This window comes from Salmo salar, chromosome 26, assembly GCF_965601325.2.
Source record: "Salmo salar chromosome 26, fSalSal1, whole genome shotgun sequence".
Lineage (NCBI taxonomy): Eukaryota > Metazoa > Chordata > Actinopteri > Salmoniformes > Salmonidae > Salmo > Salmo salar.
Genome location: NC_138316.1, coordinates 40,767,007 through 40,839,095, shown reverse-complemented (window position 1 = coordinate 40,839,095; position 72,089 = coordinate 40,767,007). Strand labels below are relative to the sequence as shown.

General features: G+C 41.3%; 2 protein-coding genes and 1 long non-coding RNA gene across 5 annotated transcripts in view; 1 reads left to right on the top strand and 2 right to left on the bottom strand.

Annotated features, from left to right (window-relative positions):
* LOC100195089 (RNA-binding protein with multiple splicing) overlaps nt 1-9,102 on the bottom strand; it is an 11,138-nt gene extending 2,036 nt beyond the window's left edge. The window contains 6 exon segments of one of the 2 annotated variants that reach the window (NM_001140118.1): nt 1,277-1,425; nt 2,137-2,287; nt 3,502-3,564; nt 3,980-4,018; nt 5,434-5,511; nt 8,722-9,102. In NM_001140118.1, coding sequence (NP_001133590.1) covers nt 1,277-1,425; nt 2,137-2,287; nt 3,502-3,564; nt 3,980-4,018; nt 5,434-5,511; nt 8,722-8,781 — 540 coding nt within the window. In that variant the 5' untranslated portion in view covers nt 8,782-9,102. 2 annotated transcript variants of the gene reach the window in all.
* A 21,181-nt stretch (nt 9,103-30,283) lies between these two features.
* Nucleotides 30,284-35,688, top strand: LOC123725161 (uncharacterized). The gene is made up of 2 exons (XR_006757577.2): nt 30,284-31,226; nt 33,444-35,688. It is a non-coding gene; the product is annotated as an uncharacterized LOC123725161 (long non-coding RNA).
* Nucleotides 35,689-38,647: 2,959 nt separating this feature from the next.
* LOC106587654 (uncharacterized) lies at nt 38,648-71,798 on the bottom strand. Of its 2 annotated transcripts, none has more exons than XM_082969709.1 (25): nt 71,565-71,798; nt 69,680-69,809; nt 69,090-69,245; nt 68,845-68,982; nt 68,407-68,558; nt 65,997-66,100; nt 65,609-65,801; nt 65,317-65,454; nt 65,083-65,226; nt 64,758-64,893; nt 64,514-64,664; nt 64,279-64,415; nt 60,172-60,283; nt 59,265-59,328; nt 53,646-53,852; nt 52,745-52,890; nt 52,508-52,626; nt 49,499-49,623; nt 49,001-49,098; nt 48,693-48,829; nt 48,018-48,142; nt 47,294-47,439; nt 47,025-47,127; nt 39,947-40,089; nt 38,648-39,337 (listed from the first exon to the last, which is right to left on the bottom strand). In XM_082969709.1, exons 1-25 carry the CDS (start codon nt 71,586-71,588, stop codon nt 39,211-39,213), a joined length of 3,255 nt encoding a protein of 1,084 aa, XP_082825835.1. In that variant the 5' UTR covers nt 71,589-71,798; the 3' UTR covers nt 38,648-39,210. The 2 variants fall into 2 exon arrangements, with proteins under 2 accessions (XP_082825835.1, XP_082825836.1); XM_082969710.1 differs by lacking the exon at nt 71,565-71,798 and adding an exon at nt 71,072-71,516.
* Between the last annotated feature and the right edge of the window lie 291 nt (nt 71,799-72,089).

Genomic DNA, 72,089 nt, shown 5'->3' with positions numbered 1-72,089 from the left:
TTCACAGGGTAACACTCCACCATGTTCATACATTACAAGTGAGCTTGGCATTGAACTTCAAATGACCCGTGGCAGAAAGTTTCCATTATTCTTGCCGGGCTTGACTACTGCAGTGTAGCCCATTGTACCATAACACCAGCACTTAGACAGCAATTAGCTAGCAATGGCAGGACTTCAGTGTTTTCTGCCTCAGTTTGCAGTGACAGCATTCCTACAGCACACCGATGGAAAGGCTGGTTGAAGGGTCCTATAGCTGGCTTCTTTATCATGGGCTAGTTTCCTCACAAGACTCACTTGAAGGGAGAAGCAGTGGTGGAATTAGGGGGAAGCCCCTTAGAACAAGGCCACATTCAACAGGGGACAATTGTTGAAGGTTCGGATAGAAATATATAAAGAACATGGCTCTGACATGTAGCCGAATTACATCTGTTCATTATATTTCTAGCTGCAACGTTTCAATGTTTTCCTACAGATTGTGTCCCCTGGATTCCAGGTGTAAACTGTGTGGCCAGCAATACATCGATCAGTCTGTCCCTGGACCTTCCTACTTGGGTTGTCCTCCGAGTCAAGTCCATTTCCACCACTGTCTCCTCCATAGATTTAGAAGAGGTAATTTAATATGATCTCCATGGTCTCCTCTCCCTAATGGCCCTACTGTGTGAGGCTGGATACAGACTTAGCAGGGAGAACGTGAACTCTGAAGGTGGGGATGCATTAAAGCCTCCAGTCACACTTGCAGCTTTCAGACCCAGACACCTAGGAAGCAGTGGGGCTCTTCCCTGGTGAGAATCAATGAGGGGCTGTGAGGACATGCTACTAGCGTAGAGAACACCGAAGGGGATGCTACTAGTTCAGCGAGTCAGAAATAACTTCCTCTGTGGTATAAGTCGCTTTGATGCGTAACAGAGCGTTAAAGGTAGACTATATGATATCATACACAGCGGGGCAATTTCCTGTTCATAGACAACAAAATACAGATCTGCCAAGACTGCAACTAACAGCTCATCCCAGTGGACATGCCTCAAGGAAGTGTGCAAAAGAGCCAACAATTCTGTTGGGGTGACTTCCCGCTTGCAGACGTCAATGCCAACGTGTTTGATGGCGTTGTATTGCTGAGTCGACCTTTAAGGATGGCGGCAAGGCATTGAATTGGCACTGGGCTAATGAGTCTCTCGGAGGATGTCAAGAGCGGGCCTATTGGCTTCCATTCTTACTGAACTGCAGTGAGTGGAGAGATGGAAGGGCAAAAGGGAAGAGAGACTGGTTGGTCCTGTACCTGGGCGTGGAGGGCTGCAGCAGCAGCAGCAGCTGCTGGATAGGCAAAGGCGCCATGAGGGAGCCCGGGGGTCAGCTCCGTGGTGTAAAGGGGGTACGGTGTCCACGTGTCCGGGGACGCTGGAATCAATGCAGCCCCCGTCAGGTCATCTGGAAACGTGCAGGAGGTAAAAGGGCCGGGGAAACAGTTTTAGGTATAACAATTATCTGTGCAAATGCCCCCATTGACATTATCAGTAGTACTTAGAGGCTGTTAACTGAATAAGCAGAAATAGACGCCAACTACAACATTGCACTCAAAACCCTATGGAATCCTCTATACAGTACATGTGAACTGTAAAGTTAAAGTAGGAGCGTCATTGTCTTGCTTTCCTCTTTGCGTGAATATTCCTGATAAAAAGTGTGAAGTATTTACGTTGGGCTGACACAGTCAGCGAAGTTAAGCAATTACAGTCATAACATTGTAGACCTTTAAGTGGAAACAATATAACTAAACCCGGTAGAAGTCATCCCAGTACCATTTAAACATCACTAAGGTCATTAACGCCAGGGCCATCCAGTGCCACCCCTCCCACCCAGGGGCAACAAGCAGGTGCATGGGAAAAAGACGGGGCACCTGCAGTCTAGGCCCGAGTCAGACTAGCACCGATACTGTAGAAATTCTGGATATAAGATTTTTTTTAAACTCTACAGTCCGATGACTCATGCATGTGGCGGATGAGTTAGTCTTCAGTTAGATAATTCCACCCAATTGTGGGGTTTACTGCAACGCGCCAAGCAAGAGAGAAGGGGGGGAATAACAGACAGTGGTGAGACTGTGGGTAGAGGCTAGAGTGGTGTTGTGAAGCCGTAACAACTTACATGGGTCCCGTGCAATGAAGTGAGCTCCTAGAGCAGGGTGGATATTAGTGGGGTTCGGTGTGCCCATCAGCTTACTCTTTGCCATCTTCGTGTTGGCTTTAGCAAACTCTAACCGCAGGGTCTGGGGGCACTCGGGGTCAAAACGGATGCCCTGAGAGGAGAGACGGGACGGGGACACAGTATTGTAAAGGAGGTGGCTTAGGTAGTCTAGGCCTAGGGCAAGTGTGTCAACAGCCTTACATGGCCCCCTCTCCATTGGCTCCAATACTTGTCCAATGCATATTTTTCCCCCCACCTTCATCAAGGTAACCACTGATCTTATACGTGGCTGGATAAGAAAAGTTAAGTTTCCCTTTTGTCTTGACCAATCCAACCACATCAGATCAGTGATGACATCAAAGAGGAAAAGGTGGAAGGATGAATACTTTTTAAAAGTAGTCTCACAGGGCACTAGTAGTCTCCTCTCCATGACTGCTTAAGGACACATGGTTTGGATAGGTACTCAGCACATTACTTCCACCATATTGAGCCCTTTCATGGAGAGAAGGAAACGAGGAGAGGAAGCTGTGAAAGACTTGGCCTTGGATGTGGTTGACCCTGGTTGTGTTTCTGTGCCTTAAGCATTGTGCCCACATGCAGGTGAGTATGTTGGTGTGTGAGTGCGAGACTGCTTACGTGGCTACAGGCTGTGATGCTCCTCTAAGGAAGGCTATGCTATGAGAGCTGTGTTAGATATGGCCAATGTGGCTACGTAGTGACAGAATAAGAAGTTATATTACAGAAGGTGTTCAAAATACTACAAATGTAGCTCTATAATGATATATTTATATGGCTAAGCAGTGATATGCAAATTAGGAGAGCTATAACGTATTACGAAAGATGTGTCCAATTATACCAAAGTTAACTACCGTAAGTCTACAGGATTCTGGTCTCTGTTTCCAAAAATGGCCCTGCCCTTGAATTGTAAGAGACAAAATGCTTTGTTTGAGTGATCAGAGGAACTCCGTTAGCCCAGCAGTGAACCCCCAACCATACCTCATAGGTTAGAAACAGGACAGAAGAGATTGAGTCAAAAATGTAGCCTAACTCTTAACTTAAAGCCTGCATTATGACAGTTCTGTTCTGTATGACTCGATTACATCATGATTGTGTATGCCACCTTTAGGTCTAATCTTCTAATGATAGAAGACTTCTAAAAAGGCTTATACCAAGTTATAAAGCACAATGCAGGCTTTACGTAAAGCAATGTAGCTATATACCACAAAGAAACACATTTTTGGGCAAAATCCTTGTGTCCAGGGAGGATGAAGACATTGCAACTATTCACGGCTACTGTCAACACTGTCCGCCTGGTCCGATGCTTACGTTTAATGCGTTTTTGGCAGCTTCGGCTCCAGTCCGATTGTCAAAGGTGACAAACCCAACTGGCTGGAAGAGAGGAGAGAACACTGAGACAAAGGGCCCCTAATGTCCACCTCAACAGGTTAGCACTGGAACACTGCCCAAGTACACTTCAGGTAAATGGTCAGAATACAATGGGACTGAATCATAAATGCATTAGACAAGGCGAGCGTAGATGGATCACAATAGAAGCTAAACCACATAGGTTTAATATTATAAGATGAAAGCATGGCAACTGTATGGGAAGGTTGTTTCCTATTGAAAAATTATTAACTAGACCAATGTTAGCAACCCTACGTTAACTAGCAATGTACCACTTTTCAATTACCCAAATGGTGGTAGGAAAACTGAACAATGCCACTCTCCATCCAAGGTGTACTCCTCATATAGCCCTCATTTGGGGGCCATGAGTCCCCTATAGTAATAACAGAAAGCGTCTCACCTGTTTTGACGTCAACTTAATCAGTGAACCCTCGTAACCCTGTAAGAAAAGACATCCAATTAGCAACGATGAAGTCACATGCAGGAAGCCAGACATGCACTCCACTCAGATATTTTGATAAAAGAAAATTGAGAAATTCACAGACCTGTAATGAGGTATTTGTCTCATTTTAAAGGAAACCATTATATTTTACTCCGTAGGTCTAACTGTATTTAATGTTAACTCATGCTCCAGCCTTCTCCTGAACTAATCCGTTTGTTGACAACTTTCAACCGACTTCATAGACTGTTCAACAACCAGTGAATTACTAATGTGAATCATTCTTAGTCGTTTTAAATGGGCCAAGAAATCTTTGGTTTGGATGTCAGTATGAGTCAGATTCCTGGAGGATGTAGGGGATTTTAGCCTGACTGTGGTATTGATGGATGAGAAGTCTTCTAATCCTGATATACAGACGTGGGGAAATTAAACAACTTAAGACGATGTGAGGTTCAGAGAGTTTCAGTCCAGTCAGGAAATGCAAGCCACCTTACACAGAAATGGAACACTAAATGCATACAACTAATAACAGAGGCAGCTGAATCCCATCTACTTTGTTTCATACAAATCACTAAAAAGCATGTGGGCCTGTGTTTTTTCCAGGACAAAAAACCTGCCTACCATATCTTTGCTTGTAGAAAAAGCAAGCTGGAAGGGTTGGGAAGTCCATTGCCAAAATAAAGCTTCAGATCCAATATACAGAATGAGACAACAGCAGATAGTATAGACTACAGCCAGTCTATGACAAACGATAAAACCAATGGAATCTAATCTATGAAAACAGACGGAGAATGTACTGGTTTCAGTGATTTCATAGAACTGCTTTGAAAGCTTGACCTGAATCACACATGAAAGGAAATGGAAGAATCCTAATCTTCCTGACCTGGAGGGGAGTTGGGTCACCGGGATAGTTGGCCAATAGCAGTGCTATTCATTTACACATTCCACAAGACCATCCATGTGTGAGGGATACCACTTCCATTTTGGTCAGAGAGGGGGGGTTAATGAAACTGTACATCTTGATTAATAATATATAATGTGGTGTAGATGAACAGTGATGTAGCGTTACTACTTTCAATACTTCTGGAGTCCTCCGTGGTATTGTAAGATGATAATCACAATATATAATTAACTTTATGGGCAGTTGCTTTTGTAAAAACGTCAAACTAAGGTAGCTACATTGGCACCCGATGAAGAAGCTGTCCGTTAAAACATTCTATTACAAAGACAATACTACTGATATGCATTTTGTTTATTCTCATTATGAAATGTTTTAATATAAAAATGCAGGGAATTAAAACAGAACAGAAGAGCCAATGACAGGAGTGGACTGTGCCGTCTCCGTTGCAGTGGAGAACGAGTTAAATATGGAGGACAAATTCTTCCATCGCCTCGGAAACTAATCTCATGCTTACCTTAAATGGTCTGAACAGCAGGTACAGTTCACGAGGTTTGATATCCACCGGCAGGCCACTAACAAAAAGTGTTCGTACCTGGAAAAAAAAAAATATATAAAAAAAAAAACAAAAAAAAACAACAGTATAGAGCATCTCCAGGGCCCCGTTTTTTCAAAAGTTATCTATCCGGATTTCGCCTACCTGACAGGGTTAAATGCATAGAAACTCATCAGCAATCTATATTTGTGCATTTAATGCTATCCAATAGGTGAAATACGGCTAGATGGCTTAAATTTTGCCAGAGCATAGGATTCAAATGCCATTTATTTGATAGGAAACCCATATTTATACATTAATAGAATCAAGCATGACAATGAGAAAACTGTATGGAAACGTGGTCCTGTACAGTTCAGTTGGTAGAGCATGGCGCTTGAAACGGGTCACCCATACATAAAATCAGGCACGCATGACAGTCACTTTGGATAAAAGCGTCTGCTAAATGGCATAATACATACATATATGAATCGTGTCTGAAGGACATTCAATGGCCAAGTTCTACTCGTTTACATATGAGATATCGTGCACACAACCTTCCCCCTGAAAATGGAGCGCCATCTTGATTTGAAGAATTTGCGGAATCAGGTGTTACTGTTTGGCTAAAACAAAAACCTGCACAGACAGTCGACGTCAGGGGAGGATTGTCCACCTCTGATGCAGTTTGAAATAACACTAATTCTAAATGTCTCTGTGCTGGACAAATGGCAGTTCCTACATTCATCCACTAACAGACTAACCTATTCCTAGTTGACTAAATAAAGATCAATACCACTGGCTTACATGCTGACCACACCGGTCACGTGCCTGAGCATTGCAAAATAAATTCACACACATTCAATTATTGCACCCACTGCGCAGAACGCGCTGCAAGTCCTGCCTCTCCCATCTCGTCTTTGGTTTTTAGAAGCATATACCCACATGGGTGATTGAAATATGAACTGCGGTCAGTTGTGGTAATGCACCTTATGAAAGTTGGCTGCCAATTGCCATATAAAGTCCAAAGAAGAAAAAGAAGCCTGGAAGGAGGAGAGATGACTAGAAACTAATCAGATGACCATTTTATGTGTGGATTGTCAGAGTAGAGGACCTTGTGCATTTCAGGTAAAATAACTCCATGTTTATATCCCAGGACAAATTAGCTAGCAACAGCAAGCTAGCTAGCTAAATTGCCATAAATGTTTAATGCTTCTTGACCTGTCCCCAAATTAATATAATTGGTTCAGAGTTTGTTTTGATATTTCAACCTGTGCATAGTGATCACGTTTGGTGTGGTGGGACAAAAATCTATTTGCAACACTACTCTACCTGGTACCATACCACAACGCCTCAATGACAGCCCAAATCCTTGAACATGCAGTATAAAAAAAAAGGATGTACTATGGTGACAAACACCACCTAAATTGGAGGAATGTCAAATTTGAGACCATCTAAGTACAAAGGAGTGATGTGCAGCCCCTCATGACTCATGCTGCGTTTACACAGGCTGCCCAAAACTAACATTTTTTCCACTAAATTATGTTTTTACATCAGATATTTTTCAGAGGTTGTCTGATTGGTCAAAAGAACAACACTTAATTTTTACAAAAGAATCAGAATTGGCCTGCCTGTGTAAATGCAGCCATTATTTTGTGAGGGAAAAAGGGTTGGATTTCCACATGCGAATTCAAAACAAACATGGGCCTGTAATGTTGTCCATTGGACCCTGCAGTGGCTGAGGAAATAAACAGGCCTACAGAAGGGCCATTGGGTCCCACTCTGTGGGGAGGCCCGTGCAGCACAATGGACTGCCAGAGGAACAGCGGCGGACAACAGTGCACAGTGTGACACCATTTCCTTCCTTTGACCCACGCCTGCGAACCACGGCCCGGATCCAACTTTTTTCAGGTGCTCCGATGACAAAACTCCCATGCAAGTTTAAGGCACGTACTGTAAGCCACATCCCATCTAGACAAATTCATTGGACTAATTAGAACATCTGACTAGGGAATAGAAGATAAGCTTCTCTGTAAACAGATTTCATGTAATGATTTTAATTGGTTTAACCTCAGAACAATATGGTTTCAATTGAATGTTTGTTGAAGGTTAAAAAATGCATCGTGTGTGTAGGCCTAAATACTACAAGGCAAAGGCAATAAAACCATATCTAAAGGTATATGGCGGAAATCTGGATCAAAATTAAATAAGTGATTGGGATAAAGACTCCCGAGTGGCGCAGCGGTCTTAGGCACTGCATCTCGGTGCTAGAGGCATCACTACAGACCCTTGTTCGATCCCGGGCTGTATCACAACCGGCCGTGATTGGGAATCCCATAGGGCAGCTCACAATTGGCCCAGCGTTTTCCGGGTTATTAGGGGAAGGTTTGGCCGGGGTAGGTAGTCATTGTAAAATAAGAATGTTCTTAATCTGACTTGCTTAGTTAAATAAAAGTAAAATAAAAATACATGTAAATGAAATTTAGGCCTAATGTGGAGAGGACAGTAAAAAAAAAATGTACACTGCAAGATTGGAAATACATTTAACATTTCTTTACTGACCACAGATCAGATAAGGATCGGAAATGTGTATTATGGCATAAAGAGTCCCAGGTTCTGTTAGGTGCCGATCGTGTGAGCTGAAGTTCACCCGCAGTATATGAAATTAGGTGGGTCTGTCCATACAGTGACAGGACAGAAACCTGAAATTCTTAGGCCTACTGTGGATTTCAAAAACGAATGTTAAAATGCTTAAATTTAAGTATAACCTATAGATTTACAATGGTAATAATTGCAATTTTATAGATTTGGGAGTTTAAGAGCAAATAAAATCCTGAAATTCAGCACAGATGTCATCGCAATTAGGCTATAGTCTAAACCAATATTTCACATGGCCATAATAATCTACTGTAGGCCGAATTTAAAGACAGCAAGTCTCGCAAAAAAATTAAAATATATAATCCTGTGTTACTTACAATCACAAAATGTAGACATCCATTTAAAAAACGGAGACACACCCTTTTCAGAGCTTCCAATGGAATCGAATGACTTTGTTCAGAAAACCATACCTAAAAGGGAACTTCACACCCTTATTCTCATGTAATGGGCTTTGAATCAGTTGATCATTAATTAGCCTACAATTTTGGGGAGCAAAACTATTTGCAGGCTACTCTACATCTCTTCCAGGCTAGACTTCGTAGCAACGCTCACAACTCGTTTCAACCAAAGACATTATGATACAGAACTTTTGACAAAAATAAATTCCCATATTCTTACCTCCTCTTCTATGGAAACGTTATTCGTCTCGGAATCAGACTTCAGACTTGTGATAGACATGTTGAGGTTTACTTCAGCGTCAGAGAAGAAATGTGAAGTTCAGAGTATTTTCCAAGTGCGCTTGTGGTTGAAGAAGTCTTGGTGGCGTTTAGACTTCAAAAAAGATGTGCCGAGGTGAGTTCGTGGTGTAGCCGAGGTATCCAAATATGTATTGCGAGAGATAATCATTCATAAAAATAAACTTAAGGTGGATAAGTGCAGTGTGAAGGTGCGACAGTGGGAAAGAAGTGCTCGTATGCACCTCTGCTCACATCAATTGCGTTTGGTTGGGAATCTGGTGGGGGAACAAGTCAACTTTTTCAGTGGAGCGCGTCTCCGCGGTCGTTCCCCTGTTTTGCAATTAGGTCATCAATTATGTTCCAGCCCTGTGTGTGCTGTAATCATGTTGGAGATCCGCCCCAGCTGGTGTCAAACCCAGCCCCTTCATAACTGCATCACCGTTTCTATGGGAGACCATGAGCCAATAGAAAATATTTTATCAACCCATACGTTCTCTTTTGGTCTGCATATAAAATGAGCATCCCACACATTTTATTATAGACCTATACATCTCAAGGTATGGTTGTTTGACATGCATTTCGAGTATCTTATTTTCTTGTCAAATCAAATTAGCCTTTAAATAATGACTGAGATTATTTTCATGATTAAAAAAAGGAAGATTATTTAATATACAATTTCAGTGTTGTTTGATACAAATTGACTTAACTTTAATACAAACAAACCAGCCATCGAATTACAGAAACATCGATTTTTCGACCTTTTATTTGTGCCAGTTATTTGAGATACTTTAGTATTTAATACCAAATGAATAGGCCTTTCATATTTTATATTTGTGACATTATAGGCCATTTTAATTAGAAAAAGATATTTTTGTGTATCATTGGCTAATATTATTTAATTGTGAGCTGTATATTTGTTTTATATAGCCTAATAAGATTTATTATCACTGATAAAACATTGTCTTTTATTAGCCTAATTTAATTTTAGAAAGTTGATATTCAATATAAGCCTACTTTAGGCTTAATACTTCACATGTCTGTTTTCTTTAAAATGCTCTTCTGTATAATGCATAACGGTAATGATTCCATTTGCTGAAAATATTATTCAAGACAAAGATCAGGGATATTTAACTTAAATCCTGAATAAATGCTTAGACAACACCACATTTCGATTAATTTAATTAGATTATGACATATGATCCCAAAGTATTATCTGTTATAGTATATAGTGAGATTCTATTCACATTTTCAAATCAATGTACATGTTTTTCTTTTTTTATAACATAGATTGCTACTACTGCATTCTTAAACTGCATTAATTTAATTGAATTTATTTTATTTATCCGTTATTTTACCAGGTAAGTTGACTGAGAACACGTTCTCAATTACAGCAACGACCTGGGGAATAGTTACAGGGGAGAGGGGGATGAATGAGCCAATTGTAAATGAATGACTAGTCAAATGTTTTAATCAAAGTTAATAGTATAGAATCAATACAATTATTCTGTATCGAAGTATACAGAATCCTATACATCTTTTTATGTTTTATGATATGCATTTTATGTTGAGCAGGTCTTTATGAACAATTTGTGATGAACAAATATTGAAATTGTTTAAAGCAAAACTACATCAAGTTTATGCCAAAGCATGATGCTGGAGAAATGCCCAGTGGCCGGTGTATCTCACATACACTACATGACCAAAAGAATGTGGACACCTGCTCTTCGAACATCTCATTCCAAAATCATGGGCATTAATATGGAGTTGGTCCCCCCTTTGCTGCTATAACAGCCTCCACTCTTCTGGGAAGGCTTTCCACTAGATGTTGGAACAATGCTGCGGGGACTTGCTTCCATTCAGCCACAAGACCATTAGTGAGGTCGAGCACTGATGTTGGGCGATTAGGCCTGACTCGCAATTGGCGTTCGAATTCATCCCAAAGGTGTTCGATGGGCGTGAGGTCAGGGCTCTGTGCAGGCCAGTCAAGTTCTTCCACACCGATCTCAACGAACCATTTCTGTATAGACCTCGCTTTGTGCACGGGGCCATTGTCATGCTGAAACAGGAAAGGGCCTTCCCCAAACTGTTGCTACAAAGTTGGACGCACAGTATCGTCTAGAATGTCATTGTATGCTGTAGCTTTAAGATTTCCCTTCACTGGAACTAAGGGCCCTAGCCCGAACCATGAAAAACAGCCCCAGACCATTATTCCTCCTCCACCAAACTGTACAGTTGGTGAAGCGTGATTCATCACTTCAGAGAACGCTGTTTCCACTGCTCTAGTGTAAAATGACGACGAGCTTTACACCACTCCATCCGATGCTTGGCATTGCGCATGGTGATCTTGGCATTGCGCATGGTGTGCGGCTGCTCGGCCATGGAAACCTATTTCATGAAACTCCCGACGAACAGTTCTTGCGCTGACGTTGCTTCCAGAGGCAGTTTGGAACTCGGTAGTGAGTGTTGCAACCAAGGACAGACGGTTTTAACGCGCTATGCGCTTCAGCACTCACCGGTCCCGTTCTGTGAGCTTGTGTGGCCTACCACTTCACGGCTGAGTCGTTGATGCTCCTAGATGTTTCCACTTCACAATAACAGCACTTACAGTTGACCGGGGCAGCTCTAGCGGGGCAGAAATTTGACCAACTGACTTGTTGGAAAGGCGGTATCCTATGACGGTGCCACGTTGAAAGTCACTGAGCTCTTCAGTAAGGCCATTCTATTGCCAACGTTTGTCTATGGAGATTGCATGGCGGTGTGCTCGATTATACACACCTGTCAGCAACAGGTGTGGCTGAAATAGCCAAATCCACTCATTTGAAGGGGTGTCCAAATACTTTTGTATATATAGTGTATCTCAACAAGGCCTTACTAAATCTCAAAGGGCAGGCAGCTTCCTGACTTTGTATAGCAACACTTTGTATAGAAACACAATCAGGGAAAGACTGAGCAGAAGCGTGAAACGCAGTCATGGAAATATTTAGCCACTGTTACTCTGTAAAGGCAATATGTCAAACAGTTGCATCTAACTATAGAGCAGCCTTTTATCATGCTTTGACCATGTTTATTGTACATCTGGGGTTATTGGCTATATATAGGTCAAATCAATCCCAGGAGGGTAGATATTTATATGTAGACATTCACTGTTGCAAAACAAGATCTTTGGATCCAATGGAGAGGGAGAGGTATCGAAAGAGAGCACAAACTGAGGAGTAGTCCTACTGACTCTATATTACACTGAGGAGTAGTCCTACTGACTCTATATTACACTGAGGAGTAGTCCTACTGACTCTATATTACACTGAGTAGTAGTCCTACTGACTCTATATTACACTGAGGAGTAGTCCTACTGACTCTATATTACACTGAGTAGTAGTCCTACTGACTCTATATTACACTGAGGAGTAGTCCTACTGACTCTATATTACACTGAGGAGTAGTCCTACTGACTCTATATTACTGAGGTTCACCTGCCCTGATGTTATAGGAAGAAGATTGTGTTTATGTGACCTCTGACAGTTTCATGTTCTGTGTCTCGGTCAGTCACATTTACACAGCGTGAGAAGAAAGCCAGTTTCATGTTCTGTGTCTCGGGTCAGTCACATTTACACAGCGTGAGAAGAAAGCCAGTTTCATGTTCTGTGTCTCGGTCAGTCACATTTACACAGCGTGAGAAGAAAGCCAGTTTCATGTTCTGTGTCTCGGTCAGTCACATTTACACAGTGTGAGAAGAAAGCCAGGCTATAGTCATGGAATGGATTTACAGAGCTTTTCAATGTCTTCACATGACTTGCACTGTATATTTTATTTATTTGCCTAGGATAGGCAGTTAAGAACAAATTCTTATTTACAATGACGGCCTACCCCGGCCAAACCCTAACTCGGACAACGCTGGACCAATTGTGCGCCGCCCTGTAGGACTCCCAATCATGATCAATTGTGATACAGCCTGGAATCGAACCAGGGTCTGTAGTGGCACCTCTAGCACTGAGATGCAGTGCCTTAGACCGCTGCGCCACTTGGTAGCCCTATATGGGTCAATCTCACGACTAGTATTAGCTCCCAGAGCTTCTGCAGCGGGCTGACACAGTCTTGTGGTGTATAGCAGAGCTGGGTTTAAATCCAGTCAGTCACAGTTAAATGTTTGCTTTGAAAATCAAACCTGTGTTCAATGACTGTTTTCAGACTCATTCTGTTTGAGTTGTAATGTCCTATAGATCTCTGCTGGGGGGGAGGGGAGAATTCAGCGGCTTTGCTTTTAGCAGTCCTCCAAGGTCCTTCCATCTCACTGCACTGCTTCCACACAGTCGATTCTTCAGCCTCATTACTTTTGCAAAGTTGAAAATACTTTCCCCGCATGATGTTTTTAAAGAGGGAAAAGGGATGGGATAAAAAAAGAGAAATGCTGCTTACAATTAAAGGTGCTACACAGAACGTATGGCTCTCAGAATGCTCTAGAGACAAGAAGGGGTCTCATACATGGGCAGAAATATTATCCAGAGTTGATCTCATTGAATAGAAAGGGGCACACCTCCCCCATGCCCATGAGCATATATACTGAACAAAAATATAAACGCAACATGCGACAATTTCAATAATTTGAGTTACTGTTCATATAAGGAAATCAGTAAATTGAAATAAATTCACTGCCCACAATTACTGGGCAGGGGTGCAGCCATGGGTGGGTCTGGGAGGGCATAGGCCCACACTCTTGGGAGCCAGGCCCACCCACTGGGTAGCCAGGCTGAGCCAATCAGAATTAGTTTTCCCATACAAAGGGCTTTATTACAGAAAATAAATGCTCCTCAGTTTCCTCAGCTGGCTGGTCTCAGACGACCCTGCAGGTGAAGAAGCCGGATGTGGAGTTCCTGGGCTGGCGTGGTTACACTTGGTCTGCGGTTGTGAGGCCAGTTGGACGTACTGACAAATTCTCTAAAACAATGTTTTAGGCTTATGGTAGAGAAATTAACATTAAATTATCTGGTGGACATTCCTGCAGTCAGCATGCTAATTGTACGCTCCTTCAGAACGTGAAACATCTGTGACAATGTGTTGTGTGACAAAACTGCACATTTTAGAGTGGCCTTTTATTGTCACCAGCACAAGGTGCACCTGTGTAATGATCATGCTGTTTAATCAGCTTCTTGATATGCCACACCTGTCAGGTGGATGGATTAACTTTGCAAAGGAGAAATGCTCAGTAACAGGAATGTAAACAAATTTGAGAGAAATACGTTTTTTGTGCATATGAAAGATTTCTGGAATATTTTGCAGCTCATGAAACATGGGACCAACACTTTACATGTTGCGTTTATTTTTGTTCAGTATAGTTTGCCTAAAACTAGAGATTGGTGTGGCTTCATGAGATATTAGCATCCACAGTGTATCTTTAATGCAACAATACACAGGATTCAAACACAAACGTAGAAGATGGTGTCTTGAATCAAATGTCTAATGTAAAGCGGTGAGAACAGTGTAAACTCCATTATGTCAGAGGTTTAACTATTGGGGATCGTGGTAAACTAACGGAAAATGGCCAAAAATGAGACAAGCTACTTTCTTTCTGACCAAAGACGTCAATATCATACTCTCAACCAGAGACAAGCTGGATGGTCATCTCTTTATGGCCTTCTCCAGTCTGATTTAAAGGGGACATCGACAACAAATTTCAGAAGTATTTTAAATGATGAGCTCTGAGCTAAATTCAGACCCTGTTCCTTGTCAGGACTACCCTCGGTGCTTTACATCATTTTCTATAGAACTTTTTGGACTAAGATCATAGCGAGATGTTTACCCTTCTGGCCTTCAATGGAAGGCAGCCATTTTGGAATATCTTACGCCTCGTACTGTAACTGTACACAGGTAACCTGATGCAAAGCATGAGAAAGCAATGGGAATACCAAAGCGTCCCAACCCGCCCCCCCGAAAAAAAAGTTGTCGTGACCAGATCTCCCCTCAGCTTGAGGTGTTGTTTGGCCATGCAGGTGTATCAGGCATGAGAGTCTTACAGCTCTGGAGTCTAGAAATATCATAATGCAGGTTAGTCCTGATACCCTCCTCAGACTGATGCATTTCAGTTGGCCACTGGCATTTATATGAAACAAAATCTATTTATGATTCTGTTTGTTTTAAAGTAGAAAAACATTTACACCATCACTAGTGTGGAGTTTCTACAACTATACTATAGAGTGTTCCACCATTGGAAGAGGGAGAAATGTAGACTACTGTAGACTATACCTCTAATAGTTACAGCTTTTGTTATCATCAGGTCAGATATCTCCCTGTCCTCTTTTGCTATAGATAAACACCTGACACAAAGCCAAAGTACACAGTGGAGGCTCTTGATGAGCGTTGTGTTTTATTTGTGAAAAGCGGCCCCATTGTCCCACAAGTCACCTCACACAGCACTCTTCTTCTGCAGCGCCTCACTGACTCTGTCCTATTGCGTTAGTGTCACCAGCCGCTAAAGCACTTAGCTTGTGTTCCCAGTGTCCTCTGTGGCTGAGCGAAACATCCACTTGGAAGTCCAAAGGAACTTTGAAGACTTCGCCCGCACAGAGGGATGTGCATTTATATGTATATCCCTTTATGGATGGTTTATATACAGAGAATGAAGGTATTTTCTAGAAATAACAAAACATAGCTTTACTGGCTTTACTATTAAAACTGCTTTTACTATAAAAAAATATAAATCATAGAATCCTAATGTTCTCTTCAGTTATTTTTTAATAATCGTTACATAATATAGTTGACTCTGTTCTTGACCCAATTAGGGTTGACACTGTAGTGGCACATAGCCTTCTGGGAGTCAAGGTGTAGCGTCTGGCAGTCAAGGTGTAGCATCTGGCAGTCAAGGTGTAGCGTCTGGCAGTCAAGGTGTAGCGTCTGGCAGTCAAGGTGTAGCGTCTGGCAGTCAAGGGGTAGCTTCTGGCAGTCAAGGGGTAGCTTCTGGCAGTCAAGGGGTAGCGTCTGGCAGTCAAGGGGTAGCGTCTGGCAGTCAAGGGGTAGCGTCTGGCAGTCAAGGGGTAGCGTCTGGCAGTCAAGGGGTAGCGTCTGGCAGTCAAGGGGTAGCTTCTGGCAGTCAAGGGGTAGCTTCTGGCAGTCAAGGGGTAGCGTCTGGCAGTCAAGGGGTAGCGTCTGGCAGTCAAAGGGTAGCTTCTGGCAGTCAAAGGGCAGGTTGGCCTTTAGGCTGGTCTCCAGATTCACAGTTCACAGATAGAACAATGTTCTTAAATGGTGAATCTCTGTTATAGAGCGTCCTCTGGATCACAACATCAAACACTGGTAACATGATCTCTTCTCTCTTCCATCAGCACACTGCCCAGCTGTGGTGGACTGTTCCAGAGACTCCAGTAGTCTTTGACATGTTGGCTGTCATTCACATCCCAGGAAACACAAACATCCACAAAGTTACTCTAACTTCAGTTCATTGCCGCCACCACTTCTTAAAGGCCCATTGCAGTCAAAAATGTGATATTTCTGTGTTTTTTATATATTTCCACACTATGCATTTGGAATAATACTGTGACATTTTGAAAATAATCAGAATGCCCTTTTAGTGTAAGAGCTGTTTGAGAAGACATCCTGACATTTCAGCCTGTTTTGGTGGGATGGAGTTTTGGCCTTCCATGGTGACATCGCCATGGAGTAAATTAGTTAATAGACCAATAAGAAAGAGTTCCAAACCTCTCTGCCAATAACAGCTCATTTTCTGTTTTCCCCTCCTCACTCAGACCTCTCCCAGACAGTCCTAGTTGAATTCTATCTTGAGAAATGGCTCTTTGCTAAGAAGCAATTTTTGTTTATTTTTGAGCGCTTTAATCGAAAATATTCACAGTAATGTACTTAATTGTTACCCAGAAATTATTTTATATTGAGATAAAAATGGCTGCATTGGACTTTTAAACTCTGGGCTGTTGTTTTCTTCCCCACAATGAAAACAAAGTTAGTGCCAAGGTAGCCGCTGTTTATTGTTTTATACAGAACAGAATGCAATAACTTTGAGTTGCAATATGACATGAGATGTTATCATGATGGTGACTGTATCATTGGTGCTCCCTGAACAACAGTGTTACAGTCAGAGAACTGTACTGATAGTGTCTGATGTGTTGCATGTGAATGACAGAACACCCTTGGTTGTTTTTTCTCGTTCAACCTTTTGACAAGGACAGATCATCTTAGGAGGACTGCTGTCCTCTCTGTTGCACGCTCACAGCCTGTAATAGATGTCATAGATGTTGTCATAACAACAACAACTGAAATGATCTGAATTGTGCTATTCAAACTAACCGTGGCTAACATGTCAGTACTGGCTTACTAGCAAATGCTAAATTCCTACATATATGTTATGATTTTGATAATATGTCTTGCTATTAGTGTCAGTGTAAGAATTAAACCTTCAGTCCCAAAACCGGGGACTTTCTCGGCCGGGTATCAGCAGAATAAATAATAATATGGATACATTTCAGCGAAAACACAAACACTCTCTCAATGTCCTTTCTCTATAACAGTCCTCCACTTCCTGTTGAAGTATGGGACATGGACACAGAGGGTTATGCTATTAAAACCAAAGGGCAACATATTCCCAGGAAGAGGAATCTGATAAACTATGTTGCCAGTTTCTCAAGGGGAGAGGGGGATGGAGGAAGAGGTCCGTTGAAAGGGAATGGGGCCAGATCCCTGGAGGAGATTCCGACACAAAACTAGGAATAAAATGTGTGCATCAGTGTGTTGAACCATTACAACAATTCTCAAGCAACAAGTCAATATAGACAAATTAGACTATTAGCAAACATTTGTGAACTGTTCACATTGTTGAACTCATGTCTGGTTGAATCTCTACTTTATATTTATAGCAAGGCAAGCGTTAAAACGTATGAAATTAGTTAAATGACGTTGGCGTTGAAACCCCTCACCCCATTCTGCAAATTAAATTATTTTACTGACATCTCTGCAGTGACTGAGTGAGAAAACATCAATGAACTCAGTGTATTAATTTGGATTTGCCTCTGTCCCCTTTTGGGACCCCCTAATCACTGTCCAATGTGCTGTGATGTCCGTGTGCTTATGTGCAGTTGTAATGTCTGAGGCTACTGTGAAGGAAGTGGGCATGGGCCTATGCAAGCAGCCCTGGAATTTCAAAGACAGGAAGGCCTGTTGATAAGAATCACACCAGACAGTCTGTGCTCTAAACACCCTTAGACTAGAACATTATACAATGGTTTCTAATGGACAGAACGACCTGTTAAGTAAACATAGGGCTACTTTAAGATGTTTTTCCTTGTCAACATATTTGGTTATGTGTACATGGATAATTATCAGTGTAACCACAACTACAGTACAAATACATTCTGTACATTTCAACGACAAAAACATTGACGTTTCTTGAGTAGTTATAATTTTCATTCACAATGGAGCCCCTGCTTATCCATTCTAAAACCCAGACTTTGAATAATATGAATAAAGTAAAAGATTACATTATGATTATCGTTTGACTCTATAACCAACTATAGAGTGGGACTGGACTTTATGATACACTTTCTAGTGACTTAAATGTCTCAAACTAAGGGGGCTACTGTGTTTTGGTGGTAACCATGGCTACCTCCACTTATTATTTCAACTGTGTTTGTGATATCTCCACAGTGTCTTATAGTAATTTCGAGGTAAGTGATCTTATCAATTACATTTTATGATGCCATCTGTCTGTCTGTCAGAGAGAAAGACTTGGTTTGCAGACCATGTATGGGTAAATGTGTTCTGTGTTGTCATATAGCCATGGGACGGAACTATTTCACATTTCCCAAGCTAATTTTAGAAACTCAAGTTCAACTACTCCTCTATAGGCTTGTCTGTCTTTGGGCTAGATCAACATCTGACTGCCTGTTCCCTCTGTCACCCAACATTCTTACCAGGCCTATTAAAGGTGCATTCCAAATAGATTGTAACGTCTATGATATATAGTAGTAAAGGAATAGTATTCCTTGAAATATTTTTGGGGTATTTGAATAATTTGAAAAGCTATAAAGCTTGTCTACTGAGTGTCTAGGCCGCCCATCTTCAACAGCACTGTCTTCCTGGTTCGCAATAGGTTCTCCTTCTTGCAGGTTGCAAATGTAAACAACATAGGCCTGACCATATTTCATGTCCCACAAGGAATGTGTTTTTGGTTTATGATCAGGTAAAAAAAAACTGTAGTAAGCTATGTTCCATACTGCCTCTTTAAAGTGCTGAGGAATACTGAAATGTACACTATTCTACATCTCTACCAGTATCTACTGTGCACTGTTTCTAGAAAAGAATGTTTACCTCAGAGATAAGATAAACACACTGACCAATATAGAAAGACATGTCTGTTCTCTCTCTTAGTTCAACCACAGATACCATAACACCCTGACATGTCTGTTCTCTCTCTTAGTTCAACCACAGATACCATAACACCCTGACATGTCTGTTCTCTCTCTTAGTTCAACCACAGATACCATAACACCCTGACATGTCTGTTCTCTCTCTTAGTTCAACCACAGATACCATAACACCCTGACATGTCTGTTCTCTCTCTTAGTTCAACCACAGATACCATAACACCCTGACATGTCTGTTCTCTCTCTTAGTTCAACCACAGATACCATAACACCCTGACATGTCTGTTCTCTCTCTTAGTTCAACCACAGATACCATAACACCCTGACATGTCTGTTCTCTCTCTTAGTTCAACCACAGATACCATAACACCCTGACATGTCTGTTCTCTCTCTTAGTTCAACCACAGATACCATAACACCCTGACATGTCTGTTCTCTCTCTTAGTTCAACCACAGATACCATAACACCCTGACATGTCTGTTCTCTCTCTTAGTTCAACCACAGATACCATAACACCCTGACATGTCTGTCCCCTCTCTTAGTTCAACCACAGATACCATAACACCCTGACATGTCTGTCCCCTCTCTTACATCTGTTTGTTTACGTTGTAGTTTGACGAGGATTTTACTTTGTTTAGAGTTTTACTGGCCCCACTTTGCATTTAAAAGCCCTGTTGTGCTGCTCTTTTACAAGCGCGGAGTACTTAGAGAGAGTGTTGTCTGTTGCTGTCTAAATGAACATCAATCAAAGAACCTAAATCCAAACATATAATTAACTCTCCACCTCCCCTCCTGCTCTTTCTACCTCTCAGGACATCTGTTGACTAACAGACAACGTCAAGTCCCTACTAGTGGCAGAGCACAGTCCTTTCTGATTTAGAGGGACTAAATCAATCTAATCCAAATAAACACTTTTCTTCCAATATATCATCTTGAAACCTGTGCTGTAGGTGGGATGCAGATGGTCTTCATGCGGTTAGTTGAAATTCAACACTTCTACAAAGCAGGAATCGCATGTTATTAAGTAAAGTCTTAATGGGAAATCTGCCATATGTCCACCTTTGTTTTTATGACAAGAACCAGTTGTGTTTTTGACATTAGTCCTGTCTGTCATTGGGAAATACAACATGGCTAGTGCTACTTCCTGTTCAATCTTCTTTCTTTTCTCAGGGATCATTGGAATCCCATTCAAATGTTTTGCCTCTGAAAATCTGGACATCAAATGACAATGTTCATCATTAAAGATGGAAACACTGGGATTACACACTTTTACAGCTAAAATCTGTTTTCTCTCTGATTGGTGCCCTATTTAGAATGTGCAAACCAGCAGAGGGTTATCTGGACAGAAGAAAGCTGGATTATTGAGTCACCTGCTCAATTTAGACTCTAAGGCAGTCAGCAGAACTAACAGTGTAGAACCAGTGAGCGGAACTAATCTCATCAAATATTAAACCTGGTTTGGAGACTGGTTCAGTGGTGCAGGATTCCCCTGGGATCCAACATAGACAAAACTTCAGGATTATAGAACACAGTGTACAGGAAGTGAAACCTGGTGCGGCCATTTTGAAAGAGTAGACTATGCCAAGAAGAAACCTACAGAAAATAAGGTCAATGCTGTTTTGTGCCACCACTTCCACTTCAGATTTATAGACAAAATGCATACAATGTAAATGATGCAGGCAAGGAGAGAGGTGACTTCAACACACTTTGTAGATCTTGTCAACAAGAAGCGTTTTGTAAACCACAAGAAACGAGGCCAACACTTCCAGTGTTAACACAGCTCTTTGCAATGAAACTTCCTAACTCTAATTGCATATATATACAGTACCAGTCAAAAGTTATAGAACACTTACTCATTCAATGGTTTTTCTTTATTTTTACTATTTTCTATATTGTAGAATAATAGTGAGGACGTCAAAACTATAAAATAACATATATGGAATCATGTAGTCACCAAAAAAGTGTGGAATGGTTGAAAAACAAGTTTTAATGACTCCAACCTAAGTGTATGTACATTTCTGACTTCAACTGTATTGTAGTGAATGGTGGGGCAGGAAAGCAAACTCGGGTCGCTGGCATGAAACGCAACACACCCTACGCGTCACTCAAATAGGGTTAACCCACTTGGTGGGAATTGTAATGTGGCTCATAAAGCAAGGATCACTACTATATACACTACCGGTCAAAAGTTTTAGAACACCTACTCATTCAAGGTGTTTTCTTTATTTTTACGATTTTCTACATTGTAGAATAATAGTGAAGACCTCAAAACTATGAAATAACACATATGGAGTCATGTAGTAACCAAAAAAAGTGTTAAATAAATCTATATATATTTTATATTTGCGATTCTTCAAATAGCCCCGCTTTGCCTTGATGACAGCTTTGCACACTCTTGGCATTCTCTCAACCAGCTTCACCTGGAATGCTTTTCCAACAGTCTTGAAGGAGTTCCCACATATGCTGAGTACTTGTTGGCTGCTTTTCCTTCACTCTGTGGTCCGACTCATCCCAAACCATCTCAATTTGTTTGAGGTCGGGGGATTATGGAGGCCAGGTCATCTGATGCAGCACGCCATCAATCTCCTTCTTCGTCAAATAGCCCTTACACAGCCTGGAGGTGTGTTTGGTCATTTTCCTGTTGAAAAACGAATAATAGTCCCACTAAGTGCAAACCAGATGGGATGGTGTATCATTGCAGAATGCTGTGATAGCCTTGCTGGTTAAGTGTGCCTTGAATTCTAAATAAATCACAGTGTCACCAGCAAAGCAGCCCCACACCATAACACCTCATCCTCCATGCTTTACGGTGGGAAAAACACATGCGGAGATAATCCGTTCACCCACACCGCATCTCACAAAGACACAGCGGTTGGAACCAAAAATCTCAAATTTGGACTCCAGACCAAAGGACAATTTTCCACCGATCTAATGTCCATTGCTCATGTTTCTTGGCCCAAGCAAGTCTCTTCTTCTTATTGGTGTCCGTTAGTAGTGGTTTCTTTGCAGCAATTCGACCATGAAGGCCTGATTCACACAGTCTCCTCTGAACAGTTGATGTTGAGATGTGTCTGTTACTTAAACTCTGTGAAGCATTTATTTGGGCTGCAATTTCTGAGGCTGGTAACTCTAATGAACTTATCCTCTGCAGCAGAGGTAACTGGGTCTTCCATTCCTGTGGCGGTCCTCATGAGAGCCAGTTTCATCATGGCTCTTGATAGTTTTTGCAACTGCACTTGAAGAAACTTTCAAAATTCTTGAAGTTTTCTGTATTGACTGACCTTCATGTCTTAAAGTAATGATGGACTGTTGTTTCTCTTTGTTTATTTGAGCTGTTCTTGCCATAATATGGGCTTGGTCTTTTACCAAATAGGGCTATCTTCTGAATACCCCCCTTACCTTGTCACAACACAACTGATTGGCTCAAATACATTAAGAAGGAAAGAAATTCTCCAAATTAACTTTTAACCTCTTTTAAGAAGGCAAACCTCTTAATTGAAATGCATTCCAGGTGACTACCTCATGAAGCTGGTTGAGAGAATGCCAAGAGTGTGCAAAGCTGTCATCAAGGCAAAGGGTGGCTATTTGAAGAATCTCAAATATAAAATATATTTTGATTTGTTTAACACTTTTTTGGTTACTACATGATTCCATATGTGTTATTTCATAGTTTTGATGTCTTCACTGTTATTCTACAATGTAGAAAATAGTAACAATAAAGAAACAACCTTGAATGAGTAGGTGTTCTAAAACTTTTGACTGGTAGTGTATATAGTAATGATCCTTGCTTTATGAGCCACATTACAATTCCCACCAAGTGGGTTAACCCTATTTGAGTGACGCGTAGGGTGTGTTGCGTTTCATGCCAGCGACGAGAGTTTGCTTTCCTGCCCCACCATTTGCTACAATACAGTTGAAGTCGGAAGTTTACATACACTTAGGTTGGAGTCATTAAATCTTGTTTTTCAACCATTTCACAAATTTCTTGTTAACAAACAATAGTTTTGGCAAGTCGGTTAGGACATCTACTTTGTGCATGACAAAAGTAATTTTTCCAACAATTGTTTACAGACAGATTATTTCACTTATAATTCACTGTATCACAATTCCAGTGGGTCTGAAGTTTACGTACACTAAGTTGACTGGGCCTTTAAACAGCTTGGACATTTCCAGAAAATGATGTCATGGCTTTAGAAGCTTCTGATAGGCTAATTGACATCATTTGAGTCAATTGGAGGTGTACCTGTGGATGTATTTCAAGGCCTACCTTCAAACTCAGTGCCTCTTTGCTTGACATCATGGGAAAATCAAAAGAAATCAGCCAAGATCCCAGAATAAAAATTGTAGACCTCCCCAAGTCTGGTTCATCCTTGGGAGCAATTTCCAAACGCCTGAAGGTACCACGTTCATCTGTACAAACAATAGTACGCAAGTATAAACACCATGGGACCACGCAGGTCATCATACCGCTCAGGAAGTAGACGCGTTCTGTCTATTAGAGATGAACATAATTTGGTGCGAAAAGTGCAAATCAATCCCAGAACAACAGTAAAGGACCTTGTGAAGATGCTGTAGGAAACACGTACAAAAGTATCTATATCCACAGTAAAACGAGTCCTATATCGACATAACCTGAAAGACCGCTCGCAAAGAAGAAGCCACTGCTCCAAAACCGCCATAAAATAGCCAGACTATGGTTTGCAACTGCACATGGGGACAAAGATCGTATTTATTTGAGAAATGTCCTCTGGTCTGATGAAATAAAAATAGAACTGTTTGGCCATAATGACCATCGTTATGTTTGGAGAAAAAAGGGGGAGGCTTGCAAGCCGAAGAACACCATCCCAACCGTGAAGCACAGGGGTGGCAGCATCATGTTGTGAGGGTGCTTTGCTGCAGGAGGGACTGGTGCACATCACAAAATAGATAGCATCATGAGGCAGGAAAATTATGTAGATATATTGAAGCAACATCTCAAAACATCAGTCAGGAAGTTAAAGCTTGGACGCAAATGGGTCTTCCAAATGGACAATGACCCCAAGCATACTTCCAAAGTTGTGGCAAAATGGCTTAAGGACAACAAAGTCAAGGTATTGGAGTGGCCATCACAAAGCCCTGACATCAACCCTATAGAAAATTTGTGGGCAGAACTGAAAAAGCGTGTGCGAGCAAGGAGGCCTACAAACCTGACTCAGTTACACCAGCTTTGTCAGGAGGAATGGGCCAAAATTCACCCAACTTATTGTGGGAAGCTTTTGGAAGGCTACCAGAAACATTTGACCCAAGTTAAACAATTTAAAGGCAATGCTACCAAATACTAATTGAGTGTATGTAAACCTCTGACCCACTGGGAATTTGATGAATGAAATAAAAGCTGAAATAAATAATTTTCTCTACTATTATTCTGACATTTCACATTCTTAAAATAAAGTGGTGATCCTAACTGACCTAAGACAAGGAATTCTTACTAGGATTAAATGTCAGGAATTGTGAAAAATAGAGTTTTTAAATGTATTTGGCTAAGGTGTATGTAAACTCCCGACAACTGTATATACAATATACACAATATAATGCCATTTAGCAGACCCTTTATCCTATACCCTTTACCCTAAACCCTTTTATCCCAAAATACCTACAGAGAGTGCATAATACATTTGAGCATTATAGCCCCAGCGGGATTGAACCCACAACCCTGTCATTGATAGAGCCACACTCTTACCCTGGTGTTGTATCGCTCTGCTGGTCTTTCCCACAAGTTAATCTAAAGTTTTGGAGTGGGTAGAGGAGGTTGAGTTTTGAGCAGGTGGAGTTTTTAAAGGGAAGCAGTAATGGGGAGGGAGAAATGGGAACAGAAAAAGGAACATTCCAGACTTAGTCAAAGTGAAGTGCATTACCCCGGGGCGCCCGATGGGGTTGGCAGGCTCATCGCACGTTACACAACGCCTCCAGTCAACTCCACCAGCGCCAGCTGAGGCTTTACTTAGCGGGATAAATATTTCATACACCACCTTCCCCATCGCATGGGCCTGTCATAGTGCGTTCCCTCTGACAACTAGGCCCAACTCCACTTCTGGCCATAAGAGGATGCTGGAGTTTGCATAATTTAGACGGCCCATGCTGTGAAATGTGCCCCATCGCTTATCAAATATGTATCAGATTTGAACTTCAGGGAGGTTGTATTTGGCATGGGGGTGGGTTGGGGTTGAAGAGCTAGTCCAGACAATAGATGTGTGTGAAGTCCAAAGTAGTAGTGCGACTCTGTCAAGAACTTTTCCTGTCCAGACCACTGGGAAGCTAACGTGTGTGGATGCTGTACATGCTGAGGTGTGTGGATACTGTACATGCTAACGTGCGTGGATGCTGTACATGCTAACGTGTGTGGATGCTGTACATGCTGACGTGTGTGGATACTGTACATGCTGACGTGTGGATACTGTACATGCTAATGTGTGTGGATACTGTACATGCTAACGTGTGTGGATACTGTACATGCTAACATACGTGGATGCTGTACATGCTAACATGTGTGGATACTGTACATGCTAACATGTGTGGATACTGTACATGCTAACGTGTGTGGATACTGTACATGCTAACGTGCGTGGATATTGTACATGCTAACGTGCGTGGATATTGTACATGCTAACGTGCGTGGATATTGTACATGCTAACATGCGTGGATGCTGTACATGTCAACGTGCGTGGATGCTGTACATGCTAACTTGTGTGGATGCTGTACATGTCAACGTGCATGCCTGCACACATACAGTGCAGGAGAGCAGAAACCTAAAGTCAAAGACATCAGCCAATAGTTTGGTTAACTGGAGCAAGATAATCCACCCACTTGCAATACTGTGTACAGTATGAATGTAACTCTAGAGATCCTAGCCTTGAAGTGGTTGGATGCTTAACTGTTTCCTATTGCTAACACCAACAGTTCAACATTCCAATTGGAAATGGAAGTAAAGAAAGTCTTCCTTTTCAATAAAGGGTCAGCAGCATAAAGGGAACTAACAAAATGGGTAAGCCTACCTCTCCTGACAGAAACGCAGTCTGCACTACCAATTTTATCAGCACTAATAAAAACAAACATTATCTTAGAATTATTACTATTGAATGTATAGCTTTTTACATTGTATGGGGGAACAAATGTGTAGCACCCACCTTAGCCAAGCCATGGCAGCCATTTTGCACCAGAAACATCACCACTCACCCCTTATCACAGTGGAGCAGTGAGGTAGTCACCATAACTAATGGGCCTATGAAAGCAAATGGAGAAGCTTGTGAAAATGGTGGTAGCACAGTAGTTGAGCTGTGTGTTTATGAAACAGAAGTGATGATCATCATGGAACAAAAGGCCCATTGACAGCAGTGGGCAGGGAGCCAACGAGGACAGCTGCAGTTACACAGGTCAAGGTGAAACAGGCCAAGACGAGTGGAGAGGAAGAGTAGTGGAGAAGATGACTAGTGGAGAGGAAGGGTAGTGAAGAGGAAGACTAGTGGAGAGGAAGACTAGTAGAGAAGAAGGGTAGTGGTGAGGAAGACTAGTGGGGAGGAAGACTCGTGGAGAGGAAGACTAGTAGAGAGGAAGAGTAGTGGAGAGTTGCAAGGAACACTTGCTGTATGGGAAAGTATTTGGGAAATTGTTTTAACTTAATTTCTCAATAATAGTGTAGCTATTTCTGGGGGTAGCCCGAATGGAAAACCTACGACACTGTGACTGTCAGTTTAACACCTTAGCCATTACATGAAGCGATCCAAACCTTTTGAGGTCGTTGGTGTTTTACTTGGGATTGGTCAACTCCAGTCCTCGGGGGCTGGAGCGGTGTCACACTTTTCCCCACCCCTAGAAAACACAGCAGATTATACTAATTGCATTCTAAACTGATGATTGTGATACATTTATTATTGGACTCAGGTGTGTTCGCTGAGGTTGGGGCAAAAGTGTGACACCAATCAGGCCCCCGAGGACCAGAGTTGCCCATCCCTGTGCAAAAATATTATATCTGTGCTCATGCTTCTAGTACAGGGCTCTCCAACCCTGTTCCTGGAGAGGACCCTCCTGTTGGTTTTCACTCTAACCCTAATCTAGCACACCTGAATCTAATAATTAGCTGGTTGATAATCTGATTCGGGTTAGTTATAACTGGGTTTGGAGTAAAAACCTAAAGGAGGGTAGATCTCCAGGAACAGGGTTGGAGTTAAAACCTACAGGAGGGTGGCTCTAAAGGAACAGGGTTGGAGTTAACCAGGTTGGAGTTAAACTGGGACATGCTTAACACCCCGGCCATCCTACAATCTAAGCTTGATGCCCTCAATCTCACACAAATTATCAATGAACCCACCAGGCACAACCCCAAATCCGTAAACACGGGCACCCTTATAGATATCATCCTAACCAACTTGCCCTCCAAATACATCTCTGCTGTTTTCAACCAAGATCTCAGCGATCACTGCCTCATTGCCTGCATCCGTAATGGGTCTGCGGTCAAATGACCACATCACTGTCAAACGCTCCCTAAAACACTTCAGCGAGCAGGACTTTCTAATCGACCAGACCCGGGTATCCTGGAAGGATATTGACCTCATCCCGTCAGTAGAGGATGCCTGGTTATTCTTTAAAAGTGCCTTCCTCACCATCATAAATAAGCATGCCCCATTCAAAAAATGTAGAACCAGGAACAGACATAGCCCTTGGTTCTCTCCAGACCTGACTCCCTTGACCAGCACAAAAACATCCTGTGGCGTTCTGCATTAGCATCGAATAGCCCCTGTGATATGAAACTTTTCAGGGAAGTTAGGAACCAATATACTCAGGCAGTTAGGAAAGCTAAGGCTAGCTTTTTCAAACAGAAATTTGCATCCTGTAGCACAAACTCAAAAAAGTTCTGGGACACTGTAAATCCATGGAGAATAAGAGCACCTCCTCCCAGCTGCCCACTGCACTGAGACTAGGAAACACTGTCACCACCGATAAATCCACTATAATTGAGAATTTTTCTACGGCTGGCCATGCTTTCCACCTGGCTACCCCTACCCCGGTCAACAGCCCGGCACCCCCCACTGCAACTCGCCCAAGATTCCCCCATTTCTCCTTCACCCAAATCCAGATAGCTGATGTTCTGAAAGACCTGCAAAATCTGGACCCCTACAAATCAGCCGGGCTAGACAATCTGGACCCTCTCTTTCTAAAATTATCTGCCGAAATTGTTGCAACCCCTATTACTAGCCTGTTCAACCTCTCATTCGTATCGTCTGAGATTCCCAAAGATTGGTAAGGTGCCGCGGTCATCCCCCTCTTCAAAGGGGGAGACACTCTAGACCCAAACTGCTACAGAACTATATCTATCCTACCCTGCCTTTCGAAGGTCTTCGAAAGCCAAGTTAACAAACAGATTACCGACCATTTCGAATCCCACCATATCTTCTGGTTTCAGAACTGGTCATGGGTGCACCTCAGCCACGCTCAAGGTCCTAAACGATATCATAACCGCCATCGATAAGAGACATTACTGTGCAGCCGTATTCATCAACCTGGCTGAGGCTTTCGACTCTGTCAATCACCACATTCTTATTGGCAGACTCAACAGCCTTGGTTTCTCAAATGATTGCCTCGCCTGGTTCACCAACTACTTCTCTGATAGAGTTCAGTGTGTGAAATCGGAGGGCCTGTTGTCCGGACCTCTGGTAGTCTCTATGGGGGTGCCACAGGGTTCACTTCTCGGGCCGACTCTCTTCTCTGTATACATCAATGATGTCGCTCTTGCTGCTGGTGATTCTCTGATCCACCTCTACGCAGACGACACCATTCTGTATACTTCTGGCCCTTCTTTGGACACTGTGTTAACTAACCTCCAGATGAGCTTCAATACCATACAACTCTCCTTCCGTGGCCTCCAACTGCTCTTAGATGCAAGTAAAACTAAATGCATGCTCTTCAACTGTTCGCTGCCCGCACCTGCCCACCCGTCCAGCATTACTACTCTGGACGGTTTTGATTTAGAATATGTGGACAACTACAAATACCTAGCTGTCTGGTTAGACTGTAAACTCTCCTTCCAGACTCACATTAAGCATCTCCAATCCAAAATTAAATCTAGAAACAGCTTCCTATTTCGCAACAAATCATCCTTCACTCATGCTGCCAAACATACCCTCGTAAAACTGACCATCCTACCGATCCTCGACTTCAGCGATGTCATTTACAAAATAGCCTCCAACACTCTACTCAACAAATTGGATGCAGTCTATCACAGTGCCATCAGTTTTGTCACCAAAGCACCATATACTACCCACCACTGTGACCTGTACGCTTTCATTGGCTGGCCCTCGCTTCATACTTGTCGCCAAACCCACTGGCTCCAGGTCATCTACAAGTCTTTGCTAGGTAAAGCCCCGCCTTATCTCAGCTCACTGGTCTCCATAGCAGCACCCACCCGTAGCACACGCTCCAGCAGGTATATCTCACTGGTCACCCCCAAAGCCAATTCCTGCTTTGGCCGCCTTTCCTTCCAGTTCTCTGCTGCCAATGACTGGAACGAACTGCAAAAATCACTGAAGCTGGAGACTCATATCTTCCTCACTAGCTTTAAGCACCAGCTGTCAGAGCAGCTCACAGATCACTGCACCTGTACAGTACATAGCCCATCCGTCAATAGCCCATCCAACTACCTCATCCCCATACTGTATTTATTTATTTATCTTGCTCCTTTGCACCCCAGTATCACTACTTGCACATTCGTCTTCTGCACATCTACCATTCCAGTGTTTAATTGCTATATTGTAATTACTTCGCCACCATGGCCTATTTATTGCCTTACCTCCCTTATCTTACCTCATTTGCACACACTGTATATAGACTTTTTTTCCTACTACATTATTGACTGTATGTTTGTTTATTCCATGTGTAACTCTGTGTTGTTGTATGTGTTGAACTGCTTTGCTTTATCTTGGCCAGGTCGCAGTTGTAAATAAGAACTTGCTCTCAACTAGCCTACCTGGTTAAACAAAGGTGAAATAATTTTTTTAAATAGAAACCTTACAGGAGGGTAACTCTACAGGATCATGGTTGGAGTTAAAACCTACAGGAGGGTAACTCTACAGGAACATGGTTGGAGTTAAAACCTACAGAAGGGTAGATCTCCAGGAACAGGGTTGGAGTTAAAAACTACAGGAGGGTAGCTCTCCAGGAACAGGGTTGGAGTTAAAACCTACAGGAGGCTAGCTCTCCAGGAACAGGGTTGGAGTTAAAACCTACAGGACGGTAGCTCTCAAGGAACAGGGTTGGAGTTAAAACCTACAGGAGGGTAGATCTCCAGGAACAGGGTTGGAGTTAAAACCTACAGGAGGGTAGATCTCCAGGAACAGGGTTGGAGTTATAACCTACAGGAGGGTAGATCTCCAGGAACAGGGTTGGAGAGCCCTGCTCTAGTGTTTTCAGTCATATGAATGTGAGAGGACACTGCGTGGGAGTACAGGCATGGTTGTGAATCTACTAAAGAGTTAAGGGGTCAAGTCTGGGATTATTTGCTTGCCAGTGAGTTGTGGAGTAGGAGTGTTATTTCTCTGTTATCTAGCTGGCCTAAGCATAAATGAGATGTGCTGCATCTAGCAGGCAGGTATATAATTAAATAGCATAAGACATACTAACATTATAAGTGGTAATACATGTAGTAGGTCTAAAATGGGGCAGCATAAATTGCTAGAGCAGAAAAAGGCCGGTTCCAAAGCAAAACCATTGTTTCATTATGGTAGATAGTTTGAAATTGCCTCCCATACCGAGTTCATTTCGAGAACAAAATAATCATTTTAAATAGTGCCAAAACTTTCTCCTAAGACATGATGTCAAAATAAGACAACAGCTGCTACAGATGTATTTAATATATATTTTTTCAAAATGTGTTTCGTTCTTGTACATTTAAAAAGCAAAATGTTATTCAGCAATAAAATAAATGTGTTTGTCTGCCCCAACAAGACAAGAACAAAGCAGGTCTGTCTTCTTCCAGCTCGGAGAGGGATACCATACAATCCAACCATGTGATCGTGTGCCAATAGACACAGAAGGTTAATATATCTCCATAGAAGGTAATGTTTGCCAGTTCCTAATTATTGTTGACATCCATGAAAATGAACCCTTCATGTAAGGTGAAGCTACGCACCAGAAGGCTTGTCTGTTATTTTAGTGATATTGTAAGGGCATTACTAAACCCTACTTTCTAATTCTGCTCAAATGCTGGTCATGAATGACCAGTTATGGTCAAATTATGGTAATTACTCAAAGTAAGGTTTTGGATCTTTGCCCAGCCACTGCAAGTTCAAAAGAGACACCATCAATATCCAAGTTATAGAGAAGTAAGTTGACTGTTTAGGACTCTATAGAGAATGGTGTTTTCTGTTTAGTCTCATGCCCAAATAAATCAAACAGATACATTAGATGCTGTGGTGAATTTATAATGGCCATAATGTTTAAAGAGTAACTTCCATTATGTTTACACGGCAGACACCACTGGGCACACCACATCATTTCAGCGTGGAAAATTAGCTCATATTTAGTATGTAGATATTGATCAATAAGATTCCAACCTATTTTCACCCACTCAAAAAGACAGCCAAAAGTTTGCTGAATTCCCAATGTGTTATCATTACGATTTCAACCATTTAAAAGGTCATTCAAATTCCAATGGAAAAGCAATGTCTGATATTTGGTTTAGTTGCACCTAAATGTGTTAACTCCACTTTCAACCATTTGAAAGCACACCAAAGTTAGAATGTGAATACAATGTCAGATATTTTGTTTATGTATACAACTTAAAGTGTTATCACTGTGCTTCATCTAATAGCAGAACCAAATGACCTGGATTACAGTTAGTTGAGATTACATTCAAGTACATGGCGCAAGTGATCAATGCCGTTGGAGATTCTGTGCAGATAATTTTGCAAAAGTAATATTGAATTGTGTTTGGTTATCAATGCAACCAAATATCACCATTTGAAGGAGATGTATCTTCTGCTTGGATAGTTCCATCTGTGCCACTGAGCCTGGCTTTAATTCCAGTTTGTCTACAAATTAATAATTGATGTTGGATTTCAACCAAAAATCTAAGTTAAAGAATTGGACTTTGTTTTTGGTTGAGATAGAGACGTAAATCCAACATATTTCTTATTAACTTGTAGATTCCATTTGAAATCAACCAAGGCTTGAAACTCTAGGCCTATATGTATTGTCTATTTTTAGTTCAATCCTGGGCTGAATTTAAACAATAGCTGTTGATGACTTGCCAAATGCTATATAGGCCTAAATAGCATCATTGATGATACATGATTGATAATGTCTGGTTACATTTCATTTGCTCTATTGAACCTACCCTTTTGAATGACTTCGATAGCAACAGTGAATCTATTAAGTGGCGATCTCTCAACAATCATTCTCATGATAGCACATTGGTATTAGTCAGTGACATCATAGCTAAGCAGGGCTGGGCTTGGTTAAAACCCTGGATAGGAGAACAAAGGGATAGCTGTAGATAGATCAACTCTCCAGTAGGAGGTGCTTCCCAGCCTATAGTTTTATTGATCTGACCTTGTTTCAAAGGTACAAATTCAACATATTTTATACAAGGTTTGTCTATGTTGAAAATTGGTTACCATGATGACATACTGTACATAATCGTGGTTGAATTTTTACCCTCAAAACAACAGTTGTTTACTTTTTTTTAAATCTAATGTATTTCCCACGTAGATTTGTTGACAAATTACGTTGAAACAATGTCAATTTAACCAGTTTGTGCCCAGTGGGACATTAATATTGGTCAGACTTTGTAAAGGCAAAATGAGACACAGACATCAGCAGACATCCCACTGGGCAAAAACTGGTTGAATCAATGTTGTTTCCACATAATTTCAACCCAAAAATTCAGTGTGATGACGTTGAATCAACACAGACAACTGATTGGATTAGCAAAAAGTCCTCAACATAAGGCAAGTTCGGAAATCCAATGACAGGGTGACATTTTTGGCTGATTTCACATCGAATTCAAGTTAGTTGACAACTCAACCAAGTGTAAATGAAAACTAGATGTTGAACTGACGTCTGTTCCCAGTGGGGGATGGTACGTTCTTCTCCCTCGTCTATGTGTATCTTCAGTGTTCTCCTGCAATGTAAACCAGCTCTGATCTGCCCGTCAGTGATTTGTTGCGTGAGTTCTCAAGATCAGTGGAGGACTGGAGGCCTCGGGATCAAGGGCTATAGAAATGGCAACAGTCCCGTCTCGTACTAACGCTTGTTTTTTCTCTCTGGGATAGAGGACAGACCAGAGCAAAGCAGAGCTGAGCCAGGAAGAAAAATGACTCCCCCTGATACTGGCCCTTGTCTATCTATCCCCCGCTCCTCCTCTTTCCCTTCCCCAGCATCGCTAACGCCTGTCTCTTGTTTGGATAAGTTAGTGGGGAGACGTCAGCTCGTTGCTGATGTATACCACCTGCCTTGGCCTCTCCCTGAACCTTCCTCCAGCTCCCACCACAGAGACATTCCACTGCCTTTTCTGGGCCTGTGTTTACACAGCAACAGATTACCCAGCACTCCCCTCTATCTCTTTCTACTGGTTAAGGACAGGAGGCCAAGGGGCTACTCCAGAACCACCGCTTCGCTGCCAAGATCCTCCCACTCATAATCACAGTCATGGTCATTAGGCTGAAAATGGAATGAAACAAGTAGATACTACCAGGACTCTTCAATAAAGAACTTTCATTTTCGTTTTTTATTGCAAAATGTTTTTAAACCTTTTCCATTGCATGCCCTCATGAACAAAACCCAGAGCCGAGGACGGGTCAAAACAATTAGGGCTCACTAGCGAACATGCATGACCTCATCATTACTGCCCTTTGAGAAGTTTAATGACTGTTGATTTACACTTTATGTTCATTGAAAGCAATGGAAAACGAGTAGTTTGGATGTGTGCGCACCTAACCATGACGCATGGAGAATGAAAATGATCCGTGGATGAAAGCGAAGTCATTCACACGGTCCTGCAGACTCTGAACTCCATGCAACAGCTTCATTTCAGTTGATCCCAAGCTCATTGACGTCTGTCATCAGGATCTGACAGACTGTAACATTGGCTCTGTGTTGAGTCGAGTTTAGTGGAGAAACCACAGTTCCAGTGGGCAGGAGTTCCTTTTTAGTAATACAAGTATATGTGCTTAGATAAATTAGTTTATGTTTAGTATGTTAGACCTACTGTCCTCCTTTCAGGGTAGCCATGTGTACACTGAGTGGTTAATATAACCATGTTGATAGAATCATCACAGGAAAACCCATAAATAATATGCACACAAAAAACACAAACCCAAATCAATCCATGGGTATAGGGTATAAAGGAATGTCCAACTGAATGTATTTAACTGAAATGTGTATTTTCAGTATAGGGTATAGAGGTATATAGTGACCGTTCAGACAGTGTTTCTGTGTGGCACAGCCACAGCAGCAGCTGTTATCAATCGTGACCACCACCAGACTGTAACGGTCATTCAGTCTCTCCATTACTGACCACACACACACTGATACACCACACATCAAATACTTGGGCTTTACCAGAGAAACACCACCTGGTGTTTGACCTCTCACCTATAGCCAAGGTTCTACTGCTCTTCCCCCCAGAAACATAAAACATTCAGAGTTAGATCTGGATAGGTTGTGGAACTGTCCCCAAAATGTGCTGCTTGTCCATGATCATTCAGAGAGCCTTCTCCCACTTTAAGGTCTCCTACTAAATTACCCTTACTCAGAGTATATCACTTCATGTCTTCATTAACAGTATATCATTTGTCTTCATTAACAGTATATCATTGAATATCTTCATTAACAGTATATCATTTGTCTTCATTAACAGTATATCATTTAATGTCTTCATTAACAGTATATCATTTGTCTTCATTAACAGTATATCATTTAATGTCTTCATTAACGGTGACGGTATATCATTGAATATCTTCATTAACAGTATATCATTTGTCTTCATTAACAGTATATCATTTGTCATCTTCATTAACAGTATATCATTTGTCTTGATTAACGGTGACGGTATATCATTGAATATCTTCATTAACAGTATATCATTTGTCTTCATTAACAGTATATCATTTGTCATCTTCATTAACAGTATATCATTTGTCTTGATTAACGGTATATCATTGAATATCTTCATTAACAGTATATCATTTGTCTTCATTAACAGTATATAATTTGTCATCTTCATTAACAGTATATCATTTGTCTTGATTAACGGTATATCATTGAATATCTTCATTAACAATATATCATTTAATATCTTCATTAACGGTATATCATTTAATGTCTTCATTAACGGTATATCATTTAATGTCTTCATTAACAGTATATAATTTGTCTTCATTAACAGTATATCATTTAATATCTTCATTAACAGTATATCATTTAATGTCTTCATTAACGGTATATCATTTGTCTTCATTAACAGTATATCATTTAATATCTTCATTAACAGTATATCATTAAATGTCTTCATTAACAGTATATCATTTGTCTTCATTAACAGTATATCATTTAATGTCTTCATCCAGTAGAGCTTTCATCATTGTGAATTCTAAATGAACCCATCCTGGTGTGAACCGTTTTTCAACACCTCATAAAATTGTTGTGAGAGCATGTGCATGGGCCTCAACACTTGTCTAAGATTAGGAACACACACACAAATGTAAAACTGACCGTGACAATGAAAGACTAGGCCTATATCCATTTTAAGACACTGAAGATAAGAACTTGTAATTTCTATAATGATCTCTTCAGTTGCATTATAGTTTTTCTCCACAACAAAAGTGATTGATTGTTCCACGTGTTAATTAACAGGCAACTCAGATAAATGGCCATGAATTGATAGTTGCTACACAGCGCCACCAAGTGGCAGAACATAAAAACATTACACAAATAAAAGAATAGAAAGCACTGCACTACTGAACTAACTGTGGCAGCCGTAGGCATGGTGGATATCATACCCTTTATAATGTGTTAAGTTGAAAGAGTACAGTACTCCTGGTGTTTATTATGGATCCCCATTAGTTCCTGCCAAGGCAGCAGCTACTCTTCCTGGGGTTTATTATGGATCCCTATTAGTTCCTGCCAAGGCAGCAGCTACTCTTCCTGGGGTTTATTATGGATCCCTATTAGTTCCTGCCAAGGCAGTAGCTACTGTCATGACGTTGGCCTCTTTTGGTACAATTTTGTGATACTCAGAAGAGACAATATAGCCATATTACCATAAAACTGTTTATATAATAGACTCAGTTTAAGACTTGCCTCATATGGGTGTATGGAATGTATTAATAAGGATAATGCTTTTGTAAGACATTGAGATGCTATGTACTGATGTAATGTGATAGAATTGTATTTCTGTAACCAAATCTAACTCAGTCATAGGCACGCCCCAGGGACATATACAGGACCAGGCGTCATTTGACCAGCCTGTTCGATGGGCACTATAAAACACTCCCTGATTTACATTTCTACAGACCAGGCCTACACTCATGGCTAATAGGTTTGACCATCCAATTCCTCTACTGAAAGTGAACCATACCACGTGGTTAACTTTTAGACTATTGATACTGACAGAATAAGAACAAGTCTTTGATATTAATTATTAGTCTGCAGCTAAGTAAATTATATCATTGAACGCGAAGACCAACGAAGCAACCATTCGATGACGACATTAATGAAGGTCGCTCTGAAAGATCCATTCTAACCGAGAGAGAGAGAGAGAGAACGCGGACAAAACTCCCCAACAGAACTACTCTCCAACAAGAATCAGAACGACACACTGAGCGTAAATATATATTGATTGCAATTGTTCCCGAATGAGTGAGCCTTCAATTGTCAATTGTTAATATTAAATTACCCTGTGTAACTTCTCAGCCGACCTTTTATGACCCATTGTTCAACAGGCCGACCTGGCTGCTTAGCCCACAAGTGCACATTCCGATACCAATCCTTTGTGACAATAATTAGTGTTTGTATGGTTTTCTGTTAATTACTTAGTGTAGTAAATAAATGATTTTAAGACAATTGATGTTTGGATGATTTTAGTAAAGACTGGGTTCGTGCAGATACAACAATTTACGACGTTTTGGAATGAGACTGGACTAGAGGTAAATACACCATTTAAACTTAAGAAGATAATCGACCTATACTATAATAGAATATAATATTATAGTACAGGAAAGTTATATTAGGAAAATTATAGCTTTGTAATCTGAATATTCTCCTTGGTGCCCCGACCTCCTAGTTAATTACAATTAAACGATTAATCAGTTTAATCGCGTGATAATAATTACAGGGAGCTAATTGATAAACATATCTTCAGTTTAATGGTACCCCCAAAGACACGACACTACTCTTCCTGGGGTTTATTATGGATCCCCATTAATTCCTGCCAAGGCAGCAGCTACTCTTCCTGGGGTTTATTAGTGATCCCCATTAGTTCCTGCCAAGGCAGCAGCTACTCTTCCTGGTGTTTATTATGGATCCCTATTAGTTCCTGCCAAGGCAGCAGCTACTCTTCCTGGGGTTTATTATGGATCCCCATTAGTTCCTGCCAAGGCAGCAGCTACTCTTCCTGGGGTTTATTAGTGATCCCCATTAGTTCCTGTCAAGGCAGCAGCTACTCTTCCTGGGGTTTATTATGGATCCCCATTAGTTCCTGCCAAGGCAGCAGCTACTCTTCCTGGGGTTTATTAGTGATCCCCATTAGTTCCTGCTAAGGCAACAGCTACTCTTCCTGGTGTTTATTATGGATCCCCATTAGTTCCTGCAAAGGCAGCAGCTACTCTTCCTGGTGTTTATTATGGATCCCCATTAGTTCCTGCCAAGGCAGCAGCTACTCTTCCTGGGGTTTATTAGTGATCCCCATTAGTTCCTGCCAAGGCAACAGCTACTCTTCCTGGTGTTTATTATGGATCCCCATTAGTTCCTGTCAAGGCAGCAGCTACTCTTCCTGGTGTTTATTATGGATCCCCATTAGTTCCTGCCAAGGCAGCAGCTACTCTTCCTGGTGTTTATTATGGATCCCCATTAGTTCCTGCCAAGGCAGCAGCTACTCTTCCTGGGGTTTATTATGGATCCCCATTAGTTCCTGTCAAGGCAGCAGCTACTCTTCCTGGTGTTTATTATGGATCCCCATTAGTTCCTGCCAAGGCAGCAGTTACTCTTCCTGGGGTCCAAACACATTAAGGCACTTACATTACATATAAAACAAAAGATAAAACAGTACATCATATAACATTATTACACCACTACATATCTACAATACAAAATGTATAATGTAAAATGTATAATACCACCATACAACAATATTACAATGTACGTGTGTGTAGAGTGCGGAATCTCCTATTTTTCAAATTATGTAACTAATATATTAATTGTATATTTTTGTATATTCATTATGTAATTACTATACAAAACCCATTTTAACATTCAGAAATTCAACTGTTTTTTGACAAGAGTTTAATATGAATTGGCCATGGATATGAATCTTAATTAGCTACACATGAAGTGTGCTATAATTAAACAATAAGGCATGAGGGGGTGTGGTATATGGCCAATATACCACAGCTAAGGGCTGTTTTTATGCATGATGGAACGCGGAGTGCCTGGATACAGTCCTTAGCCGTGGTATACTGGCCATATATCACAAACCCCAGAGGTGCCTTATTGCTATTATAAACTGGTTACCAATGTAATTAGAGCAGTAAAAATACATGTTTTGTCATACCAGTGGTATACGGTCTGATATACCACGGCTGTCTGCCAATCAGCATTCAGGGCTCGAACCACCCAGTTTATAATCAAGTACAAACCCCAAGAAAATGAAGAGCTATTCCCTCTAGAAATGTCAGTACAAATATCGGTTACATACAATTATTAGCATACTTCAATAACCCAATGGGTGTGGTAACATTAGTTCCAACATCATCATCATCATGTTTCACCAAAATGTGTAGGCTACAAGGCAGGAATGCTACATTTTGGCAACCACATTGTGTTTTAAACATCTGTCTCCTGAAGTTGCTGTTTGCGATAGTCCCTCACCATTTTTCTCATGTCTTGGTATGGCTTGAGGTCAGTTAATGTCAGTAACTTGTTTGTTTTGGGATCAGTCCCAATCCATGTCCTGTAAAAGTTGGGAAGACAGTAAACCATTCTCAAAAAATAGTGGTCAAATAATTCATTTAATTAGTTAATTCATTTTAAATGTTTACAGTAGGTGAAGACTTTCCTGTTTGAAGAATTGTCAATCAGTTAAAATGTCTAAGCCTATTGCAATAAGACACATAAACTACTGACACCGAACTGTCACATAGTTGCTAGCAATGTGTTATTTCAGTTCTGTATGCAAGGGATGAGAAAAATGTATTTTATAAATAAACTAACAGTCATTTGCTAATATTTGAGCCCACAATTAATACAAATCAAATCAAATGTTATTGGTCACATACACGTGTTTAACAGATGTTATTGCAGGTGTAGTGAAATGCTTGTGTTTCTAGCTCCGACAGTGGAGTAATATCTAACAGGTAATATCTAACAGTTTCACAACATATACTCAATATACATAAATCTAAGTAAGGAAAGAATTAAGAATTACATGAATGTGGCCTGTGTTTAAACAAACTCAGAAGCAGCCGATGAAAAAAAACACACATAACGACATTAGCTTAATATTTTTGGATTACTTAATGAATCATAAATAACGACTTATCAATATGAATAACCAGCTTACCTCTTCAGATGTTTCTCAATGGCCTTTCGCTCGTACACGGTTCCCTCCTGGTTCTTCACTGGGTCAACAAACATCTTGTTGGTTAGTGGACAAATCAAGTGTGAGGGTATGAACTTCTCAGTCAACTCTTCACCCAACAATTCCTGTAAATTTAAAAGGAAAGTATTATCATACCCTGAAAAACTGTTACATTAAAGGGGTTGCTGTTAAAATAAATGTATCTGAGAAACTGGTAACGTAGACCAGGTATTTCCAAACTGGGGTACGCGTACAAATGCCGTCGGGGTATGCCAAATAAAAATGTGATTCACATTTCAAACAGTACATTTATATTTTCCAACGGGACTATACATTTGGGTGAGGTTTTTCTCTCGCCTGAGTAGCCTCGTTTCACTGCCAAAAATAACATTAAACCATCTAGTGTTCAGCAAAAATAAACACACACACGATGTCAAATACAGGTAGCCTAGTCAAATAATTAACATCCAATCACATTAACCGTTACTCTCTCGCTGGAAACCTTCACTCTTGCGCAGACATTTAGAAACGAAACATGACAATTTGAAAAATAAGCCATGGGAGTTTTTGGAGTGAGAATTAAGATGACTTTCATGTATAAAAGTAACAGATACCATTAATAAGAAGGGGCTAGAAGCATCTTATATGGTGAGCTACTGAGTGGCTAGGACAGGCAAGCCCCATACTATTGTGGAGGACTTAATTCTTCCTTCTCCCTCGGATATGGCTGGGACAATGCTGGGGGAAAAGGCCAAAAAACTATACAGACAATATCTTCATCAAACAACACTGTTTCACGACGCATCAGTGACATGGCAGGAGATGTTTTGAAACAATTACTCCTTCGCATACAAGCCAGTGAATTCTATGCGTTACAGCTGGATGAGTCAACAGACGTGGCGGGCCTGGCACAGCTCCTGGTATATGTCCGTTACGTTTATGGGGGGTCAATTAAGGAAGACATCCTCTTCTGCAAATCACTGGAAACCAGGACAACATGAGAGGATATTTTTAAAGTACTGGACGGCTTTGTGACATCAAATGGACTTTGGTGGTCAAGATGTGTTGGTATCTGTACTGATGGCGCAAAAGCCATGACAGGGAGACATAGTGGAGTGGTAACGCGTGTGCAAGCAGTCGCTCCCGACGCCACTTGGGTACACTGCAGCATCCACCGAGAGGCTCTTGCTGCCAAGGGAATGCCGGACAGCTTGAAAGACATTTTGGACACTACAGTGAAAATTGTTAACTTTGTTAAAGCAAGGCCCCTGAACTCTCGTGTACTTTCTGCATTATGCAATGATATGGGCAGCGACCATGTTACGCTTTTACAACACACAGAAGTGCGCTGGTTATTAAGGGGCAAAGTATTGACACTTTTTTAAATTGAGAGACGAGCCATAACTTTCAGTTTCTCACACAACTGGCCTGTCTGGGTGATGTTTTTTCCTCGCCTGAATGATCTGAATCTAGGATTACAGGGACTCTCCGCAACTATATTCAATGTGCGGGACAAAATTGAGGCTATGATTAAGAAGTTGGAGCTCCTTTCTGTCTGCATTAAAAAGGACAACAAACAGGTCTTTCCATCATTGTATGATATTTTGTGTGCAAATAAACTCAAGCTTACGGACAATGTCAAATGTGATATAGCGAAGCACCTGAGTGAGTTGGGTGCGCAATTACGCAGGCTCGTTATCCCTTTCATGCCCTGCCTCCAGTCCACTTACCGATATCTGAACAAGAGAGCCTCATTGAGTCTATTTACATATGAGAGATTTCCATTCGGTTACATATTTGAAACCCAACCTATGCTTAATCCACTAAAATATGTCACATTCAACGTAAAAGGCCTTAACAGCCCGATTAAAAGGAAAAGAGTCTATACATACCTTAAGAAATTAAAGGCTGACATTGTGTTTCTACAAGAAACACATCTTACAGCCAGCGAACACAAGAAATTGAAGAGGGAATGGGTAGGACAAGTTTTTGCGTCCTCTTTTAACTCCAAAGCAAGAGGAACTGCAATTCTGATAAGTAGACACATCCCCTTCTGCGTCAACAACACCATCTCTGATCCCTCGGGCAGGTTTGTTTTGGTGCAGGGGCATATGTTTTCAGAGTCTTGGACCCTGTTGAATATTTATGCTCCTAACTTTGATGACCATATGTTTATACAGAATGCCTTCCTTCAGGTCGCTCAAGCACCACCAGAATGGCTACTGGTTGGAGGAGATCTACATTTTTGTTTAGATACAGTTCTTGATAGGTCCTCTGATAAACCCTCCCTTCTTACCAAAGCCGCCAAGCTCACCATGTCATTCATGAAAGATCTTAATTTACTAGACATCTGGATGCACCCACAGATGCACCCACAGGATAGGGACTACTCTTTTTATTCACACCCACACAAGACACACACACGCATAGATAACTTTTTACTATCGACCCAACTGTTTCATAGAGTGTTAGATATCGAGTATCTCCCCAGATTGCTTAGCGACCATTCTCCTCTGGTATTATCAATCTCCATTCCTAACAAGGTAAATGGAGCATATAGATGGAGACTAAATCCTACACTCCTAAAGCAACCTGAATTCTGTGCATTTATCAAAGAGCAGATCAATATTTTTACTTTGACAAACAAACCCTCCGCTCCTGACAGTTTCATTCTTTGGGACACATTGAAAGCCTATCTGAGGGGACAGATAATTTCCTATACTAAAGGGTTGAAGAGAAAACACGGTGCGGAACTGAATGTCCTTGAATCTGAAATCTCTGAGCTGGAGAAAACCTACCAAAGAGGCCCGACTAAAGATCTATATAGGCTTTTGGTAAATAAAAAACTGAAATATAATATTCTGAACACATATCAAGCTGAGAGGGCCATCACTAAATCAAAACAGCGTTATTACGAGCTTGGAGAGAAAGCTCACAAAGTACTGGCATGGCAACTGAAAGCAGAGGAAAGTAAGAGGACAATTAATGCTACAGAAACCCTTACTAACGAGATATCTTTCGACCCTACCGAAATTAATAATACCTTTAAGAAATACTATGAAGACCTCTACACTTCCCAATCAAGCGATGATCTATCAGAGATCGACTCCTTTCTCTCCTCTCTCAACCTCCCATGCCTGTCAGAGGAAGACAGAGAGCGCCTGAGTGAAAACTTCTCTGTTCATGAATTGGTGGAAGCCATTAAATCCTTACCTTCTAATAAATCTCCTGGGGAGGATGGCTTCCCTCCAGAGTTCTATAAATAATTTAGGGAGCTGTTGGTCCCCTACCTCATGGAGGTACTTAAAAAAGCCGGGGAAGACAACTGCTTTCCAGAGTCTTTCTCTCAAGCAGTGATTACTGTAATCCACAAGAAAGGGAAAAACCCGCTAAAGTGCGCCTCCTATAGACCAATCTCTCTCCTTAACACAGATTGTAATCTGGTCACCAAGATGCTATCTAAGAGACTGGAGTCATGTCTTCCCCTGTTGGTCAACCCAGATCAGACTGGCTTCATAATTAATAGACTGTCCTCCAATAATCTCAGAAGGTTCTTTGATATAATTCACCTTGCTAACAAAAACAAAATACCTAGTGTCGCAGTCTCCCTCGAAGCTGAAAAGGCCTTTGATAGGGTTGAATGGTCATACCTCTTTCGCGACTTGGAAAAGTTTGGTTTAGGTACCGTGTTTGTAAATTTGATAAAATCACTCTACAAATCTCCTAAAACTAGGATTGCTACCAATGGGATTACTTCCTCCTCTTTCCCTCTCTATAGGGGGAACAGACAAGGTTGCCCAATTAGCCCCCACCTCTTCGCCCTCGCCATCGAGCCGTTGGCTGAGGCTATTAGATCATGCCCTGACATACATGGCTTTGAGGTGGGCCCCCATACCCATAAACTATCACTCTTTGCGGACGACCTTATCTTATTTCTAACAAACCCAGAACACTCCCTCTCTCACTTACAGATCCTACTACAGTGTTATAGTTCTTTCTCTGGATATAAGGTTAAATTCCATAAAAGCGAAATCTTACCGTTGTCTGTCTTTGACTATCATACCATCAAGCACAAGTTTCCTTTTCGATGGTCGCCTCTGGGCTTCACATATTTGGGCATAATGGTGGATGGTAACCTGAACAACCTCTATAAACTCAATCTGGCCGGCTTGTTGCGAGAGGTGGAGGGTGACCTGGGTAGGTGGATGGACTTGCCTCTCACCTTACTGGGTAGAATCAATGTGATTAAAATGAATATCCTGCCCAGATTTCTATATTTGTTTCAATCTCTCCCTATCCCTGTGCCCGCAGCATTCTTTTCCTCTCTTGACAAGCTGACCAGACGGTTTATCTGGCATGGCAAAACCCCGAGGGTTAGCCTGGACAAACTGACCCTAGATTACGGTCAAGGGGGCTTAAACCTCCCCAATTTTAGAATGTACTACTGGGCTGCACAGTCTAGGTTTCTGGCTCAGAGGTTTGACAATGGTCCCTCTCCCTCATGGTTGAACATTGAAAAGCTTGAGGTGAATGATGACACTGAGGCAGAATTGTTTTACAAATGGGACAGAAAATCTATAAAAACCATCACAGACAACCCTTTAATCATACATTCTGTCCTGGCATGGTGTAAACTGCATGAGCTGTTCGGACGAGGGGGATTTCTCTCCCCTAAAACCCCTTTATGGAACAATAGATTGATCCCTATGTTTTTCCAGAATAGTAACTTTAGACCATGGTCTGATAAGGGGATCACTCTTCTGGAACACTGTTATGAGGAGGGAGTTCTTATGTCTTTTGAACAGCTGAAACAGAAATACCACTTGTCTAACAGGGACTTCTTTAGCTACCTACAACTACGAGACTTTATTAGGGTGACTCTCAAGGGACAATGGAACCTACCTAAGATGTCACCTATTGAACAACTCTGCCACGCAGACCAACCAGTGTTCAAGATCATTTCCCGTGTTTACGATGCTCTAATGTCAGTACTAACACTGCCTGAGCTAGATAAACCCCGACTTAGATGGGAAAAAGATCTGGGTATTGATCTTGATGAGGGCCTTTGGAGTGACCTATGCAGGGATGGTGTTACATCCACATTGAACTCCAGATACAGACTGATCCAGTTCAATTTCCTCCATCAGCTCTATATCACCCCATCTAGACTGCACAGGTTCAACCCTGATATCTCCTCCCTATGTTTTAGATGTGGCTCAGATGAAGGAACATTCCTCCATTCCACTTGGCAGTGTTCAAAACTGCAGGGTTTCTGGCAGGGGGTATGAGATACCATATCCTCAATTCATGGATTTGCATTCATTCCCTTTAGACCCGGAGGTCTGTCTACTGGGTAACTATACTAACTCCAATCTTAGGCCAAGTCATACTATAAAGCTAACAGAAATATTGCTAGCGATTGCCAAGAAATGTATTGCCTTGAAATGGAAATCGGATTCCCTCCTGCCAGTTGCAATGTGGCTATCGGAAGTTAATAGTTGTATCCCACTGGAGAAAATCACTTACTGCTTGAGGAATAAGTTAAAGACATTTTACAGAATTTGGCAACCTTTTATTGACTATATGGAGAATCTCTCCTCACATCACATTGATTGAATCTCTATATAATTCTTATATAATGTTTCACACGTAATGTATAATATGTAGCTTACCATATGTGACCATATGATTCAATGTCTCATTATTATTATTTTTTATTTTACTCTTTATTATGATTTATGTATCATGTATGTTTTTTATGTATTATGCATGCCCGTATATATAATTTTTATTTTTTATTACGCTCGTCTGTTACCGTCACTGTGTCCTTTGTTGTCTAACACATTTTCACTTTTGTTTTGAATGTTCTTAATTGGAAAATGCACAAATAAAATAGAAAAAAAAGAAAAAAAAGAGAGCCTCATTGAAATTGCAACAAGCGGTTCTGTGAAAATTGAATTTAATCAGAAGCCACTGACAGATTTCTGAATAGGGCTGAGCTCAGCTTCTTGTCTTGTCAAATCGCGCTGTTAAGACACTGATGCCCTTTGCAACCACGTACCTATATGAGAGTGGATTATCGGCCCTCACTAGCATGAAAACTAAATACAGGCAAAGTGTCACGATTGTCGTAGGAACATTCAGACCAAAGCGCAGCGTGAAATCGGTTCGACATCTTTTTATTATAAGTCAACCGCACAAAAAAAAAAACAATAAAGAATATACGACACGTGAAGCTACGGCGTGCTCACAGGTAACTACACATAAACAAGATCCCACAAAACACAGTGGGGAAATGGCTGCCTAAATATGATCCCCAATCAGAGACAACAATAAACAGCTGCTTCTGATTGGGAACCATACCAGGCCAACGTAGAAATAAATAACCTAGACCAGAACACCCCCCCTAGTCACACCCCGACCTAACCAAAATAGAGAATAAAAAGGCTCTCTATCGTCAGGGCGTGACACAAAGACTGTGTGTGGAAAATGATTTAATACTGAGACTCTCTCCAATACAACCCAACATTGCAGAGTTAGGTGCATCCTTTCAAGCACACCTTTCTCATTAACCTGTGGTGAGTTATTCACAATTATTGATGAACAAATAAGGTTTTAAATGTAAGATTGCTAAATAAAGAGAAAAATGATTGATTATTATTATTTGTGACCTGGTCCTATAAGAGCTCTTTGTCACTTCCCACGAGCCGGGTTGTGACAAAAACTCACACTCATTCTTTTGTTTAATAAAGGTCGTATAGTGTGTGTCGTATAAATCGTATAGTGTGTGTGTGTGTGTGGCAGGCTTAGACAATGATGGCAAAAAACAACATTTGAAAGTGCGCTGACCCTGGTGCTAGAGGGGGTACGCAGCTGGAGGTTGAATGTTTGAAGGGGTACGGGACTATAAAAAGTTTGGGAACCACTGACGTAGACTGTGATGTCAGTTTTACACGGAAATGTCTGAAAAGTGAATCCACCTCTTTTTACACACAAGCGCCCCTAATAAAAGATGTAGCAGAGCTAACAAAAATAAACATAATTAGATAAGTGCATTCACCTTCTCCATGTCATCCAATGAATGGCCTGCAACTTCCTCTGTGTTTTTCTTGGCCTCTTCTTCATACTTGCATCTGCTGGTCAGGTATTCCTCTGCCAAAATACTTTTACAAGACATTTTCATTCAGATAAAATGTAGGTATATGAATTCAATTTACTACTATACTATATACTAATAAATATAATACACTATTTCGTACTTTTCATTTTAGAATCAGAGTTAACACCACTCTTGTATTCAGTGTGGTCATCAAATAACGTGAAGCCAACCTGTCCAGTGGATCTTGGGGTTCAGGAACGATGAGCACTCCATATACAGCATCCAAGATCTCTCTCATGGTTATGTGAGCGTTGTAGCTGCGGTCAAATATGTTGTGGCAGATACGACCCACACTGTTTATGTTGCAGTGGTACACCTTTGTCCACATTAAGGATTTTTCATGGCCTCCCGCGTGAGCAGTGGTCTAAGGCAATGCATCGCAGTGCTAGAGGAGTCACTACAGACCCGGGTTCAATCCCGGGCTGTATCACAACCAGCCGTGATCGGGAATCCCATAGGGCGGCACACAATTTGCCCAGTGTCGTCCGGGTTAGGGGAGGGTTTGGCCGGGGGGGGGGGCTTTACTTGGCTCATCGCGCTCTAGCGACTACTTATGGCGGGCCGGGCGCCTACAGGCTGACTTCGGTAGTCAGTTGAAGTGTTTCCTCCGACACATTGGTGCGGCGGGCTTCCGGGTTAAGCGGGCGGGTGTTAAGAAGCGCTGTTATGCGGGTCATGTTTCAGAGGATGCATGACTTGACCTTTGCCTCCCGAGCCCGTTGGGGAGTTGCAGCGATGAGACAAGATCGAAATTGGGTAAAATACCCCAAAAGATTTTAATGATTTTTCATGATGGAAAAAAGCATCAATCAACTGGATAGAATTTGAAAATGTATGACTTAGGTAATAAGAATAAATACACTGTCTTCATGTATTCATTGTGTAGAAGGATACAGGTGTGACAAAGCGCACAAGTGGAGGTTTGACGGGGTAGTCAGCTCCAAACTGACAGTACAGCTCAAAGACTCCATCCTCGTAAGGTGTTTCAGGAGGGCCTTGCATGAGAATCTTCCAAAACGCTGAATAGATATGGAATCACAGGGGTTAAATGTTTTAGACAATATTCTGCAAAATGATTCAAATAATAACCAACTGGTTATGTGGATGGGAAGTTGATTTGACCAGTCAAGCAAACAAACCAATAACTTGAGGCTGTTACGGTCATGGTCCATGTAGACTATATTTAAGCAATAAGGCATGAGTTGGTGTGGTATATGGCCAATATACCACAGCTAAGGGCTGTTTTTATCCATGATGCAACGCGGAGTGCCTGGATACAGCCCTTAGCCCTGGTATACTGGCCATATATCACAAACCCCAGAGTTGCCTTATTGCTATTATAAACTGGTTACCAATGTAATTAGAGCAGTAAAAATAAATGTTTTATCATACCCGTGGTATACGGTCTGATATACCACGGCTGTCATCCAATCAGCAATCAGGGCTTCAACCAACCAGTTTATAACAAACATTAACAATGTTATTATAAAGAATTATGAAAAGTATATTTATACTAAGTGTTACCAGATCAATCACACTTAACACAATACCCCAATAATGTTTACTTACTAAAGTCTGACTCTGAAGGCAAAACAGTGCAGAATGGATGTGGGTCACAGTGCAGGCTCTTCAGCTCTTCCAGAAGGCGTTTGTCCTTCTCCAAAAAGCGTCCGCTCTTGGATTCCTGGATCTTCTTTTTCAATGCACTATTTTGTGACATATTCATTTTGTTAGAGCAATACAGTAGTTTACCTCAATTTCAACATTATATAAATGCGTCTTGAGCATAAGAGTGGTTTACTAGAATAGCAATTAGTAGTGGAAGTAAATTACTCTGTCATCCCAGAATGACATGCTTATAATGGAACTGCTCGTACTTCTCTGTCCCAGTCACTTTATCGTTTAGTCCACTTGGCAGAGCAACCTCTGGCTTCTCATCATAACCCCGGTTGGCGAAGAGAGCAACTAGAATGCTCTGTAGAGGCAAATGAGCATTGTTTAGTACAATTCGTTTTAAGATCAATGTTATGAACGTACATATTTAAATAAAATAAAAGGTTATTTGTCACATGCAACTTTACCGTGAAATGTTTGTTTACGAGCCCTTCCTAACGATGCAAAGTTTAAAAAATCATACAAATAAAATACACAAGAATGGAACTATATACAGGAAGTACCAGATCAATGTGCAGGGGTACGAGGTATTTGAGGTAGATATGTTCATCAAGGCAGGGTAAAGTGACTAGGCATCAGGATAGATAATAATAAGAGTAGAATAAAGTAGAGTAAAATAAAGATCAAGAATCGTATTATTTTATATAGAATATATGGAAACATATGTCCTATTTGAATAGTTTTTGTTTAATAGATTGTACCTCGCTCCTAATGTAGGATATGTCCAATTTCTTCTTCAGCTTCCTCAACTCCAAAGACAGAACTGTTTCCATTTCAAAAAGCTTCAGACCAGCTTTACTCGTCTCTGGTTTGAAACAACACCCTCCTAAAAGACATGGAGGGTTTGAAACAATAACCTCCTAAAAGCCATGGATGGTTTGAAACAACACCCTCCTAAAAGACATGGATGGTTGAAACAACACCCTCCTAAAAGCCATGGATGGTTTGAAACAACACCCTCCTAAAAGCCATGGATGGTTTGAAACAACACCCTCCTAAAAGCCATGGATGGTTTGAAACAACACCCTCCTAAAAGCCATGGATGGTTTGAAACAACACCCTCCTAAAAGCCATGGATGGTTTGAAACAACACCCTCCTAAAAGCCATGGATGGTTTGAAACAAGACCCTTCTAAATGTAACCTTTATTTAACTAGGCAAGTCAGTTAAGAAAAAAATATTATTTACAATGACGGCCTACCGGGGAACAGATTTTTACCTTGTCAGCTCGGGGATTCGATCCAGCAACCTTTCGGTTACTGGCCCAACGCTAACCACAAGGCTACCTGCCACCCCTAAAAGACATGGATAGATTGAAACAACACCCTTCTACAAGACATGGATGGTTTGAAACAACACCCTCCTAACAGACATGGATGGTTTGAAACGACACTCTCCTAAATGACATGGATGGATTGAAACGACACCCTTCTACAAGAAGACATGGATGGTTTGAAACAACACCCTCCTAACAGACATGGATGGTTTGAAACAACACCCTCCTAAAAGCCATGGAGGGTTTGAAACAACACCCTCCTACAAGACATGGATGGTTTGAAACAACACCCTCCTACAAGAAGACATGGATGGTTTGAAACAACACCCTCCTAACAGACATGGATGGTTTGAAACAACACCCTCCTAAAAGCCATGGATGGTTTGAAACAACACCCTCCTACAAGACATGGATGGTTTGAAACAACACCCTCCTACAAGAAGACATGGATGGTTTGAAACAACACCCTCCTAACAGACATGGATGGTTTGAAACAACACCCTCCTAAAAGGCATGGATGGTTTGAAACAACACCCTCCTACAAGACATGGATGGTTTGAAACAACACCCTCCTACAAGACATGGATGGTTTGAAACAACACCCTCCTACAAGAAGACATGGATGGTTTGAAACAACACCCTCCTAAAAGGCATGGATGGTTTGAAACAACACCCTTCTACAAGAAGACATGGATGGTTTGAAACAACACCCTCCTAAAAGACATGGATGGTTTAGAAACAACACCCTCCTACAAGAAGACATGGATGGTTTGAAACAACACCCTCCTAACAGACATGGATGGTTTGAAACAACACCCTCCTAAAAGACATGGATGGTTTGAAACAACACCCTCCTAAAAGACATGGATGGTTTGAAACAACACCCTCCTAAAAGACATGGATGGTTTGAAACAACACCCTCCTAAAAGCCATGGATGGTTTGAAACAACACCCTTCTAAATGTAACCTTTATTTAACTAGGCAAGTCAGTTAAGAAAAAAATATTATTTACAATGACGGCCTACCGGGGAACAGATTTTTACCTTGTCAGCTCGGGGATTCGATCCAGCAACCTTTCGGTTACTGGCCCAACGCTAACCACAAGGCTACCTGCCACCCCTAAAAGACATGGATGGATTGAAACAACACCCTTCTACAAGACATGGATGGTTTGAAACGACACTCTCCTAAATGACATGGATGGATTGAAACAACACCCTTCTACAAGAAGACATGGATGGTTTGAAACAACACCCTCCTAACAGACATGGATGGTTTGAAACAACACCCTCCTAACAGACATGGATGGTTTGAAACAACACCCTCCTAAAAGCCATGGAGGGTTTGAAACAACACCCTCCTACAAGACATGGATGGTTTGAAACAACACCCTCCTACAAGAAGACATGGATGGTTTGAAACAACACCCTCCTAACAGACATGGATGGTTTGAAACAACACCCTCTCAAAAGGCATGGATGGTTTGAAACAACACCCTTCTACAAGAAGACATGGATGGTTTGAAACAACACCCTCCTAAAAGACATGGATGGTTTGAAACAACACCCTCCTACAAGAAGACATGGATGGTTTGAAACAACACCCTCCTAACAGACATGGATGGTTTGAAACAACACCCTCCTAACAGACATGGATGGTTTGAAACAACACCCTCCTAAAAGACATGGATGGTTTGAAACAACACCCTCCTAAAAGACATGGATGGTTTGAAACAACACCCTCCTAAAAGACATGGATGGTTTGAAACAACACCCTCCTAAAAGACATGGATGGTTTGAAACAACACCCTCCTAAAAGACATGGATGGTTTGAAAAAACACCCTCCTAAAAGACATGGAGTGGATTCAGTTGCTTCATTGTTATAACTTGAAGCAAATATGTATAAAATACGACATTGTTATGTAGGGGCTCAAAAAACACCCAATGGCTGCCTCACATTTTATTAGACTGTAGACTGCTGTCATCTTCATTTAATCAAATGCAATTCAAACTTCCAAGGGAATGCAAACTGGCTGTAAAAGGATGCATCAAAATGAAAACCACACCACTAGTGATATAGAAACCAAGTATGTCCAGATTTTAAACCCTTTACAACCCTGTTACAAAATATACGTCATTTGTCATCTATATTACGATAAACTGTAATATTATGATATTGAATACTGACACAAAACACTTTTCCTTCAAAAAAATGTTTATCCCAACTACAGTAGACTTCATGTCGAAACATTTTATGTTTTGCTTGCGTTCTTGTGTGCAGTCAGGCCAAAATAATATAACAATGAGAAATGATTCAACAAAATGCATTCATTCTGATTTTGTGTCCATATTTCAACCACAAGAAGACATCATGATGATGGCGTACGTCCACTGCTGGGATATAAACCAGAATCTCTTTAGACATTATACAGTACCTGTTGCATTGCTGATTCCACGCAGCACGTTGTTGTCCACCTTTCCAACAACGATGGCATCAACAACAATGTTATGGCTCATCAGTTTGGTTGTGACAGCATCTGGTTCGGTCATTGATCTACGGATAGAATTATTAACCAATCAATCCAATCGAACAATACCTTTGTGTTAACGCAATGAATGTAACATCAAGGTAATCACTGTTTTACACACTGAAAAAGTATAATTCTATTTACCCATCATCATTCCCATCTGTGAGACATATGATGCGAAGTCTGCAGTCTGGAAACTGCTCTCCAACTTTTTTCAGTTGAGACATGCCACGTTTCAAGGCATCATACAGCACAGTGCATCCACTGGCCTCCAGATTGTGTACGTGTTCCTGTAAGTGCCAAAAATATCTACTAATATCTCTAATATTATGTGACGTTTGCAGATGCATGCTAAAGAATGATATCATGAATGCCACAAAATCCCTGATTGAACGGTAGCGTCAGCAACGCATACAAAAACTACAACATGGGGACAATTTGAAGCGCCTCCATACACATGCAGATCCTCTGAGTGTAAGGGGTGCGTAACTGGTGGCAGTGAAGTCAGACGCCGTAGAGCAGAACTAGGTAAATAGCCGGAGCAGTTTAATTCCAAAACCAACGGCATAAAGAAATAATCGACATGGGTACAAAACCCAACGCGCATCAGTACACATGTACACAAGCCCTTACAAACAAACAATACCACACAAAGACATGGGGGGAACAGAGGGTCAAATACACAATACGTAATGATGGAATGAAAACCAGGTGTGTGGGAAAACAAGACAAAACAAATGGAAAATGAAAAATGGATCAGTGATGGCTAGAAGGCCGGTGACGTCGACCGCCCGAATAAGGAGAGGGACCGATTTCGGCAGAAGTCGTGACACTGAGTGCATCGTAGTGCATCACGCTCATCTGTAACATGTACAGTGCTGCTCGTGGCAACATCATATTGCTGAGTCTCAGTTTCAGTCTTTAAAACAGGTTTGAGGGGAGTACGTATGTGATCTCAGTACAGTAAGTACTTGACTGGATCTTATTGAAATCACCCCCGTCGCTATTTTGCATTCATAAAATAGAAATTACAAAATATATTTACCTTGAAGGTCTCCAGAGTCTCTGTAAATGTGTGGAGAGTTTTAACTGAGGAGTCAAACTTCACCAAGCCAATGACATGATGAAAATTGTACGCCATGCTTCTAGTTGCGAAGTTATCAAAGAGCTGTTTAACAGCATCCAACCGTGTTATTTTGTCATCGGAATCATAGCATGTCTCATTCATGGAGGAGCTTGAATCCACTAGCACCTAAAAGGTTGGATGGAGAAGTATTATTTAGCTACAACAAAACGGAGGAGATAATCTAACTATTATATTGTATAACTTTGTTACATCAACATGGATCGTTTTTGCCTATCATCTTTATCATTCAAGGTATCTATCTGTAAGTAAGGCTGCTTTGTGTTTGCCAAAATTTGAGCCATAGCAGGGGGTCAAACTTGCCAAGTGTCAAAACTGACCTTAGCTTAGATGCAGAAATATAAATGATGCAAATATAAATAATAATATATCATATACACTACCGGTCAAAGTTTTAGATCACCTACTCATTCAAGGGTTTTTCTTTATTTTTACTATTTTCTACATTGTATAATAATAGTGAAGACATAAAAACTATGAAATAACACATATGGAATCATGTAGTAACCACAAAAGTGTTAAACAGATCAAAATATATTTTATATTTGAGATTCTTCAAATAGCCATCCTTTGCCTTGATGACAGCTTTGCACACTCTTGGCATTCTCTCAACCAGTTTCACCTGGAATGATTTTCCAGCAGTCTTGAAGGAGTTCCCACATACAGTGGGGGAAAAAAGTATTTAGTCAGCCACCAATTGTGCAAGTTCTCCCACTTAAAAACATGAGAGAGGCCTGTAATTTTCATCATAGGTACACTTCAACGATGACAGACAAAATGAGAAAAAAAATCCAGGAAATCACATTGTAGGATTTTTTATGAATTTATTTGCAAATTATGGTGGAAAATAAGTATTTGGTAAATTACAAAAGTCTATCTCAATACTTTGTTATATACCCTTTGTTGGCAATGACACAGGTCAAACGTTTTCTGTAAGTCTTCACAAGGTTTTCACACACTGTTGCTGGTATTTTGGCCCATTCCGACATGCAGATCTTCTCTAGAGCAGTGATGTTTTGGGGCTGTCGCTGGGCAACACTGACTTTCAACTCCCTCCAAAGATTTTCTATGGGGTTGAGATCTGGAGACTGGCTAGGCCACTCCAGGACCTTGAAATGCTTCTTACGAAGCCACTCCTTTGTTGCCCGGGCGGTGTGTTTGGGATCATTGTCATGCTGAAAGACCCAGCCATGTTTCATCTTCAATGCCCTTGCTGATGGAAGGAGGTTTTCACTCAAAATCTCACGATACATGGCCCCATTCATTCTTTCCTTTACACGGATCAGTCGTCCTGGTCCCTTTGCAGAAAAACAGCCACAAAGCATGATGTTTCCACCCCCATGCTTCACAGTAGGTATGGTATTCTTTGGATGCAACTCAGCATTCTTTGTCCTCCAAACACGACGAGTTGAGTTTTTACCAAAAAGTTATATTTTGGTTTCATCTGACATTCTCCCAATCCTCTTCTGGATCATCCAAATGCTCTCTAGCAAACTTCAGACGGGCCTGGACATGTACTGGCTTAAGCAGGGGGACACGTCTGGCACTGCAGGATTTGAGTCCCTGGCGGCGTAGTGTGTTACTGATGGTAGGCTTTGTTACTTTGGTCCCAGCTCTCTGCAGGTCATTCACTAGGTCCCCCCGTGTGGTGCTGGGATTTTTGCTCACCGTTCTTGTGATAATTTTGACCCCATGGTGTGAGATCTTGCGTGGAGCCCCAGATCGAGGGAGATTATCAGTGGTCTTGTATGTCTTCCATTTCCTAATAATTGCTCCCACAGTTGATTTCTTCAAACCAAGCTGCTTACCTATTGCAGATTCAGTCTTCCCAGCCTGGTGCAGGTCTACAATTTTGTTTCTGGTGTCCTTTGACAGCTCTTTGGTCTTGGCCATAGTGGAGTTTGGAGTGTGACTGTTTGAGGTTGTGGACAGGTGTCTTTTATACTGATAACAAGTTCAAACAGGTGCCATTAATACAGGTAACGAGTGGAGGACAGAGGAGCCTCTTAAAGAAGAAGTTACCGGTCTGTGAGAGCCAGAGATCTTGCTTGTTTGTAGGTGACCAAATACTTATTTTCCACCATAATTTGCAAATAAATTCATTAAAAATCCTACAATGCGATTTTCTGGATTTTTTTTCTCTCATTTTGTCTGTCATAGCTGACGTGTACCTATGATGAAAATTACAGGCCTCTCATCTTTTTAAGTGGGAGAACTTGCACAATTGGTGGCTGACTCAATACTTTTTCCCCCCACTGTATGCTAAGCACTTGTTGGCTGCTTTTCCTTCACTATGTGGTCCGACTCATCCCAAACCATCTCAATTTGGTTTAAGTCGGGTGATTCTGGAAGCCAGGTCGTCTGATGCAGCACTCCATCACTCTCCTTCTTGGTCAAATAGCCCTTACACAGCCTGGTGTTGGGTCATTGTCCTTTTGAAAAACAAATGATAGTCCCACTAAGCCCAAACCAGATGGGATGGCGTATCGCTGCAGAATGCTGTGGTAGCCATGCTGGTTAAATGTGCCTTGAAGTCTAAATAAATCACAGACAATGTCACCAGCAAAGCACCCCCACACCATAACACCTCCATGGTTTACGGTGGGAAATACACATGCGGAGATCATCTGTTCACCCACACCGAGTCTCACAAAGACACGGCGGTTGGAACCAAAAATCTCAAATTTGAACTCCAGACCAAAGGACATATTTCCACTGGTCTAATGTCCATTGCTCGTGTTTCTTGGCCCAAGCAAGTCTCTTCTTCTTATTGGTGGTTTCTTTGCAGCAATTCGACCATGAAGGCCTGATTCACACCGTCTCCACTGAACAGTTGATGTTGAGATGTGTCTGTTACTTGAACTGTGTAAAGCATTTATTTGGGCTGCAATTTCTGAGGCTGGTAACTCTAATGAACTTATCCTCTGCAGCAGAGGTAACTCTGGGTCTTCCATTCCTGTGGCGGTCCTCATGAGAGCCAGTTTCATCATAGCGCTTGATGGTTTTTGCGACTGCACTTGAAGAAACGTTCAAAGTTCTTGAAATGTTCTGTATTGATTGACCTTCATGTCTTAAAGTAATGATGGACTGTTGTTTCTCTTTGCTTATTTGAGCTGTTCTTGCCATAATATGGACTTGGTATTTTACCAAATAGGGCTATCTTCTATATACCGCCCCTACCTGGTCACAACATAACTGATTGGCTCAAACGCATTAAGAAGGAAAGAAATTCCACAAATTAACTTTTAAAAAGGCACACCTGTTAATTGAAATGCATTCCAGGTGACTACCTCATGAAGGTGGTTGAGAGAATGCCAAGAGTGTACAAAGCTGTCATCAAAGCAAAGGGTGGCTACTTTGAAGAATCTAAAATCAATTTTGAATTGTTTCACTTTTTTGGTTACTACATGATTCCATTTGTGTTATTTCATAGTGTTGATGTCTTCACTATTATTCTACACTGTAGAAAATTGTTTTAAAAAAATCAAGAAAAACCCTTGAATGAGTAGGTGTTCTAAAACTTTTGACCGGTAGTGTATATCATTAATTATATATTAATTATCACAAATATGTATGATATACAGTTAAAGTCGGAAGTTTACATACACCTTAGCCAAATACATTTAAACTCAGTTTTTCACAATTCCTGACATTTAGGTCAGTTAGGATCACCACTTCATTTTAAGAACGTAAAATGTCAGAATAATAGTAGAGAGAATGATATATTTCAGCTTTTATTTCTTTCATCACATTCCCAGTGGGTCAGAAGTTTACATACACTCAATTAGTATTTGGTAGCATTGTCTTTAAATTGTTTAACTTGGGTCAAACGTTTCAGGTAGCCTTCCACAAGCTTCCCACAATAAGTTGGGTGAATTTTGGCCCATTCCTCCTGACAGAGCTGGTGTAACTGAGTCAGGTTTGTAGGCCTCCTTGCTCGCACACACTTTTTCAGATGTGCCCACAAATTTTCTATAGGATTGAGGTCAGGGCTTTGTGATGGCCACTCCACTACCTTGACTTTGTTGTCCTTAAGCCATTTTGCCACAACTTTGGAAGTATGCTTGGGGTCATTGTCCATTTGGAAGACCCATTTGTGACCAAGCTTTAACTTCCTGACTGATGTCTTGAGATGTTGCTTCAATATATCCACATAATTTTCCTTTCTAATGATGCCATCTATTTGTGAAGTGCACCAGTCCCTCCTGCAGAAAAGCACCCCCATAACATGATGCTGCCACCCCCGTGCTTCACGGTTGGGATGGTGTTCTTCGGCTTGCAAGCCTCCCCCTTTTCCACCAAACATAACGATGGTCATTATGGCCAAACAGTTCTATATTTGTTTCATCAGACCAGAGGACATTTCTCAAAAAAGTCAGATCTTTGTCACCATGTGCAGTTGCAAACCGTAGTCTGGCTTTTTTATGATGGTTTTGGAGCAGTGGCTTCTTCCTTGTCAATATAGGACTTGTTTACTGTGGATATAGATACTTTGTACCCGTTTCCTCCAGCATCTTCACAAGGTCCTTTGCTGTTGTTCTGGGATTGATTTGCACTTCTCGCACCAAAGTACATTCATCTCTAGGAGACAGAACACGTCTCCTTCCTGAGCGGTATGACGGCTGCGTGGTCCCATGGTGTTTATACTTGCGTACTATTGTTTATACAGATGAACATGGTACCTTCAGGCGTTTGGAAATTGCTCCCAAGGATGAACCAGACTTGTGGAGGTTTTTCTGAGGTCTCGGCTGATTTCTTTTGATATTCCCATGTCAATCAAGGAGGCACTGAGTTTGAAGGTAGGCCTTGAAATACATCCACAGGTACACCTCCAATTGACTCAAATGATGTCAATTAGCCTATCAGAAGCTTCTAAAGCCATGACATAATTTTCTGGAATTTTCCAAGCTGTTTAAAGGCCCAGTCAACTTAGTGTATGTAAACTTCTGACCCACTGGAATTCTGATACAGTGAATTATTGTCACGCCCTGACCTGAGAGAGACGGTTTATTTCTCTATTTTGTTAGGTCAGGGTGTGGGGTGGGCATTCTATGTTTTGTATTTCTTTGTTTTGGGCCGAGTGTGGTTCCTAATCAGAGGCAGCTGTCTATCGTTGTCTCTGATTAGGAATCATACTTAGGCAGCCTTTTCCCACCTGTGTTTGTGGGTAGTTGTTTTCTGTTTTGTGTTTCTGCACCTGGCAGAACTGTGTGCTTTCGTTTCCCTTTGTTATTTTTTGTTTGAGTGTTTGTTTGATTCAATCATGAACACGTGCCACGCTGCATCTTGGTCACCTCTCTACGACAGTCGTTACAATTATAAGTGAAATAATCTGTCTGTAAACAATTGTTGGAAAAATTACTTGTGTCATGCACAAAGTAGATGTCCTAACCGACTTGCCAAAACTATAGTTTGTTAACAAGACATTTGTGGAGTGGTTGAAAAACTAGTTTTAATGACTCCAACCTAAGTGTATGTAAACTTCCGACTTCAACAGTTTATCAGAACATCTTGAATTACCAGTATGGCCTCTTTAGGAGTCCTGGTGGTCATGAAGGTCAGGTCACTTCTGATGTCTCTCATTCTGAAGAGAAATGAAAGACATCCCATCAGGAATAAAAGGGACATGGAACATCACGTCTGGCATTATGAGCTGTAGCTGCAACTAGTTTACCATAGAAATATAACCCACTTCTGAGTTTCCATAGATACAACTATACTATGGACTGTAGTGCATTTCATTTGTTCATTATTAAAGCCATTCAGCCCTGTACCCCAGCTTTTAAATAATGAATCTGGTTATGCTGCCAGATAACCTAGATTATACAGCATTTCACAAGTCTGAAGACTAGTAAAGCACATTTCACTTTTCATGTCCATTACACTTTAACAGGAGGAGGTAGAACAGGCTTCAAGCTAGAATCATTAGTTGCTGCATCCATTTTTGGACTCATCAATTAATGATATATACACATTTATTTGTGAAAAATATAACTTAGAAATGCCTCATGAGCGTAGTTCAACTGTCATATCCCATCTGAACCCAACATATAAAAGATTGTTTTACTCCCAATGTAAAAATAAAAAAATGTGAACAAATACTGTATAGCCTCAGAACATGGTTAAAACTATAATTTTGATGTCATGGATGGTTATTTCATCCGCACATAGCACTTGCTCTGAATTTGAGAGTGGTTACATTACTTCAGGTCCATCCCTCAGCTTTTTACCAAAACACAGGTGGGTGACTGCTTTGTTATTGTTTCAATGAAGGATTCCAGCTTTAAGGCCAGAAATTTGATGAAGAAGATAGTTCAGTTCATGAATTGATCAAATGTTTTTCTTCATGAACAGACCACCATTTATTGTGATGCTTCATGTCATCGCAAACAAAGTATTTGGCACATTTTCAGATGGAGGTACTTACGCATTTGCCAACTCGTCCACATTCAACGTTTTGAATTTCATAGCTAAGCAATCAAAAACGGAGATATCCTGAGGAGATCCTTTTTGTTTACAGATGTAAACACCAAGGTTATCTGTCAAGGAGAGGCATTTGTTGAAATACAACAAACAAGTATTTCTCCAAAAACAACCTGCAACCAATCATTAGATGACAACCAAATGACGATAATAGTCCAGCTTTTACAATAACGAGACAGCCGAAGCAGGACGTTTATATTCTTCTAAAACGGATCATAAATAAGCAGAGCCCACTCAAAAACATAAACACTACTTATGTTTCAGAGCACACAGTAAAGTTTCAAGTGTTTCAAATATTTACTGTGTGTTTTTATTCTACTTGACTTTATAGTACTACTGATATTGATTACTGCATCGTTGGGAAAGAGCTTGCAATTAAGTCATGTCACTGTATTTGTGCACGTGGCAATAAAACTTGAAATGACACCAACACAGACTATGAGGCGTCCTTCAAGAGGCCTGGGTTCAGTCCAAAATATCACAAATTGGATAACTTGAGTTAATTATTTCCCAATAATTATTTTAGATTTGCAAATTTATGCTAACATCCTACCCCCTAAGGACACTTAAATAGATTATTGCAGGAATATCTAAAACATTGGCTAAATTCAAACGGAACGTCCCTGATACATTAGGAAACAAGGCCCAGTACTTTGTTGACTACACACTTACCCAACCGTGGGACAGACTGTGTTTGTTCCCAGACTCGGGGCTCTGACTCTCTATTGGTTACACAGACTTTTGGCCTACCATCCTTTTCTAGCCACCTCTCACCGGCTTTGTATTCATGTTACCTGATGAAATTGCTGTACAATATGATCTTGTTGCCATCTGATGCACATTCAGATGTCATAAATCAGTACTGCAGAGCTCTCCCTGTCCTATGCCGTGCCTTGATTGTATTACTGTTGATGATATCTGGAAATGTGCATGTACACCCTGGCCCATCTACTGTTGCTAGCCCCAATTCTGACTTGTGCTCTGATATCTGCTGCACTGATTTCTGCTCTCGTAAAAGCCTGGGTTTTCTGCATGTTAACACTAGAAGCTTATTACCTAAAATGGATCAATTGAAAGTGTAGGTTCACAGTTCCAATCCAGATGTGTTGGTAATTACTGAGACGTGGTTAAGGAAGAGTGTTTTGAATACTGATGTTAACCTTTCTGGTTATAACCTTTTTCGGCAAGACAGATCTTCCAAAGGTGGGGGAGTGGCAATCTTTACCAAGGAACACCTTCAGTGCTCGGTTGTCTCCACCAAGTCTGTCCCCAAACAATTTGATTTGCTGGTTTTAAGCATTAAACTTTCAAATAGCTCTTTGTTGACTGTTGCTGGGTGCTATCGTCCTCCATCAGCACCGGCCTGTACCCTACATGCCCTAAGCTCTCTCCTGGCCCCTTACACTAAGTCTGAATTTGTCCTGCTAGGTGACCTAAACTGGGACATGCTTAAACCACCTGACCAAGTCCTAAAGCAATGAGACTCCCTAAATATCTCTCAGATTATCACCAGTCCCATCAAGGTATGACTCCAAACACCCAGAAAAGGCTACTCTCCTCGATGTTATCCTCACAAATAATCCTGATAGGTATCAGTCTGGTGTTTTCTGTAATGACCTTAGTGATCACTGTTTTACAGCCTGTGTTCAGTAATGGCTGCTCAGTGAAACGACCTGTCCTGATTTGTCATAGACGCTTGCTAAAAAACTTTAATGAGCAAGCCTTCCTTCATGAACTGGCCTCTGTAAAATGGTATAGAATCAGCTTGAAGATGCTTGGACCTTCTTTCTTGATGTTTTCAATGGTGTTGTTAACAAACACGACCCCATAAAGAAAATGAGAATTAAAAACAGGTTCAGCCCCTGGTTCGACCGTGATCTTGCAGAGTTACTCCACCTCAAGAATTGCATTTGGTGAAAGGCTCGGCACACGCATATTCAGGCTGACGCTCTCGTTCAGAAAAATGAGAAATACGTGCACTAAGGCTATCCGGAAGGCCAAAGTTAGTTACTTTAAGGAGCAGTTCTCTCTCTGTGGGTCTAACCCCAAGAAGTTCTGGAAAACGGTTAAAGACCTGAAGAATAAACCCTCCTCCTTACAGCTGTCCATGTCCCTTAATGTTGATGATGTGGTTGTTACTGACAAGAAGCACATGGCTGAGCTCTTTAATCACCACTTCATTAAGTCAGGATTCCTATTTGACTCAGCCATGCCTCCTTGCCCATCCAACATTTCCTCATCTCCCACCCCTTCTAATGCGACTATCCCCGATGCTTCTCCCTCTTTTTCCCCTGCCCCGCTACAAAGTTTCTCCCTGCAGGCAGTCACTGAGTCCGAGGTGCTAAAGGAGTTCCAAAAACCTGACCCCCAAAAAAACATCTGGGTCAGATGGTTTAGACTCTTTCTTCTTTAAGGTTGCTGCCCCTATCATCGCCAAGCCTATCTCCAACCTTTTTAACCTGTCTCTCCTTTCTGGGGAGGTTCCCATTGCTTGGAAGGCAACCACGGTTCATCCTTTTTTTAAAGGGGGAGATCGAGCTGATCCTAACTGTTATAGGCCTATTTCTATTTTGCCCTGTTTATCAAAAGTGTTGGAAAAACTTGTCAATAATCAACTGACTGGCTTTCTTGATGTCTATAGTATTCTCTCGGGTATGCAATCTGGTTTCCGCTCAGGTTATGGATGTGTCACTGCAACCTTAAAGGTCCTCAATGATGTCACCATTGCCCTTGATTCTAAGCAATATTGTGCTGCTATTTTTATTGACTTGGCCAAAGCTTTTGATACGGTAGACCATTCCATTCTTGTGGGCCGGCTAAGGAGTATTGGTGTCTCTGAGGGGTCTTTGGCCTGGTTTGCTAACTACCTCTCTCAAAGAGTGCAGTGTAAAAAGTCAGAAAACCTGCTGTCTCAGCCACTGCCTGTCACCAAGGGAGTACCCCAAGGCGCAATCCTAGGCCCCACGCTCTTCTCAATTTACATCAACAACATAGCTCAGGCAGTAGGAAGCTCTCTCATCCATTTATATGCAGATGATACAGTCTTATACTCAGCTGGTCCCTCTGCGGAATTTGTGTTAAATGCTCTACAACAAAGCTTTCTTAGTGTCCAACAAGCTTTCTCTACCCTGAACCTTGTTCTGAACACCTCCAAAACAAAGGTCATGTGGTTTGGTAAGAAGAATGCCCCTCTTCCCACAGGTGTTATTACTACCTCTGAGGTTTTAGAGCTTAAGGTAGTCACCTCATACAAGTACTTGGGAGTATGGCTAGACGGTGCACTGTCCTTCTCTCAGCACATATCAAAGCTGCAGGCTAAAGTTAAATCTAGACTTGGTTTCCTCTATCGTAATCACTCCTCTTTCACCCCAGCTGCCAAACTAACCCTGATTCAGATGACCATCCTACCCATGCTAGATTACGGAGACATCATTTATAGATTGGTAGGTAAGGGTGCTCTCGAGCGGCTAGATGTTCTTTACCATTCGGCCATCAGATTTGCCACCAATGCTCCTTATAGGACACATCACTGCACTCTATACTCCTCTGTAAACTGGTCATCTCTGTATACCCGTCGCAAGACCCACTGGTTGATGCTTATTTATAAAACCCTCTTAGGCCTCACTCCCCCCTATCTGAGATATCTACTGCAGCCCTCATCCTCCACATACAACAGCCGTTCTGCCAGTCACATTCTGTTAAAGGTCCCCAAAGCACACACATCCCTGGGTCGCTCCTCTTTTCAGTTTGCTGCAACTAGCGACTGGAACAGGCAGCAACAAATACTCAAACTGGACAGTTTTATCTCAATCTCTTCATTCAAAGACTCAATCGTGGACACTCTTACTGACAGTTGTGGCTGCTTTGTGTGATGTATTGTTGTCTCTACCTTCTTGACCTTTGTGCTGTTGACTGTGCCCGATAATGTTCGTACCATGTTGTGTTGCTACCATGCTGTGTTGTCATGTGTTGCTGCCTTGCGACTGTAAATAAAAATGTGTTCTTAATTGACTTGCTTAGTTAAACAAAGGATAAATAAAATAAAGCCTACTTTCTTCCAAGAAAATCAGACGTGGTCCAGATACTCCAACATCCTTCAACTGTAATGCTGGAGTCACTGTCAGATTAACATATTCTTTCACTTTTTCCTTCATCTTGGCAAATGTGTCATCGAGAATAATCTGAAAGCTTTAATTTTTATTCGACACTTAGCATTATTATCAACACATATATTTATATAGAACTTATTGTGTGATAAAAGCAATGTAAAGAGGAATCATACATACTTTTGGCCAGTCACAAGTCCAGATGAAGCCCACTTAGGGAATGTTTTGATGAATGGAGGCAGACTGAGCAAAATCCTTTCAACATCAGAGGCTCTAGACATTGAAGTCTCTGTTAGGATCTCCACAGAGCAGTTTGGGATTCTCTCTCCATCTTAACAATGGGAAAACAGTAAATCATGCAATTAAAGATCATGCTACGTAAAACTATTAAAAAATGCTTAAGATTGCTTATGTTTAGTTTTACCTTTGATTTTCTGCAGAACATACTCTCTTTCAAAGACATCTGGTAACCCAGGTACTCGAACTGGGTCGCAGAAACGTTCTCCAGGTTGAGAGTACAAGACTATGGGTACATAGACCTCATGTTGTGAACTTTCTTTCTAGGGTAGATAGAAAGGTCAAAAGTAATTATTACACTGGGGTTTGTATGATACATGTACACAGTGTTATGCCTGTAAAGTCTAGGTGCAGTATCTCAATTCACCATTTAAGTTATTTCATAACGTGTTTCAGTAGGCTACAGTAGAAACAGCTTTAATCAACAGCATCTCAAAAGACAATGGGCACACCTTTGCTTCAGATAACAGGTGGGCCCAGCACACTGGTGCATTCTCAAAAACCTCAGAGTCTTCAATGATTTTGTCACCTCTTCTTTTGTGGAGGCTTGGCAACAGCTCTCTGAAAAGATTGTACAATCCTTCAACGATAGCAACCTAAAACAAATGTATACATTTTATTAATACATTTGTGGACATATTAAATGATATTATATTTGTATGCTTTTGTGACAAAATATATATCACCTTCTGGGTCCTTGTTCCAACCTCATTTCTGCACAACAGCCGATGCAAACTTTGGGCCAAAGGATTGCACCCACTGAGCTTTCGAATGTATGCAGTCACTTTGTTTAATCCATCTCCAGAACGTTTTTCTCTATCGCTCTGTAAAGATTAGGGGGAAAGCATCGAATGTGTTATAGCAGGGGACGAAGTCCACATCAAAACCAATGAGAGAAGCAAAGGAACCCTGTTGCACGCTTGGCCTGAGCATGGTCAAACATGACAAGACAGTGTAATACATTTTGGAATATCTCACAATGGCATAAAGTGAAGAAAAGAAAGCACTGAGTCCTTTCTGGGATTGTTCCACTGAGGGTACGACATCATTGAAGTAGAATTCCATAGCGTCTGGCCGCTCATCAGGGAAGGAGGACAAAGAAAAGCCCACAGTTGACTCCTCATTGATTCCACAATCTAGTAAAGTCTGTCCAACTCCACCGCGTTCACGTCTGCAGAAACATCAATAATGACTTAATAATGATGGCTTATCATGGCTAGTGATGCTTTGTGAAAGAAAACGTATTGATACCATCAGTAGTCAAAATATTAGATGTGCTGGGGTTTTTAAATGTATGTGTTTTTTATGCTATTAAATGTATTACAAATTCCTTAATGATTAAATGAATTAATGAACATAACATTACTTGTAATGGAGGACATGTGCTGGGATTCCACTTTCACCAGAGAGCTTCTGTCTCAGATCTCGTAATGTGTCACTTGCCAAGTCCACCTTGACCTCAAAGTCTCCCTGTTGATGAAAAGTTTTCATACACTGCTCAAAAAAATAAAGGGAACACTAAAATAACACATCCTAGATCTGAATGAATGAAATAATCTTATTAAATACTTTTTTCTTTACATAGTTGAATGTGCTGACAACAAAATCACACAAAAATAATCAATGGAAATCCAATTTATCAACCCATGGAGGTCTGGATTTGGAGTCACACTCAAAATTGAAGTGGAAATCCACACTACAGGCGGATCCAACTTTGATGTAATGTCCTTAAAACAAGTCAAAATGAGGCTCAGTAGTGTGTGTGGCCTCCACGTGCCTGTATGACCTCCCTACAACGCCTGGGCATGCTCCTGATGAGGTGGCGGATGGTCTCCTGAGGAATCTCCTCCCAGACCTGGACTAAAGCATCCGCCAACTCCTGGACAGTCTGTGGTGCAACGTGGCGTTGGTGGATGGAGCGAGACATGATGTCCCAGATGTGCTCAATTGGATTCAGGTCTGGGGAACAGGCGGGCCAGTCCATAGCATCAATGCCTTCCTCTTGCAGGAACTGCTGACACACTCCAGCCACATGAAGTCTAGCATTGTCTTGCATTAGGAGGAACCCAGGGCCAACCGCACCAGCATATGGTCTCACAAGGGGTCTGAGGATCTCATCTCGGTACCTAATGGCAGTCAGGCTACCTCTGGCGAGCACATGGAGGGCTGTGCGGCCCCCCAAAGAAATGCCACCCCACACCATGACTGACCCACCGCCAAACCGGTCATGCTGGAGGATGTTGCAGGCAGCAGAACGTTCTCCATGGCGTCTCCAGACTCTGTCACGTCTGTCACATGTGCTCAGTGTGAACCTGCTTTCATCTGTGAAGAGCACAGGGCGCCAGTGGCGAATTTGCCAATCTTGGTGTTCTCTGGCAAATGCCAAACGTCCTGCACGGTGTTGGGCTGTAAGCACAACCAACACCTGTGGACGTCTGGCCCTCATACCACCCTCATGGAGTCTGTTTCTGACCGTTTGAGCAGACACATGCACATTTGTGGCCTGCTGGAGGTCATTTTGCAGGGGTCTGGCAGTGCTCCTCCTGCTCCTCCTTGCACAAAGGCAGAGGTAGCGGTCCTGCTGCTGGGTTGTTGCCCTCCTACGGCCTCCTCCAGGTCTGATGTACTGGCCTGTCTCCTGGTAGCACCTCCATGCTCTGGACACTACGCTGACAGACACAGCAAACCTTCTTGCCACAGCTCGCATTGATGTGCCATCCTGGATGAGCTGCACTACCTGAGCCACTTGTGTGGGTTGTAGACTCCGTCTCATGCTACCACTAGAGTGAAAGCACCGCCAGCATTCAAAAGTGACCAAAACATCAGCCAGAAAACATAGGAACTGAGAAATGGTCTGTGGTCACCACCTGCAGAACCACTCCTTTATTGGGGGTGTCTTGCTAATTGCCTATAATTTCCACCTGTTGTCTATTCCATTTGCACAACAGCATGTGAAATTTATTGTCAATCAGTGTTGCTTCCTAAGTGGACAGTTTGATTTCACAGAAGTGTGATTGACTTGGAGTTACATTGTATTGTTTAAGTGTTCCCTTTATTTTTTTGAGCAGTGTATAAAAGTATTAAAGGTAGACTCAGTGGGATGACGTAGATGCACAAAGTAAACAGCATAGTGGGTCAATTAAAGAGTGCAAGGCAAGACTTCTCAGCTGTTTTGGTCCCATAACTAACGCTTTGTAGCAGATACTGTGCGTGACAAAGAAAATGATCTCCACTACCTGTACCCCCGCACATTGACTCGGTACCGGTACCCCCTGTATATAGCCTCCTTATTGTTATGTCATTTTCTTGTGTTACTTTTTGATTTCATCGTATTTATTATTTAGTAAATATTTCTTGAACTGCATTGTTGGTTAATTAAGGAACTGTAAGTAAGCATTTCACGGTAAGGTCTACACCTGTTTTATTCGGCACATGTGACAAATAAAATTTGATTTGAGCAAAGTCTTGCATCGCGCTCATTGCAATATTTGCAGTGCTGCTCTTGGCAACATCATTTCGCTAAGTCTACCTTTAAATAAAGGACAGCAATGATTTACGAAGAAATCCAGGGATCACACCCTTTCATACACACAGGTTTGGGAAAATGTAGGCTACAGTAATAGCTGATTTGTGCTTTATCCGGAATTCAGTGTGTACGGTAACAAACACAGAATGTGGCATTGAAAAAACTTCCCCCCACTTCACCAGTCAACGTGTAACCATCTGTGTATGGAACGCAGATCCAATAGAGTACACCAATGTAAAGATGAATTCACCTTGAGCATGATGTGGCATCGAACATTATCCTCTCCTGTCATGTCAGTCATCTCTTGCAGTGGCACTAGCAGGGCTTGTCTCAAGTTCTCCTTGGGTGTAAACATGGCATAGAGCTCACTTCCATTTTCAATGTGCCTGTCTTTCAAAGACCCTAATGGGTGAAATAGAAGATGCATGCCAACACAAGGGATGGTCCATGTCATTACACAAGCTTCTTTTCACTCAGATTATACTGAAGTAGAGAATAATTACCAACCCTTTCAAATGGACGTATACAATGATTTGTATCATAATATACTGTAAAGTGTTGTACCATGCAAATATGTCTTAGAGGCTACATGCATTTGATTGTATAGCTGTGATACAGTTATGGGGCCAAAAATGATGGGAACTGAGTGAAATAAGAAAACTATGCAAACTGTATCTGGTTAACTGACATGTGTTAAAGAAAGGATCATCAGTTAGAGGCATTCCCTCAACTGTGTAGAGGCACACAGCTTTAGAGTTCTCAATGCCCTCTTGGTGACAGATCCTTAGCATCAGATCTTCAACGGTGTTTGTAGCAGGATCCATGTCTGCATTCAAAATTGTACAAAAGGGAGTAAGGATAGTTAGTGATGTGATGCTTTTGATTTCTCCCCTCTTTCCTATAAGGACTACATAAAGATGGTGTATGTCTCACCTGTGATCTCTTTCAGCTCAGGACAGTGGGGGTATGTGTACCACAGTCGGAAAGACTCCATTGGTTTTTGTACAGGCATCGCTTGCTGTGGCGCTCTGAGTCTTTGGATGAAATCTTTCATTTTCTCAAAACGATTCTTCTCTACTTGACTGAAACCTGTTAGCAAATTAGGGGCATTGGACAAGTTGAATGCATGTCTATGGTGAGTGAGACAACCAATTATTATTTTATTTTTTTAAATAGTGAATTTACATATGACCAATCAGAACAGTTTACATATGACCAATCAGAACAGTTTACATATGACCAATCAGAACAGTTTACATATGACCAATCAGAACAGTTTACATATGACCAATCAGAACAGTTTACATATGACCAAGCAGAACAGTTTACATATGACCAATCAGAACAGTTTACATATGACCAATCAGAACAGTTTACATATGACCAATCAGAACAGTTTACATATGAACAAGCAGAACAGTTTACATATGAACAATCAGAACAGTTTACAGAGGAATAATGCAGTTGTTGGCATGATGGGATACTTTAAATCACCCGAGTCAGTAACCGGTCTGTGACCTTACCCATTTTGTCTAAATCTTCACCATTTACGCCATCGGTGAAATCTCTCTCATCTTGGACACCCAAAGAGAGGAATTTGTGGTAGTAGGTGTCCAGTCTGTGCTGCCGGAGAAGGTTGTATATTGTATCCATCTGAAAAAAAACAATCAGGTCAGACATCAAATATTTTGAGAACTAGTTTTGGCACAAGACTTTTCCTCTCAGCCAAATAATGCTCTGCACCAAGAAGAAGAAATAACGTTCCTAGTTTGTAATTCACTTGAGAAAAACAAAGAAAGAATGGGGATTGTATAATGTCAATGTCTCTTTATTCTGTAGAGAACTGGCGTTTCTTCACAAACTAAAATGTTTATTTATTAGTGTTAATTTAAATGTATGATTATGCCTCCAACCTGCACTGCACACCTTAATCACTGGATATTTACTTAGTAATGGCTGTGACAATAGCTTTGACTGTTTGTTGGCCCGTTTAAGTCCTCCGCCTCATGTTCTGGAGTAGCCAAACTGAGTTTTATTAAGACATTACACATATAGCTCTGGAGCAGCTCACACACCTGGGGTGTATTCACTAGGAACCAAACAAGCAAATGGAACGAAACGGGGAGGGACCTACCTGAATTTGTCCAATAGAAACTCTTATTTTTCGTTGCAAAACGTTTTGGACCAATGATTACACAACTGATTAAACATATTGCATTCTAAACTGAAGCCCATGATAAGCAGTTTTAGGAGTCAAGTGTGTTGGTAGAGTGTGGCAATAAAGTGTGTCAATCAGACCCCTGGGGATGGTTGTTCAAAAGTTATCTGATTGGATTACCCCTATCGGATAGGATTAGAATAGTTTTTTTTACAAAACTGAAAAATTGGATTCTGATCCTCCGGATAGGGATAAGGAATTGGTCATCCAATCTGACCTTTAAATCAGGGATTGTAGGTCATTTTTCAAAACTCAAAGGTAGTGATTAGGATAGTTTTATTCCCAAAAATCTGGATTATCTCGATTCCACTAGGAGGGTAGATTTAGAAAGGTGAAAGGCACTACAACCAAGAAATATCAATGTAACTCAGGGGAGGTTTATCAAAAACGTTCTTCCATCTGAAAACCAAAGGTTCATTATGTTAATGCCCTGAACAAGGCACTGTTCCCCAGTAGGCCATCATTGTAAATAAGAATGTGGCTTGCCTAGTTAAAAAAAAAGGTCAAAAAATAAATAAAATTGACCACAGTATAGGTAAGCCAATGTGGTCAGTTGTTATATTGAGAAGTGTCAAATAAATACATCCATTTACTTATAAGTGAAATGCAGGCTCTACTTTTGTGAATCAAGGTACCTTATTCATGTGGTTTAACTCATGTCTGTTTCTCTATGACAATGAAGAAGTAGTAACACAACCTGTCCAGTAGATGGCGAGGTGTAGGCCTGTTCAAAGCACTGAACACCTGGATTCTGTGACCTTGATATTGTAGTATCCGGATCAGAATGATCCTATCCAATTATTTTCTGGAAAATCGGCTCAAAAACAGACAGATCGATTTGGTCCTGGATAGCAAAAATGAGGATTACAGAATCCGGATCCTTCTGATCCCCCAAAATGTTTTGAAAAACCGTCCCAAGGACTGGAGTTTGCCCATCCCTGGTCTGGAAAATGCCAGGCTATGCCTAAACCAAGCCTTCCGTTGGTCTGGTGTGCATTAGTATTACCGGTCTATATGACATGTCATTATTTTTCATGTTGACATTATGAATCAGTTATATTAAATGTTACAGTGAGTTTAGCTGGCTAAATATGACAACTGAGCGCGCGCTAAAGTGAGCTAGCTAACATCGTCAGGCCCTTCCAAGTAATAATGGACAACTTTTCCAGGAACTGTGCAATAATACTCACGTTTACACATTGAAGGCCTGCCATTGGGTGACAGGAGCTATAGAGCTATGCCTACTCAGTCGGTTAAATTTACACTACGGAGACTTTTGATAGCTGGGTTCAGCAGCTGCTCGTCTTCAACAGTGTCGATGTTTTTGGGGAACTTTTTTGTAACTACGTTTTGATTTCCGCATTTCTATACTTTTTTTGTAACTACCTTTTGATTTCCGCATTTCTAGACTTTTTTTGTAACTACGTTTTGATTTCCGCATTTTACACTTGTTTTACTGTTAGGTGTTGTAGCACCATCTGCTGGAGATGTGTCGGATTGCTCACCAGGGAATAGGCGAGTCCGACAGCAGTCCAGTTCCATCTGCGCTGCCCTGCAACAGAAAAATAGGACCGTCTTTAGGACTACTAGGCGCTTATTCTGCCGAACGTCTATTGAATAGCCATTGTTTTGGTTGTAAGGAAATTCCTTTTTCATTATTTTTTATTTTCTCATAATGTCTGCCACTGAAGAGAGGTAAGAATTCTGATATTATT

Excerpts from the sequence above, each read along its gene's own strand:
- LOC106587654 (XM_082969709.1), bottom strand. The coding sequence starts at position 71,588 with ATGGCAGGCCTTCAATGTGTAAAC. Across the intron at positions 65,455-65,608 it reads TTTCTTCACTTTATGCCATT|AGCGATAGAGAAAAACGTTC; the intron begins GTGAGATATTCC and ends TAATCTTTACAG. Across the intron at positions 52,627-52,744 it reads ACAGATGGGAATGATGATGG|ATCAATGACCGAACCAGATG; the intron begins GTAAATAGAATT and ends TTCTATCCGTAG.